The sequence below is a fragment of the Cricetulus griseus genome, assembly GCF_003668045.3.
Source record: "Cricetulus griseus strain 17A/GY chromosome 1 unlocalized genomic scaffold, alternate assembly CriGri-PICRH-1.0 chr1_0, whole genome shotgun sequence".
Lineage (NCBI taxonomy): Eukaryota > Metazoa > Chordata > Mammalia > Rodentia > Cricetidae > Cricetulus > Cricetulus griseus.
The window spans coordinates 84,342,849-84,414,937 of NW_023276806.1; the positions used below are offsets into that span (position 1 = coordinate 84,342,849).

The 72,089-nt window shown below is 43.6% G+C and overlaps 1 protein-coding gene across 1 annotated transcript; it reads right to left on the minus strand.

Annotated features, from left to right (window-relative positions):
- Positions 1-46,129: 46,129 nt before the first annotated feature.
- On the minus strand, positions 46,130-52,255 carry Il12a (interleukin 12A). Its single transcript, XM_027391638.2, has 7 exons — positions 52,186-52,255; positions 51,589-51,722; positions 49,472-49,585; positions 48,689-48,730; positions 48,573-48,614; positions 48,339-48,482; positions 46,130-46,285 (listed from the first exon to the last, which is right to left on the minus strand). Exons 1-7 carry the CDS (start codon positions 52,199-52,201, stop codon positions 46,130-46,132), a joined length of 648 nt encoding a protein of 215 aa, XP_027247439.2. The 5' UTR covers positions 52,202-52,255.
- Between the last annotated feature and the right edge of the window lie 19,834 nt (positions 52,256-72,089).

Here is a 72,089-nt window from a genome sequence, read left to right on the forward strand (position 1 = left end):
ACTGAACATATGACCCCACTAAAGCCAATAGCCAAGTGGCAGGGCCCTTGGCCACAGTTTATCAGCCAGGAAAATGCCACTTTCAGGACAAAATCTCACTTTCAGGACAAAAACTAACAGCAAGTTCTAGTTGGTGATATACATGACTTGGGACCTAGAGTGAAAATCCAGAGAAAGATGAGCCCTGATTATTGCTCACCAGAGGCCTAAGTATCTTTGTTATTTAGTTGTGTTGATGATGTTCATGAAATTGTCAAGGCTAGGAGGGTTCTCAAGGGAAACCTAGGTAGCATGATCTTTGAACAACTATGCATTTCAAGCATACTTATCACAAGTGTGATTGATGGACAGAGCCTTTATCCCATTGTCTTTTCAAAAGCTAGACTTCCAGGACCCAAGCTGAAGCTGTGTGTTTTGAAACTCCAGCAAGAGGCCATCTATACTATGGACTTCATGTAGTTCATATTTTGCTGGAAAGTGGCTCACTTGTTCAGGTCTCATTGACTTCAAGTGTGTGTGTGTGTGTGTGTGTGTGTGTGTGTGTGTGTGTGTGTGTGTGTGTGTACATGTGCATTTTCATGGCTTTTTTTCCTCCTACTTTTGTGGTGATTCATGAAAATTTTATTGCTTATTTGACCTTGTATGTTTTATAGCAGTTCAGTTACACCATGAAGCCTCATTTATTGGGCATTTACTTTGGGTCACCTTGACCAATAAACTGGCCTTTGATGACAGAGCTCTGAGCAGATGCAGAAAGGTGTTCTCTGGTGGACAGGGTTGAGACAATGAGCTGTTATGGGAGTTATAGTCCCTTCTAATTTAAGAAAGAAAAATCATATTTGGTCACCTAATAATTCAAGAATATCTATGCTTTCAGATGCAGAAAAATTAGACAGGATTGTGAAGAGTAAAAGAATCTAGAGTTTTCTATGATGTCTACAATGTTCCAGAGGGAAAAATAGTATCAGGCTGAAGCAAATTGCTTTATTCTGTTATCTTGAGTATGTTCACTGGCACTCTTCCTTCCATTATTGACTAATTGGATATAAATCCCATTAAAGGGCACAGGATTCATTTTTTTATTTAAATGAAAGGAGCTCTTTTGCCTAGAGGAATCAGTCCATGGAGAAATCCTAACCTAAGGCTCAACATGCTTGAAATTTGCAATGAAAATCACAAGAGCCAGTCTCAGGTGACAAGCATCCACATGTCCTGAGTTAAATGTGATCTTATTTGTCTTGTCGAATATATTAGTTACTATGCCCTTGCAGTTATTTCATTGCCGGTTCCACACCCCACACAGGATAGCTTGATCTAAGAGCTTCCTTTTCCCTCCTAGCAAGTGATCCAGGCTTATGAAGGACATGTAAATGAATGAACACCAAAAGGATAATTATTGGATTTCAAACAGATGAGATTTTGGGTGGTGGAAAAATGAATGAAAAAGCACATCATGATCCAGAAACCAGAAGGCTAAGATTCCAACTGAGACTGTATTTGAACAGGGAGAATCTTAATATAAACTTTGATAAATTTGAATGTATATTTGAGAACAAACATGTATGAAACAACAATGTTACCATCCACTTATTTCATCTTCTATTTTAATGCTTTTTTCATTTTTTTATTTGAATTAGAAACAAGATTGTTTTACATGTCAATCCCATTTCCCACCCCCCCTCCTCTCCTACCGTCCCCCCCCCACCAAAATAAAACCCTACCTATCACATATCCTTTCTGCTCCCCAGGGAGGGTGAGGCCTTCCATAAGGGGTCTTCAGGGTCTGTCCTATCCTTTGGGATAGGGCCTAGGCCCACCCCCATGTGTCTGGCTCAGGGACTATCCCTCTATATGGAATGGGCTCCCAAAGTCTACACCTGTTACGGATAAGTACTGATCTACTACAGGCCGGCCCATGGCTTTCCAAGGTCTCCTCACTGACACCCATGTTCCTGGGGTCTGGATCAGTCCCATGCTGGTTTCCTAGCTATCAGTCTAGGGACCAAGAGCTCTCCATTGTTCAGGTCAGCTGTTTCTGTGGGTTCATCTTGTATATTTTGTGTAAGACAAAAGAAACAGGAAAAAAGTCTGTCACAAAAACGTTACAACGTTAACTGTTGTGCTGGGGAGATGCTTTAGTTAGACTGAAGTTATCCACAGCTTTGAGAGGCAGCACAGCTGGTAAAGTTTGAAGTCCTGGGCTTGGATATCTCATGTGAAAGAGATGAGATACTGTGGCATGAATCTGTATTTTCAGTGCTGTGAGGAGCGCATGTGTGCACATGTGTGCATATGTGTGATTGCCATGAGTGCTTGTGGAAGTCAGAGGACAACTTTTCCTTATCTTATTCTTTAATTTTAAAATTATGTATGTATGTATGTATGTATGTATGTTTGTATGTATGTTTGCGTACTACATATGTAGTGGCTGAAGAGGCCAGAAGGTGGCTTTGAATAGAATTACAGATGGTTGTGAGCTACCATATGGTTGCTGGGGGGTTGAACCCAGGTCCCCTGGAAGAGCAGACAGTGCTCTTAACCAGTGAACCATCTCTTTAGCTACCTTTTTGTTTTTGTATTTTTTAATTAAAATATAATTATATCATCTCCCTTTTCCTCCCTCCAACACCTCCCATTTACTCCAACCTTACTCCCTCTTGAAATCACGGCCTCTTTTTCTGTAGTCGTTGTTGCTATGTATAGTAGCCTAAATATATCAGTACAACCTGCTAAGTCTGCGAATGTGTATGCGGGATGATCGCTTGGTATCGGATAATCAACTGCGTGGTCCATCCTTGGGGAGGACTGTTTCTTATGCTCTCGGCATTCCTTAGTTGCCCAGAGTTCTTTGGTCTTGTGAGTTTTTATCACTTTTGTGTTAGCACAACCATTGGTACTGGATTTCCTCAGGTCTTGTTTGGGCAGCAATATTGTTGGGATAACAGAAGGATAACTTTATTGTCATTTCTAGGAGACAAAAATCTCTCAGGAGATTTCCTGGTTTTCTGGCTTTTATAATTTCTCTGTCCCCTCTTCCAAGATGTTCACCTAAGCCTTAGATGTAGGAATTGTGTTGTAGATGTATCCATTGGGGCTGGGACAGCCATGATCAGTTGTTTTCTGCATTCTGACCAGTTATGGTTTTCTGTATGGTATCCTTCTGTTGTAAAGAGAAGTTTCTTTGATGGGGCCTGAGGACTACACTGACTTGTAGGGAAAAGCATGGATATTTGTGATGCAGTTAATCATTATTCTGGTTTAGTGAATGAGTATTAGTTTCTTCTCTAGAATTCGTGACCTAATTAGCCCTGAGTGTTTGACCAGGTCTGCAGTACCACAAATGATTTCCCTCCTGTTGAGTGGGATTCCATTAAATCTCATTAGAGAGTATTAGTTCATGAGATAGGAATGCTACTAGTATGCCCTCAGGGTTACTGTTCCATGCTGATATCATCATAGTTCATAGGCATCATAGCTGGGTAGGACTGTTTGTAGTTTCCCACTCTCAGAAGCTTGCACAGTGCCTTCTGGTACTGGAAAAACTAGTCCTCAGGGAAGAGGCTTTCGGGTCAGACCCAACTCAGATACTCCAGATCTTGTGTCTGAAGTATGTGGTCCTTCAGCAATAGGGACTGACCTTCTATCTCTAGGAGGCCACAAAAGGCAACAGCAGTAGTGATATCTTTTGGGGAGTCTCAGACTTTCCTGACAACGACTCAAAGGGACTTTCTTTATATTGTATTGGGTTTTTATTAGGTAGTCTGTGGCTCTTGGGGACACTATTATCAGTCCAAGTGGATCAACATCATTTGAACTACATATGTATACATACAGACTTATATGTATTGTGCATTCAATACCTCCTTAGTATTATTTACTCCCCTTTCTGTATTGATACCTCCCTAGCCAATCACTTAGTCTTACCTATTTCCTCCTTCAAATCATTTATATTCTTCTGTTCTCCTCTCTATTGATCTCCCAACAAGGAAGTTGGTTTTCTCCTTCCACGATGCAGGCCTCAGACATCAACCTCAGGTGGTCAGACTTGGTGGCAAGAACCTTTACCCTCTGAGCTGCATCGTTAGCTCAGTATCTTTTAGTTATACAACAGCACGCATAGAGCTAATAAGAAGGCCTTCTTCTGGAATATCTTCTGAAGAAACTGCCCGAGACATCTACAATGAGCTCTTCGGAGTAAAAAGGAGTGTAATCTAAATAATGATGCAAGTCCAACATTGTAAACATGGTGGTTTATCACCATTGGTATGTGCCAGAGTCCTCCATCAGAAATACATAGTACTACAATGTTCTGACAGGTGTGACCTCACCACGTACTAATTTTCAACTTCATTATAACTGCCTGAGATGACCATGGCATATGCTATCCACCAAAGACTTGGATGCTGTCAGGTAATGCACAATACAGAAATACACTCCCACACTGTCCATTTGTTTAAATCAATACATGCTGAACTATCCCTTCCCAGGCACACTAGAATCAATACCAACTATCAATCACACACTTGGGCCAATCTTTCATCATCTGTCACATTCTATAACGGTATGTGCCTTTCTCCAGTAATATGCATGATGATGACGCCTATAATGAAACCCACAGCAAAGTGCAATTGGGCGTTTCATATACGATGTAGCTCACATAAAGCAGCCAGTGTGACACTGGGGACTGTGGGGCACACACACATGGGCATGGCAGACAGGAGGGAACAGCTAACAGTACAGGACCAGAAAGCTGGCCAAAGGCATTTGCAAGGCATGTAAGTGACTCTGTCAACAGCTTGCCAGTTTTCCTTCCTTGCCTCTAAATTAAAGTCTGTGGAGACTGAACCCCCTTTTCCTGTCCTCCTTGCAGCTATCTGGAACCAGAATGCCAGGGTTCAAGTCCAGTTTTGCCTTTTCCTTCCTATGTGTCCTTGGGAAGTTCATGTCGACTGGATTTGCAGATCTGTGAAGTGTAACTGCTTAGCATGTCTTGAGGATTAAGTGAGTTATTGTTATTTCCTGTTGTCACAATAGTTCTGTTGTCTAGTACAGTCATTGTGAACAGGGGTCAAGGACACATGACTGACAGTTATGGATTGTATATTTTGGAGGACAGGTGAGTCCTGAAGTTAACTCTGGAGATTGGGCAGTCCAAAACCTAGAAGTCTACAATACCTAAGTCATCCCTTGGCCAGGGAGTAGGATGTTGACACCCAGATTGCTGAGTTCCAAGGTCATCAGCACTGCCGCCCACGAAAGGCTAGTCTGGGGCCAAGAATAGTTCAGACATTCTTTCCTTCCTCTTGTGGTACCCTTACATTTTCCTATGCTTAGTTTTCTCAGGTCTGGATCTACTCACACAGGCTGTGATTCAAGCCCCGTTCTCCTCTGAAATGTCGATCCATGGCTGGAATGTATAATCTTGCCAGCCCTCAGTCAGTTATATCTCACAATTATCAGAAGGTGATAATCACGGGTCCGGCCATGCTTGTAAGTTTCTGCTGAAAGGTTTCTGCTTTGGGACTCAAGGGAGACTCTGAGGCAGACTGTCGTCTTGGGTAAAGAAATTTATTAAAAGAGTTATTTATGTCGCAGACAGACAGGCAGACAGCAGGGAGGCAGGGCTTCTGAGGAGAGTTCAGGCTCGTGTGGCAGAGTACAGCTTCCTCTTATAGAGTTCAGACTAAGCAGGGAGGCTTCATGCCACATAGTCGATGAGTGGCCTATAGTATGTGCCTTCAGTCAGGCTGTCTCACAGTCAGTTGTGAGTGGGGGGAGGGCAAGACTAGAAAAATAACTTATTTTGGAAACCAAATTACTATACTTTCCAGGATTCGTCACAGCTTAACCAAAATGGAGGAGCTTTGGGAAATGGTGTAACCCTGACTAACACCTACTATTTGATTTAGTACTCAATACTTACTCTCCCTTTATTAGCCTGGGGTTGGGGGAGCTAGAACAATGGTTCAGCAGTTAAGAACCAGTACTGCTCTTGCAGAGGATCTTTGTTTAGTTCCCAGCCCTCAAATAAGAGGTCTCATAGCCACTTATAACTCCAGCTTCAGGGACTCTGACACCCTCTGCTGGCCTCTGTGGGAACTGCATGCAAGTCCACAAGTCCTCTGTCACACATCAACCCACATAATTCAAAAAGAAAATCTTTTAAAAAAAGAAATCTTTCAGTCTTTGTTTCCCTAACAGTGATTCAATTTTCCCATACCATTTTTGGGGATTCCATCAGGCTCTTGTTCAGTGAAGGACATCTGGCTGAAAACTGGGGTGCTCGTTCTGAGTTACTTTTGGTCTTTTGAGCATAGTGGTGACTAATTACACCCTTGTCTAGCTAAAGCAAAAAATTCCATGTCAAATGCAGAAAACACTTCTGTAAATCATAATTATTCCCCATTTTCCTCAACTTAGTAATAATAATAATAACAACTCAGTTACAGTCAGGTTTGCAGAGATTCTATTTTGAATGGGAAGCCCAACTTAAAAAGTGTAGCATACATCCACCGTGGAGCCCTACTTTAACAGAAAGTGCATTTTCCAATGCAACACAAATAGAAAGGGCACGGTGGTGACTTGGTGACAGGGTTCCACTCCACTCCCTGAAGTGGTTTTGTGTGGTCTATGATGGTTTGACAAGATTGTTCAACTATTACTGTTTAACTGGACATTTAATCAAAATTCGATTTTAATGCAAAATATTTTAAGCAGGTCAGGGATAGGTTTCCTACAAGTAAGAGGGGTGGTGTGGAGGACACAGTCCAGATAACAAAACTGAGGCTGTGTCAGGAGGGCCTGGTGGGGGCCAAGACGGAGAGATGTTAGCTTGAGGAGTTGTTGTTAAGCAAGGGAGAAAGGACATTTGGAGGATCCATCGTCCACTGTAAATGCTTTCTTTCCAAATTCACCTCTAAATTTTCTGCCAGTTATCTGTCCCTGACTCCTTGGGACTGTTCTCTCTCACCATCCTAAGCAAGGAAACTCGTCAGTCAACTTAAACACGGAGTCCATAAAGAACAAAGAGCTTTATTTGGAGTCTGAGGACGGAAGGGCTGTAAGACAGAGTGGTGGCTTACACATCGAAACGAGCTTAATTAGACAAGGTAATTAAAGTTGTTCAAAGAGAAACTCCCATTGAAGTTAGAAAAGAATGTCAAGTCTACAAGACTGGTGGAAGATGAGAGTAAGTGCACAAGCTCACAGTGAAGCATCAGAAAGTCCAGTCTGATAAAGGGTTGATGCACTTCTTGACACAATGGGTACAACCCAATTATCTGGATGCCTGTAGGCAAATCGAGAAAAGCTCCGGTGCCCAGAAGAGCCTGAGATGTGTACAAATCCTGCTTTTGGGGCTGAGCCTCCTGCCCCCACAGTTTTCTTCTGTTTCTGTGTATGTGATAAATTCTCTCAGGTAGTTCAGGCCTCAGCTTCCCATGAGCTGGGGATCACAGATGTGCATCCCCATTCTGGCCTCCTGTTTTCTTTAGCAGAGCTTCCTTTGACTTTCCTGCCACCATTTTCTTCCCAGGGCTGTGGCTGAGTTGCATCTGAAATGCTTTATGAAGGGTCACCCATACAATTTTCAGAAGAGACTTGAAGAGGCAGCTGTGCAGGACAAAAGGAAGAGTCGGGGGAGGGGGAGACCAAGGAAGGAAGGAAACAGGTGTTGAGACTATATTGCAGCAGGGAGACTTTCCTGGCATGAAGGTCAAAGGCTCTCCTCGGGCAGCTTCACTTTAGACTTTTATGGGGAGTGTCGATGAGTTATCAGCAAAGTAGCCTGACAGTTGGTATGGTATTGTCATGGGGGAAGTCTATGTCAATCATCTGAGTAAGAATTCATGGAAACAGCTGACTTCACAATGGGAGGGGGGGATATGAGCAGGAATGGGAGGGTCCTGTGCCTGGTGCTTCCCCAGATAAACAAGGGGTCACTCTGAATCTTATGAAATCATATTTGGAAGGCTGATTTCTTTGCTAACACCAAAGGCTGCAGAATTTTGGAAAACAAAAGACTCAGAGGATTAACTGTCAGAAGCTGGGCTCAGGTAAGTACAAGCCTATCAGAGTCTAGTTTACAGACAAAAACCGATCCCTGTATGAAGAAGGGATGGCACATATCCTGGGAGGGGACTGGATAACTCTCGACTGGGGTTCATGCCTTCAAGGTGGTTAGGGCATTAAATGCTGGTCTGCATTGGGCAGGTCCTGCTAGTGAACAGTGAGCGGTGGGGGCTAGAGTAGCCTGGAAAACACATGCTCACCCAAGGCAAGAGCTGTCCCTCAGCTTCGTATGATGGAGTGCAGGCCTGATGTTGAATGGAACTGCATGTTTTCCTGAGAAAGTGGAAAATCAGACTTTTAAGTGGAATCTAAAGTATTATTTTTAATTAAAAATTAAAGTTAACATGCTAAGTAATAATTTCATTATGGCAAGTAAAATCCACTCTGAAAATAGAAGCCAAGGCTGGGGGAATGGCACAGTGGAGAATGCTCTTGCCTAGCAATGTTGAAGACTGGAGTTCCAATCCCCAAAACCCACATAAAAAGCCAGGTGGGTATGACAGCCTGCTTGTAAATTCTAGCTTCTGGAAGTAAAGACAGGATTCCCAGAGCAAGGTGGTTCAGTGAGAAACCCTTCTTCAGTATATGGTGGTGGAGAGCGATCCAGGGAGTCAGTCACTCTGCATCAACTTCTGGCCTCTACACGAATGAGCATGTATACGTACCCCGCCCTGACACACATATGAACATACATGCACACATATACACCACATACACATACATTTGCACGTTGGTGCTCTGCCATTCTCTTTATGCAAAGTACATGTTTTCCAGTTACAACCCACAGATATGAATTAGTTCCTTCAAGATGAGGAAGGCCCAGCAGGTATTCCATGTTATAAGGGGAATCCATGACAGAGGGGCTAACAGAATCACGAGGGTCACCCAGCTGGTAAGTTTCATGGCCCAAGTTGGAAGCCAGCAATCTGTGACTACAGCTGCTCTTGCTGTTTCTGCACAGCCTGGGCCCAGTCTCCTCTTCTATTAATAGGAAAATGGGATTGTCATCCTTTTTCTTCTTTGCAGTCTGACATTCTGGGCAGCTTCTCTAATGCGATTTGCAATTCCAAGGAAGAAGCAGGCAAGCCTGTGAGTTCTACTCCAGTTCACTCAGTTTAGAAAATAAGCTGTTACATTCACTCTCAAGATGGTTGGCTGATTTATTTTTCAAGCCGCTGTCTCCTTCTGGTGCAGAATCTAAAATGACAGTTGGGACCTCAAGAGAGACAAAGATAGAAAAAGACAAAAAAAATCATTTTACTGAGCTGATGGTCAAGGAGCAAGACAAATCAATTATAAATAACAACTGTTTTTTTTTTTTAACTCATTGAGCTCCCTCTTCTTTTATTTATAATAAAAATAAAGTCAAATTGTGGGTGACCAGAGAGGGAATAAACTTTAATTTCTACAAACATCTCTTCAGCAATCACAAGTAATAGAGGCTGTCAGAGCTCAGGTCCCAATGCCCCACAGAAAGGTGCCTTAACACACTGAGTACTTTGAACAGTGCATTGGAAGGCCTCAGAGAAAAGGTCTTTCTGACATCCCTCCCTCCCCTCCCATCCTCCTTTCTTTCTTTTCAGAGAAAGAAAAACTAGAATTTTTTTTCTATCCTCAAAATGGATCACAGAATCTAGGCCCACCCCACTGCCTCAAGACAGGCATAAACATTAGAAAATCACATTCCCTTCTCTTCCCTCATCGGAACCTAATGTGGGATAATGCTCTTGTTCACTGAAAAGATATGCCACTCATATTGGTTTAATAAAATGCTGATTGGCCCAAGCCAGGCAGGAAGTATAGGTAGTGCTACCAGACTAGGAGACTTCTGGGAAGAGGAAAGGCAGAGACGGAGTCTCCAGCCAGATGAAGAGGAAGCAAGATGAGAATGCCATACTGAGAAAAGGGACCAAGCCATGTGGTTAAACATAGATAAGAATTATGGGTTAATTTAATTGTAGAAGTTTGTTAGAAATAAGACTGAGCAATAGGCCAAACAGTTTATAGTTAATATAAGCCTCTGTGTGTTTATTTGGGACTGAACAGCTGCAGAATGGACAGGACAGAAGCCTTCATCAACAAGAACCCTCCTCCCAGGGACCAATGCCCCATGCTGCACGTGCAGCCACAGAGAATCTGAAGACAAGGGCCTTTATGGACTTTCCCTTCAGTCTGCTGCCATTGTGCCCTCTCACCCAATTATATTTCTGCTTAGTGGTCTGTTTTCCATTGAGCCCAGATATAAACATAGACTTATTCTGAGTCTACAGGTCATCATTCTGAGGGACCTTATGTTATATAAAGTTTGATCAAATACATTTGTTTTGCTTTTTCTTGCTAACCAGTATTTTGCTGTAGAAATGTTGACCGTGACCCTGTTGTAATCTTAAAAAGTGGCATGTAAAAAGACACCATGGACAGAGCTTGAATGGAGGAGGTTTTTTTTTTTTTTTTTTTTTTTTTTTTTTTTTTTTTTTATTACAAACAAGATTGAATTACAATGACAATCCCAGTTCCCTTCTGAGTGGAGGAGTTTTTTTTATCATGGGGGGGAAGTGAATGGGAAAAGGAAGGGGGAGAGGGGAGACTGGCCTCTGGGGACAGGAGCAACAGAAGAGAAGAGGAGGCAGGCAGGGAGGGAGGGAGAGAGGAGAGAGAGAGAGAGAGAGAGAGAGAGAGAGAGAGAGAGAGAGAGAGAGACACAGAGAGAAAGAGAGAAGAGAGACAGAGAGAGAGAAAGAGAGACACACAGAGAGAGAAAGAGAGAGAGAGAGAGAGAGAGAGAGAGAGAAAGAGAGAGAGACAGAGATATGGGAAGTGCCAGGGCGCTTTTAAAGGGAGCGTAGTGAATGTGCACAGGTGATGCTCTTTTGGCTGCAGCTGAGTTCCTATCAAGAACAGGTTGGTATAGATGCCTGAATACTAACAGGTACCACACCTCCCCCCAACTCTAAACTCATTGTCTGATTTATCTGGATTCTCAAAAAAAAATCAACATAAAACCAAACTTTTGGGGGGGGTATTATTTTTCCAGACAAGTGCTTGCTATGTAGCCCAGGCTAGCTTTGAACTTGTGACCCTGCTGCCTCAGTTTCTGAGGATTGAGAAACAAGGCTTGTGACACCTATGATATCTGGAATAAAAGGGTTTATTAGGCTATTGCAGGTGGTAGCCAGAAAGAAAAGACCGGGCTCTGAGATAAGTTCTTATGCGTACTGGCAGCAGGCTATGTTGGAAAGTGTTCAGTAGGCCAGATATAAGAATGTAGTGGACATATCTATGGCAATATCTATGGGCAGGGGGTTAGGAGGAATCGGTCAACATAGGGTGTCTCCCTTGATTGCTATTCATATTAATTTTGGGACAGAATCTCTCACTGAACTGGGAGCTCATGGATTTGGTCAGATAAAGTCAGTGATGGGAGTGTTGGGCCATTCAAGTAGATTAGTTTTTTTTTGTTTGTTTTTCAAGACAGAGTTTCTCTGTGTAGCTTTGGAGCCTGTCCTAGAATTAGCTCTTGTAGACCAGGCTGAACTCACAGAGATCCTCCTGCCTCTACCTCCTGAGTGCTGGAATTAAAGGTGTGCGGCACCACCGCCCAGCTTAGATAAGTCTTTTAAGGTGAGAAACATGGACCTAGGAGTCAATTTGGCAGCGGGAGATTAATGAGAAGCATCTAGAAAAGACCTTTTCCTTTGGACTATAGAGTATTTTTGTGGCAACATCTCTTTCATGAAATCACAGACTTGCTTGAGATGGGGGTGGTGGTGACACTGTTCTTTTCACTGTAAAGAAATTATTTTACTAAAGAGTAGATTTTCCTAACAGCTTTAATAAGTGCTTGACATATGTAAGAATCTTCTTTGGTTGCTGAACTGTCTAAGGCTACAGGGAAACACAACTGTGTCCTCCTATTATGATTTCAAAGAGTGAAAAATTATGTCCTCAAGGAAGGTAGCACAATGACCTGTACCAGCACGGATGCTGAAGATGGTTACAAAGCTTTGGAAGGTCTTTAATGTCCTAGAATTATGGGGTCCTCAGTTAGCTACTTTGGTTTAATTTTGTGAGGATGAAGAACAGTTCTATTTTCCTCCTCACTGGGGGCTAAAGAGACAGCTCAGCCTGGAAAGCAATTGTTCGACAACCCAGGTTCAATTTTTGGGACCCTGTCAAAAGTAGAAGTAGAAAACTAACTCTACAAAGTTATCCTCTGACTTCCACAGAGGTGACACATGTACCACCCTCCCACATCATATCACATACACAGTAAGAATAGTCAATACAAACTTAACATGGTGGCACAGGTCTTTAAACCCAGAACTCAGGAGGCAGAGTTCTGTGAGGTCAAGTCCCGCTTGGTCTACAGAGTGAATTCCAGGTCTGCCAGGGCTACAATGCTCCAGGGAAATGCTGTCCTTTGAAGCAAGGAGAATGGACCTCAGTTCCACAGCAACATGGCCTCAGTGTCAATGTTCAACATCTAAGAAAATCTGGAAATACTTTCATCCGCTGATCACATCAAATTACCCCTAAGACCCACACCATTTTAGAATCCTTTTGTGACTGTCTTAGTTACTGTTCTATTGCCGTGAAGAGGCATCATGATCAAGGCATCACACAAAAGAAAGGAGGCTTGCTTACAGTTACAGAGGATGGGTCCACAACCATCACGGTGGGGAGCATGGTGGCCTGCAAGCAGGTGGCAAGCTGGAGCAGCAACTGACAGCTTACATCTTAACTGAGAATTCAAAGCAGAGAGGGGCTCGGGTGAGGAGACCAGGCGAGCGAGAGCCTGGGCCTGACATGGGCTTTTGAAACCTCAAAGCCCACCCCCAGTGACACACCTCCTCCAACAAGGCCACACCTCCTAATCCCTCTCAAACAGTTCCACCAACTGGGGACCAAGCATTCTTGGGAGCATTCTTGCTCAAACTACCACACTGTCCAGCCCTGACCTTTTGTCCTGTGTCTCTCTTCCTTATCTTGAAACATGCAGTCATTTTATCTTATGCCAAATAATATTTTCTTTCTTCCCTCGGTAGATCTTTACAGTCTGTAACTTCCTTAGTGAAACACACCTCTTTCCTTATATCCAGTGGGGAAGCTGTTGATCTCACCCACTGTGGCTGAGCCACTACTGCACATCAGGCACGCCCTGCCTGGCATGTCGGTTGTCTAGCACACAGGGCCCATAGTCAAGCAGGAATTTCGATGACAGTTCTCCACTGGTCATCGAGGCCCCTTTTGTCACTATGGAAGCCAACCAGAAAGGCGGGAGTTTCCAGTTCAATACCACCATAATTTCTCCATGTCCAACAGTCAAAGCATGCTCATGCCGTGTCTTCAGCAACAGGGTCTTACCTCCAGTTCTAGCACATAACCAACTCCAGTCAGTAGCCAGTCTTTATGGCTTGGGAGGTCTCAGGGGCTTCCCTGGGCAACAGCTCATGGGTGGGAGGAGCCCACTCCTGGCAGTGGCATTTTCATTTAATAATCTCATGGCCTCTGGGAATGTCCTTTCCCACCTTTTGGATCTAAACTCTCTCGGCTGTTGACTCTGTTGCTGGTGAATACTCAGTGGCTTTAAGGGACACTGGTTCTAGGATACCCTGCTTGACACTGCTGCTGGGGTGTGCAGACATATCTTTCCTCTCGATTCCTTCACTGACTTTTCATTTTAATTACCACACAGTAAGCATTAGCCTTGTTGTCCAGCATTCTGCAGACACAATTTAATTCATTTTAGACATAAGTTCCTTACTTTTAAAAATACTTTTTATTTTTTATAAGCTTTATTATTTAAAAAAAAATACTTGCCAGGCGGTGGTGTAAGTTCAAGGCCAGCCTGGTCTACAGAGTGAGTTCCAGACAGCCTCCAAAGCTACAGAGAAACCCAGACTCGGAAAAAAACCCAAAACCAATAAATAAATAAACACAAATAATAATATCACAATCTGAAACTAACAAGACTCAGAATCTCTCCATTTCATGAGCCACACAATTCTGAAGCTGTGGAGCTTCACGTTGGATTTTTACCTTTTCACTACTGAATATATTTTAATGCTCTTCCATGCCACTTTATGCATTTTATGTCCCTTCTTATATGGAAAATTTTTACTAACAGAAAGACATTAACTATCTTAACAAAATATATTTAGATTTTTAAAAATATGCACAAGCAAAGTGTCAAAGTATAGAAAGTTTTGGGCTGGAGAGATGGCTCAAAGGTTAAGAGCACTGGCTGCTCTTCCAGAGGTCCTGAGTTCAATTCCCAGCAACTACATGGTGGCTCACAACCATCCATAATAAGATCTGGTGCCCTCTTCTGGTGTGGAAGCAGAATGTTGTATACATAATAAATAAATAAAATCTTAAAAAAAAAAAAAAAAAGGAAGGAAGGAAGGAAGTTTTGCGTGCCGTGGGGAGGTGGTTCAGTGTGTGCCGTGCAAACGTGAGGATCTGAATTTGAATCTAAAGAACTCATTCAAAGCCAGATGCAAGCACACTCCCTGTAATCCCAAGGTGACATGGGAGCAGAAACCAAGAATACCAGAATCTCACCAGCCACTTGGTGTCTGCACTGACAAACAACAAAGACGCTGTTTTAAGTAGTGCTGAAAGTGTGTAGGCCACCTCTGCAGAGTTTGATTCTCTGCCACACCAGAAAGCAGTTTAGCCAGAAGGCTTTCAATTCAAACAAACAAACAAACAAACAAACAAACAACCTGTTTTTATGGTCACTGCGGTGGAACCAGCTCCGGCTTCCTCCTGCTGCAATACTTTATACACCTCTCATAGCTGTTCTAGTGCTATGTGCATAGCTTCCACTCCTTTCCACAACTGAGACCAAAACCCTCCTGCAGCCATTTGCTCAGTTTGCTTCTGTCACAGGCACCAGCTACAACCTCTGGAACTCCCGGTGACTTCTAACAGGAAGGGACACTGAGGTGGTAGGGCACACCGCTGTTTAGCCTGTCCTACAAGAATCTGAGCCTGCTCAGAAGCCTCTTGAGCCTTTCTGTCCTGATCCCATAGCATACTCTTTACCAAGTTATACAGAGGACAGTCCCCTTAGGCAAGATGGGGTATGAAGATCTTCCAGTATCCTGAGGGTCTCCCAAATGCTTGTAACTTCTTCATTTACAATCACGGGCTGTTGTAGGGTTTTGTCAAAAACGTGGTCAGGCATCATATGCATCTTTCCAGACCATAATACTATAAGCATTTTACAGATGTGTTGGGCCCTTGTACCTTGTGCAGACTGAGCTCATTCCTTCAGATGCACCCATATGTGTCTCTTTAATGGATTTCTAAATCTGCATAACAAAACCTTCTCCAGAGGATGGGTGGGATAAGGCAGCATCCGGAACCACCTACCAATAACGAATAGTAGACTCATAAAGAACCTTGGTGAAGCACCACCAAAGTCTGTTGTCGTCTGTCCTCAGTCCAGAGTGTCAGGTGAGTCCAGAGGTTCACAACTAAGCAGACACTAAGGTGGAACGTCAGCAAGGTCTAATACAACATGGACAGGCCCCACGGATCAAAGTTGGGTGCAAAGCATGGATAGGAGGCACTAACCTATTTAGCTTCCTGTGATCCTCAGGCATTCTCCCTAAGCCATCACGGTTCCATCCTGGAGCTCTTCCGTGTAGTCTCCCTACATCTCTCTACCCTTGATGAACTCAGTACCAGGGCCACAGGAAACAAGGCCCTGCCCTCTCCAACTGCTTCTGTTGGACCCCTGGGTTAAAGAGATCCTGTGATGGTACTATGGATGGAGCTGCAGCTGTTGCCACTTTATCTATCCACCACACCTGGCTATTAGGGGGGGTTGTGGCTGGGCAAACAATCCCCACCCCTTAGCATGCATGACCTTTTTCTGGAGTGAAATGTACCCTCACCAGTCTGAGGGCTAATTTCCCATCCTACAGACAGGTTTGGTTGTCTTCACCTGTATTGTCCTATTGTGAATGTCTTCTATAAATTGCTCTTTAGGCTTGCTTTAAGGACCCCTCAGAAGCCCTTAGCACACAGTGTGGCTTTCTAACAATTTTCCCTTAGGAATTCCAGCTTGACATAAGCCCTGCCGTATTTGTCTTCGAGTAAGCCAGACAGACCACTTCCTCTGCTTTACTATTTTCCCATCTCCTTTAGGTTGCTCTCTCACTTTGTGGACAGTCTTTACATGCAGGTCTGTCATGGGGATCTGCTTGATAGAGATCTTGCTCCACCACAGGCTCAGCAAAGCCACTGAAGCTCTACACCAGGGGTCCCCACCCCACACTGGATCAACCTTTTCTTTAATGCCCCTGTGAACACAGTTCTATCTGATCCACTAGCTGGGGTTCAAACACAGCTCCTCTTACTCCTAGTTCCCTTAATAGTGCCTTTCCTTCCTCTTGAAGGGTTTAAACTTTCCCACTTTTATGACTGAATTTAGGTTTCAGTTCTCTGAGAAGGGCAAAACAGGTTTCTCTCCCAACAAAGGGCCATTTATCAATAACACCCTTACATTCAGGGATGAGGGAGAGAGTACGTACAATGCTCGAGCCATGTCTCTAGACAAATTCTGTAGCCCTCACTCCCTATTCTGAGTCATGTCCTGACTTTCCCAGACTTGCTCAAGTATGTCCAAAAATGGTAAAACTGAGCCTCAGCCAATTAAAAGTGTATTAATGTTACTGCTGCTTGCTTAACCAACTATGTTTGAAATGACCTAACTGTTCCTGATATTTAGCTGTGCTTAAAAGGAGCCCGCACGCTCCCCTCAGGATCTTCACCATTTTATACAGGTGTTCGACCCAGCATGCTGTAATAGATGCTCTCTGTTCTTATGTACCATTAGAGTCTTTCTTCAGTGTTTTCTTGGACCCTTACACTTGCTTGTCTTCTATTCCTGGATTTATGGGTGAAAGGAACAGTATCAACAAAAGGAACAGTATCAACACAAAATACCTCAAAACCAAGTTCTCACCACAAAGGAGATTTATTTGCCCTAGAGGGACAGAGGTCAGGGAATAAGAGACCAAGACAGGGAGAGGACAGGACAAGGGAGAGGGGATACCTGATACTAGTCCTGGGAGAAAAAGGACTGCCTCTGGATAGAGAGGAGACAGAGGTGGCCCACAGGCAAATGGAGGTTTATAAAGGTAAAAAGGAAACCTGTTAGGATGAGTTGGTTTGTTTTAATTGGGCATGCTAATTAGGGCAGCCAAAGGGGGCTTTTGATTGAAATACTCTGATAGCTGAACCTTGATAGTCTCAGGTGGAGGAAGTGGCCAAATAGGGGAATAAACCTCAGTGGCAAGCTTTAGGAATGCTATCTAATGGTTCTTAGCAAGGTGGAGGGAATGGGGAAGAAGGGCAAGGCCTGTCAGAGCCATGCTTGCCATGCTCGCCCTGGCCAGAGTCCTTTCAGCTAGGACAATGCACTCACTCCTCCCCAACTTTGGTTCTGTTGTATCCTTGTTTAGGTGCCAATTATTTTGTGTGACAAAACATTTCCTGGGGAAGGAGACACAACACACATATCTATTCATGCTAAATAGGGAGCCCACAACAGACAGATACCACAAAAGTTCAACTTACTAAGCGATGAGTTTTATTGAGGTTACTTATAGGAATATGGGTGAGGGGTTACTTACAGCAGCAGAAACGACTCAAAGACAGCTGTATCACCAAAGTCCACCCCAGCATGGGTGACAGTCCACAGAGAGCACACCGCACAGCCTGCAGGCAGCTCTATGGTTGGAGATGACCCTTTCCAGGTGTCTTAGCTGGTTTCTGCTTCTTCCAGGCAGCTGGTCTGGCCTACAGTCTTCTTTGTAATCTGGCTTGTCTGAGAGGGACTCAGCTTTTATTGCTTGCTCTGGCAGGGAGGAGCCTAGTGAATCTAGGTTTCAGGGACTTCCTGAGTTGTTTATCTTCCTGCTTAAAGAGCTTCTGCCCAGGGTGGATGTTTCAGTCTTGGAGGAAACTGTTACATAACTGGCTGCTCACTTCTTAAAAGCCAGTCCCAGGAAATCAGTTCTGCTCCAAGGTTTCCACCCTAGAAGATGAAGCAAGGTATTGTCCTCAGAGCTCCATCTTAGGAAACTTAGGGTGCCAAGAGTCCTTACATGAAGGGAAGGGTGGAAAGGGGTGTTGGAAGGTACATGCTAGGTATGATAGCATTCAGAGCTGTCTGTCCACTCTTCCTGAGGTTGCAGCTAACCTTGACTAATAACAAGAATGCTACTTTTTTCTTGCAAATTAAAAATCACAGGAGTTTTGTGCTTTGTGTTTTGTGCTATATGTCAGTAAATGCACAGAATTACCAAACATGGATGGGTATCCGGTAACAGGATGATACCTATACGTGACTAGTGTTTCTGCATTCGGTAAATCTAGAGAACACTTATTATCTTATTCTTTAAAAAGTTGATTTTCTTTTAAAACTTTAAACTTAAAAGCTTCTAGATGTATGTTTCATCTGCATGTATGTCTGCACCACACACATCTCGTTTATGCAGAGGTTGGAAAAGGATGTTGGATCCCTTGGAACTGGAGTTACAGATGGTTATGAGCCACCATGTGGGTGTTGGGGCTCGAACCTGAGTCCTCTAGAAACACAGCCACTGCTAATTTCTGAACCATCTCTCCAGGCCAGAGAAAAGTTATTTAATAACAGTTAATATGTTAATCATGTAGATGTAGCTTCTCTCTAGGGAGTAGTAGCCCAGGGGCAACTTGGAAATTAGTGCCCACTGTTACAGACTTTAGAAAGTTATCCCATTTTGGTAAAAATCATTACGTTGGCCCTTTACTTCTTACACATAGCATCAGCTTGTGTTCCTGAAAGGGGGAGTTGGGGAAGTTTTCACTAACAATTTGAAGAGCTGCTTTCAGCTGCCCAAGCCCAGGAGCTACAGGTGTGAAATTTCGTTAAATCCAAATTGTGATTTCATGAAATTGCCACTAGATGTCACTATGAATCAAAACTATTTTAGATAACTATACCCAAACCAACCCAAAGTGCACTATTAAACTCAAGCGATTCTCTTTCACAAATACATCAGTTTACAGGATTCACCCTGCTTGAAGGCATCACCTCCATGGTGCACCGGCTTTCTAGATTGCTATTTATGCCACAGAAGGCAAGGGCAGCCACTTAACTGTGACCAGAAACAGATGGCCCAGTGGACCAGATTGAGATGCCCATGAGCTGTGTGTGGGTCAGAGAGGGGGTGCTTGGCCAGGTCTGATGAATCACAAAGGCACTGTATTGCTGTACTTAGGCCCCTGAGCATCATGCCTATATCTGCTGCTTCAATGACCACATCCTAGTTTCTACTGCTGCCACCGTATTGTTGAACAAAACTCTGGAGATCAAGGGAGCTCTGAAGCAGAAGACTTACTGGTCACAGATTGGGGAGAGGAGTAATTACTTACCCTATATTCACTGTAGATAAGGGGAGACTGCAGACGATGGGAGTGGAGCTCTGGGAGGGATGGGTATAAGGACATTTTTGATCCTGGATGGCTTGGAGTGATAAGTTTTTAAAGTGGGGTTGTTTTATATTGTCTTGGCTCCCAGTGAGGCTCTCACAGTTTGCTACTGTGACTGGATAAGACCCTCAACCACAGATTTCATTTTTCTTTTGCCTTGTTTTACTGCAGGAATTATGTTTTTCTGTAGTTTGTGATTAAAATCTCAGAAGGTTGGGAATCTGGGAAGACAGCCAAAGAAATGCCACCTTCTGAAAAACAAAAGCCATCAGGATAAAAAGCATGACATGAACTGATTTCTGAGGAAATAACACTGAAATGATAATTGGTATGTGGGAAGCTAGTTTAGACCAAAGCAGCACCTCTCAAAATGAGTGGAAATAGGAACCTTCTAGAAAGAAATGAAATGGGTCTTATGGGAAAATAGCTTCTTCATATAGTGGGTAAAAAAAAAGTGTTGAAACATGTTTGCTTATTGCAGGTCTCATGTGCACTGGTGTGTGAGTGTGTGCACTGCATACATTTGTACATGTTTGTGGGCTCTGAGTGAGCTTGCATATGTTTATGTATAGGTCAGAGGTTGATGTCAGCTATCTTTCACACATTCAATGGAGAGCTAGGGTGAGAGTCCACTCCTTCCTCTTCTCATCTATCTATCTATCTATCTATCTATCTATCTATCTATCTATCTATCTACCTATCTATCTATCTATCCATTCATCATCTATCATCTAATTATCATCTTTTATCTATCCTTCTATCTGTCTTTTCTATCATTTATCTATCATCTATCTAGCTATCACTTATCATCTGTCTACCAGCTATTTATCTATCATCTATGTAGCTATAATGTCTTTTATCTATCCATCTATCTTCTACCTATAATCTATCTTCTATCATTTATCTATCTGTCATCTATCTAGCTTTCATTTATCATCTATCTATCTATCTTCTGTCAATCTTCTATCTATTTGAGACAGGGTCTGTCACTTAATCTGGAGCTCACCAATTTGGCAAGACTATCGACAGCTCATGAGTTCCAGGGATCTCTGCTTCTGCTTCCCCAGCACTCTGATTGCAGCTGTTCACTACCACCCCAGCTTTTAAAATTGTGATTCTGGAGTCCTGCATTAGTTGTTCATTCTTTCTCAGCATACACTTTGCTAGTTGACCCATCTCCTAGCCCTTCTGAATTTTTGTGAATGTACATCTCTCCGACAGAAGCAACCTAACTCTCAGGCATCTATACTGGTGGGGGCTGTTGAGAATCTTCATTGGGAAGATTGGCACAGTAATGATGGATTTTTTAGTTCTCTGAACCAACATTCAGGGTTGTGAGTAAACTCTGGCTAAATCACTCCAAACTTCCTCCTGGTGTCCTGGAGTGAAAGTGTCCTATTTTTTTTCTATTGCTGTGATTAAATACCCCAAGAAAATCAACTTGTTTGACTCATGGTTGAGGTTAGAGTCCATCATAGGTTAAGTCACAGAGTTTGAGAGACACATCTCACCAGATCAGAGCACACAGAGTTAATACACACATGCTGGTGCTCAAAGCATCTCTCATTTTCATTTAGTCAAGGGCCCAGCCGTGCAATCGGACCACTCACATCCCAGGTTGTCTCCGTTCCTCAAGTGACACTGGTCTTCTTGGTTTTGGTAAGCCTTGCAAACAGGTTGCTATCTGCTTTGTGAGTTTAATAGCCTCCAGCAAAGTTATGATTCCAGGGGCATATTTAAGAGTGACATTTGTGTCATTAGCAGCTACCTTTCTTTCTAAATGGAGGCATGGGCATGAACCATATGTCAGTGTAGATTATTAAGCCTCACATTTGGCCCTAGCTGAAGGGCATGAGTGAGCTAGATAACTCCAGCTTCCTGTGCTGATGTGGTAGTGGTGTCTGGCAGGAGGCCAGATCTGGTACCTTCCATAAGGTTGACAATTGCATAGATAGCCAGACCTCATGCACTATGTATCTTCTGCCATCAATGAACCAAGTAGCCTCAGGATCAGGGAAACAGATGTAACAAAGATCTGGCCTGACACTTTTATGCAGGATTGTTGGAGTGAGAAAGAGGAGTTTGGGTCTGACAGCAAGGCAGCAAGATTTAGGATTTGATAAATCCAGAAGTTGAGTTTGGGGATTCTATGAGGGAGATCTGTTATTTGTGAAAGCAGATGTTAGAACAGCTATAAAGTCAAATTATCTAACACCCAGTGTGGTGTACATACAGTGATAGCTTGTCCAGCATTGGCTTGATGTGTCTTTGCCCAGGAGGATAACTGGAGCCAAGCTGGGAGACATGGAGGTCATCCTTGAGGTACCGGGTCTAAAGATTTTAACAGGTAGGCTACTGGGTGAATGGTGAGTCCCCAAGGCAATGCTTCTTCTTTATTTCTGAGTACACAGGGAGAAGGATTTGCTGAAGTTTGGTAAAGCCAAGCTAGGGGTGGTGGTTAGAGCATGCCTGAGGGTAATAGGGCCTTTTGTACATCAGAAATCAACCTAGAGGCTTGTCTTCAGGATCAAGTGGGACTTCATGTGAAGGTGTGGCTTCCAAAGGAGGGATGCAGATGCAATAGTGCCCCATTACTCCTAGAAAGGAATGTTTATTGGCAGAAGTACCCATGTCTAAGAACTTGTAGCATCTGGGTGTTTGACTCTGGAATTAATGTCTGTCCCAAGAATTGTGTCTCACAGGAAGATAGTTAATCCTGAATGAGGAGACTCTGTAGGCATAGGGAACCCATCTTGGTGATACTCATATGGTATTTAGATTGGAAGTTTCCTTGTCTGGGCCCCAAGTGAGCAAATCACTTACCCCTTGAAGGAAGATGCTACTGTAAATACACTGTAAAAGTGATGGTCCTTAGCTTGGGCCAAATAGAGGGGGTCTGTCTCAGGACCAGAGGGCAAGATAGTCCAGAACTTGAGAGTTAAGGTCTTGTTACTCACAGGCAAACAGGAACTGGAGGACAGGGAAGTACTGAGATAATAAAGAAACATCATTTTGGTCTGGAATTGTAGCCACGAAGCCGTCATGGACATCTCTCAGGAGTGTATAGGGGTTTGTACAGTAGAGTATATAGGGACCATAGCCTTGTTGGTGAACCTTAGGTCTTATACTAACTGGTAAGTACCATTAGGCTTTTCAGACTAGTGTATGAGCGTATTTGCAGGGGAATTGCAGATGCAGAGTGGGCCAGTGACCAAAATTTAGGAATACAAGGCTGTGGTCCTCTTTGGATTTGAGGGGGTATTCCAAGTACCAGGGAAAGGAGTTAGAATTTTTGAAAGTAAAAAATTTAGAGATTGCAAGTGGAGAGATGGAGGGAGAAGGGGAGGAGTAAGAGAGAGAGGGAGGGAGGGAGGGAGAGGGGGAGGGAGGGAGAGATTGATTGATTGATTCTAGAATTCACAGGGAACATTTTGGGAAACAGAAGAGTCTAAACTAGTGAGGTCCAAGATTCAAGGACTAATTCTAGGAATATTGAACCTACAGTTGTTTTACTCTTGTGTGTGTTTGTGTGCTATGTAAGTGTGAACCTGCTCATGTACACATGTGTGTGCATGTGTGTGGAGGCAGAGGTTAGCATTAAGTGTCTTTCTTGGGCAATGTGGTAGTTTGAATGTAATCTCATAGGGAGTGGCACTATTAGAAGGTGTGGCTTTGTTGGAGTGGGTATAGCCTTGTTGGAGGAAGTGTGTCACTGTGAAGTGCAGGCTTTGAGGCTTCCTATGCTCAGGATACCACCCAGGGCATCAGTCACTCTCCACTTTATTATTTGAGACAGCATCTCTTGCTAAGTTTGGAGCTCACCAGTTTGCCCAGTGTTCATGTGGGTGCTGAGAATCTGAATTCAGTTCCCCCTGTTTGCAAGGCAAACACTTTTCCAACTGAGCCTCCCTCCTAGACCCCACCCCAAGCCTGTGCTTTTGACAGTATGGGTAGAGCTGAGGTTTGATAAGATGTCTTTCCCTAGAAGTGGGGCAGCACAGCTAGCTAACTCTGAGAGTGAACGTTAAACAATGCACTTTTCTAAGAAGCATGCCCAGACGTGTCAAGTGGCCCTATGGTGGTTCTATTGATTCCAGTGAGGAGGCCTACTGCAACAGGATCCAGGGAAGCTGATGAGAGCAGACTATGTGGCCCCTTCATTGACTAAAAGTTAAGTCTACATCTGGGGTCACCCACGGCCTTTCCACAGAGATGTAAAATAGGAAGCCTCAGTTCCCATCATTTGAGCTGAGGGAGATCCCCCTCCACTACAGCTCCTTAAAATCCAGGAGCAGAGTCAGAGGCAGCTATGAGAGAGACAGAGAGAGAGAGAGAGAGAGAGAGAGAGAGAGAGAGAGAGAGAGTGCTAGAAATTGACTGGAAATCTTTAATTTCATTTAAAAATTCTGCTGACCAAAATCAAGGAGACAAAGGAGGCCCTAGAATGTGTCCCAGCCATAGTGAGAGACACTTAGGAGTGATGAGGTGGAGCTGTGAGCAGAAACTTGAAGTGAGAAAGATGAAATAAAACAAATGGTAACATAGAGCAAATGAGTTAGATCCCAGCTCCCCTGTCATCCGGATCTGGGCAGTCTGTAGAAAAGAAGGCCAGTTCTCAGCCTCACTGACAGTGCCTTCAGTAGCCTATTACATGGGGAGGCATTATAGAGGACCCTGCTGGAGGCTTGATTTTTGCTAGAGTCTCAGATTTAATGAGTAAACATTTCTTGCAGGCAGAGCCCCGCTTGCACTTTTCACACTTGTGCCTGTGACAGTCTGCTGTTTCTCCCAGCCTCTGATGTTTTCTTTTTCTTGCTTCTTTACATCCTACTACAACTGGCTGAGTACAGTCTACCCTCTAACAGCATTTCTGCACATCCATGGCTTCCCTCCCAGATTCGCGTCTCCATCCTCAGAACAAAAGGTGCAAATTTTCCATTCTTGTTTCGTGAACTTGAACAATTCCAGCTACTTTTTCCCTGTCTGTCATTGGCCGGTAAATAAAATTTCATTGGGTATCGAGGAATGTAACCGAGCAGTATGGTGTTTGCCTAGTCTGTCTAAATCCCCGGCTCAGTCCCTGGCCCTGCAACAAGCTGAAAGCCGAAAAAAACTATGTGTGTGTGTGTGTGAGTCTGTGTGTGTATGTGTGTGTGAGTATATATATGAGGTTGTGTAAGTGTATGTGTCTGTGTATATATGTGTGTGTATAAATATATATGTGAGTGTGAGTAAATATGTGTGTGTAAGTGTATGTGAGTCTGTGTGTGTATGTGGGTCTGTGTGAGAGTGTGTGGGGGTATATATGTGTGTGAGTGTATGCCAGTGTGTGTGTGTGTGTGTGTGTGTGTGTATGTGAGTCAGTGTGTATGAGCGTGTAAGCATATGTGACTGTGTGTGTATATCAGTGTGTGTGCGTATGTATGTATGTATATATGTATGTATGTATATATGTATGTATGTATGTATGTATGTGTGCATGTGAGTCAGTGAGTGTGTGTGTGTGTGTGTGTGTGTGTGAGTATATATGTGAGTGAGTGTGAGTATATGTGACTGTGTGTATGTGAGTGTGTGTATGTATGTGAGGTTGTGTGAGTGTATGTGACTGTGTATGTGTGTGTGTGTGAGTCAGTGTGTGAGTGTGTGTGTGTATGTGTGTGAGTGTGTGTGTTTATGTGAGTCAGTGTGTATGTGGGTGTGTGTGTATGTATGTGAGATTGTGTGAGTGTATGTGACTGTGTGTGTCTGTGTGTGTATGTGTGTGAGTCAGTGTGAGTGTGTGTGTCTCTGTGTGTGTGACAGAGAGATCTATGACTGCTGACATGTCTTGCTCTCTAAAGTCCCTCAACTAAAACCTTCAGGTCAGTACAGTCACTCGCCACTCCACGTAGCTTGTTGCCACATGCCCTGTTGAGCCAGCACTCCTTAGGGTCTTCTGTGTAACAGTGCTCACACAGTAGTGAGCGTCCTCTTAGTAGGCACCGACTGGATAGCTAATTGTTGTCTGCAGAAGGTATTATCTACTCTGCTTTGTCTTGTACTCATTTCTTCTCCTTGGAAACTGAAACTTGAGATTATTTCTCCATTATTTCCCCTCAAATTTCTGTAGCTTTGTTTAAAGGGGAAGCTTTTATTTTGTGTTACAAACTTCACATGGTTACTTGCATTAGCTTTTGCTGGGTTATTGTTTAAAACATCTTCAGGGGATAGATAATTTATTTGGAAGTTGGTAGAGAAAAGCACTTTAAAAAATTAAACCAAGTCAGTAGATTTGAAAAGGGAAGTAGATAGAAAAAGAAGAGGGAGAATCCCTTTTAGAAAATGTAGATTTTGTTTATTTTCAAATCTAAACATTTTGTCAAATTATTTGCTTATTGGTTCTAACAGATAAAAATGTCAATAAATTGAAACTAAGTGTTTAATTTTTATTTTTCCAAGGTTTTCTTTTTTCAAGGACAAAGGTTTCTTTATTGACTCGAGGATATGAGCTGCAACAAGGACCCCATTCGTTCAGGAAAAAATGGAGTCTTTTATTGCAGTTGTTTAACAGCTAACCCCATGTTAGCTCCGGCCTTTCATCCATCCACCATGGTGGATGGCGGGGGAGGAGAGGGAGATGCTGAGAAACCACAGGGCAAAAATCTTATAGGGCAGCGTAAGGGGAGTGTCTAGGGGTACACACAGGCTCAGGATTGGTGTGCCTCCAGCTTGGAGGGCTTGTGTTGATTGGTCAACTGGTTGTTATGGCCCATAGGCCCTCCCAGGGTGATTGCTATGCTCTGCACATCATTGCTGTGCACTTGTCCATAAAGCACACCCAGAGCCATAAAGCATAGCACCACCAAATAACTTCTGATTGGTTCCTTGCCACGAGGCAGGCATCTGACCTCCTAGTGACCAAGGCAAGGTCAGGCAAGCACATGTTAGGCTGCCATGGCTGCCGAAATGGGGAGCTGATCCATTCATTACCCCATTTTCTTTTTTTTTGGAGATTCCAATCATGGAATTGCTGTCTCTCTGGCATCCCCATCAGGGAGTGAGAGATATTGGCATCCCCTATGTAAGGGAGTTTACTTTGACTTAGCATTTCAACCAGGGAAAAATGGGCGTCGTATTCTTTCCCATGCTACTTCCTGCTGACTTTGGGACGAAGTTAGGGACCCAAGAAGGCTGAAATGCTAGTCAAAAGCAAAAAAGGGAATTTAGGAATTGGGGAATACATCAGGAGCTTCTGGTTGGCAGACTCTGTTGCAGAGACAGGGGATATCTGCATCAGCTGGACTGGCCAAGTATTTATTCTTAAGGAAGACCACAAGGCATTGTTTAAAGATATGTGGGAAGACCCTGAACATGTAAGCTTGGTGGTACAGAGTTACATACCAAGACCCTGAGCACAGAGATATTCTGATGATATTCCAAATCTAAGGTGATGGACGCTTGCCCTAGAGCCGGCCCTCCTGAAGCCCCTCACAGCAGCAGAGTGCTCTGTGGGGTCTGAGACCCTGACTTGCCCTGATCCTCCATAGCATTGGACAGTAACAGATATTAAAATGCTGTGGGGGTGGGGTGACGGGTGTCAGGCTTTATTTTACCTTTGACTTGATTTGTAATTTTTAAATACAGATAGTTACCAACTTAGGAAAGTTCAAAGTACTGCTCGTTAAAACTTCTCAGTAGTGGAAAATGATTCTCCTTAAATACAGACTGCACTTAACATTTTGAATGTTTTTATTTCACCAGGCCGGCAATATAGGGATATCTTTTGATCCTGGACAATAGCAAAACTCATCCAACCAGCCGTGAGACCAGTGGGGAAAAGAATCCTTATCCCACTGTGAACATATTTTCTAGACTTCGAAGTTACTGTCAGCCTTGGTGGCAATCCCCTTTATCTATTAAGCCACCTCATAGGCTCCCAAATTAGTGATTTCGAGAAAGAGTTTCACTGTGTGGCCTAAGCTTCCCTTGGACTCACAATCTTCCTATGTGAGGCCCATGAGTACTGGGATTACAGACATGCACTAGCACACCTGGCCCCACGTTTTGAAGTCAGCTAAGACTAAGTGAAGCTAGAGCATTTATTTAGAAGTCCTGTCAGTAATACTAGGACTGTCAGTGCTCATCCACACTGCCAGCTTAGGTCCTGAGCTACATCATCAGCTAAGTGCACCCTGGCGCAGAAATCCAAGAAACAGATGTCTGCCAGGCTGCAGTCAGAAGCCCCACCCTCCCATTCCCTACCCCATACTCACTCCACCCCTACCTATTTGACATCACATATAGAGCTGTTTTCATGAGACCAAGGACTTCAGATCAGAGAGCATTTAAAAAACTGCAATGAGAAGACCCATTCAGGACAATGCTTTATGACTTCCTCATGCAGCAAAGGTTCAGTGGGCACAAGCTCGAGGTCAGATACTGGGCCACCTACCACTTCACAGAAAATAGTCCAACAATTACTGAAAAACATGGAAAGCAATCTGAGCACATTGAGATCCCCTCCCATCCCCCCTCAACCCCCCTACCACTTATTCCCTACCCTGCCCTGTCAGAAGCCTAAGGCTGTCTGTTGGCCATCTCCATCCTCCCTCCACACTGGAACCATCTGGATACTTGTAAAAACACTAACATCTGACCATCATTTAAGGCATATACAATTTCTGTTGTTATTGATTTTGGTTTTTCAAGACAGGTTCTCTCTATGTAGCTCTGGCTGTCCTGGAACTCACTATATAGACCATGCTGGCCTTGAACTCACGAGATCTGCCTGTCTCTGTCTCCCAAATACTAGGATTAAGGGTTTGTACCACTACGCCTGATTTAGGTTTATAGATTTTAGGACCTAACTGAGTGGTTAAATTTGCTGTCAGTTTTGGGGATCACTAGTCTAATCTATCACTGTTTTCTTATGGGACTGAAGATCAAACCCAGGACCTTACTAGGTTAGGCAAATGCTCTACCACTGTCTCACTCTCTAGTTTAAGGACAATTCTTGGGTGAAGGGTGGGAAAAGTGGTTTTACTTGTCTATTGAAATGGTTGAAAACCCTATTTTAGGCATTTGATAAATTAATTTAGTTATCTCTGTCTGTCTGTCTGTCTGTCTGTCTGTCTGTCTGTCTGTCTGTCTGTCTGTCTTGTTTCTGTGATAAAGGCATCCTAAGGGAGGGTTTAATTTTGGATCATGGTTTCTGGGTACAGTCAGTCAGTCCATCATGGCCGAACGTGGTGGCAGGAATCACTGGCAGCTGGCCACACTGGAAGTCAGGAAGCAGAGTGAGATAAAGGCTCATGCTCAGCTCTCATTCTCTGATTTATTTAGTCTGGGACCCCAGCCTGAGGATCTGGGCTTATATTCAGTGTGCTTCCTCAGTTACAGCTTTCTGGAAAGTCAGCCACAGACACACGGAAGGGTGTGCTTCCATGTGGACTCTGAACTCTCTAGATTTAACAATGAAGACTAAACTTCACACTGGGTGATGTATAAGAACCAAAATTCATGTCTTACAGGTTCTGGAGGATGGGAAACCAAGGTCAAGGAGAAATCTAAGTGTCATAGTTGGATCTAAAATCCCGAACTCTGAAACTCTTCTTGTGTTGAGAATTAGTTTCCCTTGAGGTTTGAAAAAACCGAATATTCAAACCACCACACCCTTTACATGGGAGAACCTCGACCATTAATTACCAAGTGGGTTTTCTGGAGTGCCAGAGTGCAGATAAACCTGCAGGTCACCAACCTGTGCACTAGCCCAGTGCTTGTGAGCAGGCAGGTGTACCTTGTGCAGCACTGGTGAGCACTCAGGGCCTTCAGTGAGACAGCGATTCCATTCTGAGAATCCGCACATCTGAGAAAGGATGCTCCATGTGGTCCCACAGGTTACCTTTCCCAGCTGCGTGAGCCATCTGCGCAGTGGATCCCCTTCCTGCCCCTGTCCCCTGCATTTGCCTAGAACAGCACCTCCTCGTGTGCGGCCTCGTAATCCCACTGGTGGCAGCGGGTGAGCACATTGTAGGGGCTGGGAACTAGAAGAAGAAAGGACAGCGGTTGAGTGTGGGGAACGAGGCCCACGAGCTGTATGCGCAGGGTAGGATGCAGCTTCTTCGGGAACCTTCAGCCAGGTTTCTCTGATCACCGGCAGGAGAAGGCGAGAGCTCCCCAGGTTTCGCTTGCTCTCCAGGTTTCGCTTCGCAAATACATCTCCCTTCAGGTGACTATGCCTGCCTAGCATGGTTGGGAGCACAGAGGCGATGCACCTTGAACCCCAGACCTCTGAGGATGCACAAAGTCAAACAAAGGTTCTGGAATGGAAAACAGGGTTGCTTTCCACGTGGTTCTTTCTAATACTACTGCTCCTATCCTTCCCAGCCCACGTAGGTTTGGCCAAGCCACCTGACCAGGAGGTGGAAGTGCATCAGGCTCCAGGCAGGTTTGCAGAAGGCTTCCTGGAGTGTCAGAGAGAAAGTTCTCTGGGGCTCTATAACCCCGAACGTGGACAAGTTGAGGCCTGCACCTGGCTCTAGGATCCAACCAGTGCACGGTCTATGCAGACCTGGCCAAGTGTCATGCTGTTGTAGCCAAGACTGAACTTGGTGTTCTTTATTTGCAGATATTTAAATATAACCCAGTTTTTCTTCACGTATATAGTAAATCTCTTTATTACTTAACCCTGTTTTTCACTCCTGCAGTTTGAAAGTCAGAAAAGTGACAGTGTCCTGACTGCAGGGATTTTTTTTTTTCATTAAGCCTGGGGTCTCTAATAAGATGAAGCCTGGAGTTCTATAAGCACTAGGTGATGTTTCATCTGATGCTGAGGTCGGAACTGCAGCAAGCATACATCTAGGAATGACAGAGCTGACATGAAAAATGCAGAGCTTTGAGTCTGGCGAGTAAACGTCCAGGCTTTGTCACTTGTGATGGATGCCCCGTAAGCATGGTTCACAGACATCAATCCCTGTGGAGAGGAAAAAGAGAGAGAGAGAGAGAGAGAGAGAGAGAGAGAGAGAGAGAGTGAAGGAACTAAAACCTGCAGGGACAAGTGGCTTCCTGCTGGTGGCTGGTGCCTTCCTGCATGCTCCTCCTCTCTTTGAGTGAGACTTTCCTTGCAGGGCACTGGCTGGCATATATTTTGCCTGGTTCACCCTGGGCATCTAATTCTCCCCTTCCTCACAGAGAAGATAAAGGGCTTTATGGTGTGGGTCATCCTCAATGATCAACCTGCCTGGACTTACACCTGGAAAATCCTCCTGAGAGGGTTTGTGAGGGCATTTCAAGAGACTTTAGGATACACATACCCTGAATATGGGTGCCACCGTTCCATAAGCTGGGAGGCTGGATGCAATAAACACTGGAGAAAGGGGAAAAAGAACCAAGTATGAGCAGGGACCCCAAGATCTGGCCGCCATGCTTTGCCATCTCCATGAATTCCACCTCCTTGTAAACAGCAAGGCAAGATAAACTGTCTTCCTTTAGGTTGAGTCTTGTCAAGTGTTTTGTGATAGCATGGAGACAAAGTAAGTAACAACTAGTATGGGTTTCTGGGCTTTAAGAGAACCTGTAGGAAGACACTGTGCAGTGCTGGCTGAGGGAAAAGAACAATTTTGCCAGGGGTGCAGATCTGGGTTTTAAGTGGACATGTTTTGTTTAAGATTTGCTTACCCTGCATGTAATGTTGCAGTGGCTGGATTGCTTTTCAGGCCTTTCATTGTAACCATGTAAGTCTTTTATTTTTAAGCATCTCCCAGTTTCAGGTCCATACTCCCCTAGGCCTTTTGAATAGGAACTTAAACAGGATTAAACAGTCAGAGATCTAGAGATGAAATACAAACGCTCATATATTTTCTAGAAATAATATGTGGAGGAGTTTAATTGTGTAGCAAGTTCCATTGGGAAGGTAATTGTACTATGCTACTGCAGTTGGGATTACAGGACAGAGTGGCGGGGAATAAAGAGAAGACAGGGCATGAACTGTCAGTGGCCTGTGGGGAAACACTTTTTATCACTTTTCAGGCTGTGTGATCATGAGGGAATTAATTAACCTTTCTGAGCCTGGGTTTCTGCCTTGGTAAAATAGCCCTCACAGACTTCTCAAAAACAATTAAATGAGAATGTGAAACTTGTAAATACCTGTAAGTTCAAACATTGTGTTTTTCTGTCTCTTCCTCCATTTTGCAGATACTTGTACTCAGTAGGTCCAAGAACAGTCTTCACAAGGCAGGAAGATGCAGTTTTCACTCTGGTCCTCAGAGTGCATCTTAATTGCTGTTCTATAGGGATAGGGATAAGCAACCAGTTTCTATGTCTTGAACTAGCTGACTACTTAGGCAACACAACCTGGCCAGCTCTGAGCGTGGGCTCCTTAATATCTTTTGGGGGAGCTACTTTTAAGTTAGCATGGAAAATGTTTCTGCTATGTCCTCACCCCACCTCCAATGGCTCTTTGGACAACTGTGGTGGCCATCTGCCCTTGTTTCAGTAAGGCACTTTCTAATCCTGCTTCTACTACCTTTCTTTAAAGCCATCTGTAAACTATATGTCACCACGTGAAATTGATGTGTGACCTGAGAGTTAATATTGGTAATTAAAACTGGTGGGAGTGCAGAGCCCATATTTTCAATGGCCACTAGTACCATGTGAAGGCAACTCCCCATGACTTAGAGTGTGGGCATAGTATACTGACTTACTGCTATAACTAACCCACAGCAATATACCCCACAACATGCACAATTGTATGCTAATCAAAGAAACTGAAAAAGTTTAACAAGATGGAAATGTTAATTCTCCTTATATGGTCATTATACATTGTATCTGCATTTCAGATTATTGTAACGTGCCCATCATTTTGTACAGTGAAAGTAACTTTTTAAAAGCCAGGCTAAAAACGTGAGCATGAAGGGGTGACTCACGCCATCTAGTGGTTTTCAGATACATGGCTGATTGCTCTTGGCTCTCACTTCTGCCTATGACTAGTAGCTACTACTAAGGGTGCATTTCAAAATGGTCCCATTCTGTTAATCATGAACCCAGTCACCTGCCAGATACAAGTGCCAATTAGAAAACCCAGTAACAAATTTCAATTAAAGAAATCGGTTTGGGGGCTGGAGAGCTGGCTCCACAGGTGAGAGAGATACTTGAGCATGGGGAACCTGAGTGTGAGTCCCCAGATCTCACATAAAAAGCCAAATGTAGTTACATGCTCTTGTAACCTCAGCACTGTAAGAGGTGGAGACAGGAGGATCTATGGGACTTGCTGATTGGTAGCCTAGTTTCTGGACCCATCCATATCTGTTCCACTATGCAGGAGTTACAGGCACATGTAATCAAACATGTCTTTGGCACGGGTGCTGCAGCTTCAAACTGGGGTTCTCATACTTGAAAGTGAGTGTTTTTATCTACTAAACCATCCTCTAGCCTGATTTAATTATTTTTAAAGACAGGATCTCACTACATAGCCAGGGATGGCCTTGAACTTGTGACTCTCCTGCCTCAGTGGACCAAGTGCTAGGACTTGGTGTGCCACCAAGCCTATCTCATAGTTTAACTTTGTAGAAACATTTTAAGTGAGTTTCTGTGTTGTGAGATGTTTGTGTCTTCTTTATGGGCTAAGACAACTGCCAATTGATATTATTCATCATGGTTTTGGACTTTTCCTTCAAGAGATGTGTAAAGCTGTGCCAGCATACACATCTGGTAGAAGAGAGGCTAGATTCAAATGGAGAAAGTGGTGTTAAAACACACAAGTACCCAGAACAACCTTTGCAAACACAGTGTTTTCCAGTGTATAGGACGATAGCAACACCACAGGCAAAGCTTCCTACGACTTTTTTATCCCTAGGTGTGCAGGTAGAAGCTTCATAAATGAGGAATGAAATGTTAATTCTATCTTAACAACCTCTGTCTCATCTGGCAAGTAGTAGCAGTCATCCTCCTGCCTCAGGGATACACCCCTGATTTCATTTCTTCAAGTTTGGGGCCTTTGAACACTTTCCATGGAGTTTCTCAACAGATGTGCAATAGGGTTTTTGCAAACGTGTGTCATAATGCTTTGCTGTAGAACACTAGAAATTATTCCCACTGTCTTATTTATTTCAGGACAGGTGCCTTATGGCTCCCCAACTCTGTTCTCTGTCTTTCTAGGCTCCAATAGCCACTGCTTATGTTGTTTGCTATTTAAGCATCTTTAAGAACATCTTTAAGATATCCAGTCACTTTTCTGGTAGTTTCAGACTCGGTACATCACTGGAGAGATTTGAAAAGCATAGCAGGGTTCACTACTAACAGGATCAGCTGAGAGCTCATTAATCATTTAGGTTCAGGGTCTGACATGGTACTCTTTAGGTGGCCCTAAGCACTTGCTTTCTTAGGAGACTCCAGGAAAACTTGAATTCATTAAAAGTTAAAAAATGGAAATTTCAGGCTAGAAGTAGCCAGCCATACACCAGGAAGCCACCAGGTGGCATGGGCCACTCCTTGGCATCATTCTTCAATCTAGACTCTAGATCGCAGAGCAGGTTAAAGGGGAAACAGGTGGAAGACTCCCGTACAGATGTTAGGTGTTTATTAACAAATTGTTGGCTGAGGGTGAAATGAGGTGATGGGGTCATGGGAAAGGACAGGAAACATTCTCATCTCCCACATCTTACACCACCAGTGGTGCTTTACTTAACCTTTGCAGCGAGGGGTTTTTCTCCACCAAATTCAACAAGATCACAAGGGCAAAAGTGAAAAATGTAGTAAGAGGGCCATGTTTTCTATGGACGATGGCTTGCACTGGCAAACCCAGGTTCTTCCAACAGCATGCTACTGTTTCTGGGAGATTTGTGAATACTGCAAGGGAGATGCTAACAGCCCTTAACATCCCTAGGTTTCTGATAAATGTGTTCTTCCCCAGTGCTGGGAAATGGCACAGCGGAGACTGGAGCTTGCTCTGTCTGCACTGTGAACCACTGAGGTGACATATGACTTATGCTGGAGTTTGCAAAAGTCCATGGAGCTGGGCAAGGGCAAAACTGAATACTTATACTTTTGAGCCATATAAATTACTTTGGCTGCCTGGATTTTTTATTTCAATAAAACGGTTTCATCTGACTTCTCATTGTGAACATTATACCTGTCTTAGTTGGGGTTTCTATTGCTGTGATGAAACACCGTGACTAAAGCAGCTTGGGGAGGAAAGGGTTTATTTGGCTAAGTATTCTGAATTATAACCCTTTAAAGGAAGTCAGGACAGGATCCACACAGGGTAAGAACCTGGAGGCAGGAGTTGATGCAGAGGCCATGGAGGGGTACTGCTTATTGGCTTTCTCCTCTGACTTGGTTAGCCTGCTTTCTTACAGAACCCAGGACTGCCATCTCAGGATGGTCACACCTACAATAGACTGCACCCTCCCCATCACTCAGTAGTTAAGAATATGCCCTATAGGCTTGCCTACAGCCCAATCTTCTCTTCTCAATTGAGGCTCCCTTCTCTCTGATGACTCTAGCTTATATCAGTTGATATAAACTTGCCAGCACACTTTCCTAACAGTTATAACATATGAAGGAATATGCTGTTCAGTCTTTAAAAACTGATAAGAAGCAATAGACTTGTGGACATGTGGGTATCTCTTAAAGGTGGTTATGGTGTATTTCTTAAATAAGGAGAGTTTATCTTATCATAAGTGACTGTAGAACTGTGAGAGGAATTATTAAATCCCCCATTCATCCTTATGTAGAATAAAGACTGAAATGCCGTGAACAGATGTGTAGTTATTTACACCACTAGGAGGCTGGGGAGAGTGGATAAAAACAGCTTTCACCCAGCATTGGACAGAAGTCTCAAGATGTTATAATGTGTGCACTGAGGACACCAAACTTGACACAAGACAAGGAGCAGTGTGCTGTTCCCACCCATCATTTTGGTAACTGCTTGAAAAATGTCATCTGTGTCCTGGAAGGTAAGCAGGAAATGGTCTGAATTAATCGCTTACTTGGAATCAAGGTGCATCTAAGGGAACAGCCAATTTCTAATATGGAAAGTGTTAGTTGTTTGCTTGCAAGCTTGAGTTCAGAGAATTATGCAAATGCCGTGGTAAGCACAGGGCTGTCATCATGGGCTACCACTAGTCCATAAAGGTGACTCATGCCACAGTTAGAGGTAGGGCTGGAATTCCAGTTTAGGTGACTTCAGTAAGTGCTCACTTGACTACAAAGCCTCTGTCCCATGAGTAAAAAATCCCCTTTGTCCTTTGTTGATGAGAGTGACAGAAGCAGATGCCTGTCAGATTCAAGGCAGGCAAGAAGTCTCAGTACGGGTAGATGGTGGCAATCTGATACTAGAGACCCAGCTAGCATGGACCTTCTGATCTCCAGGCACTGAAGCAGTGCTCAGGGAGGCCACAGGGTGGTGCCAGGGAAGCTTGGTCAATGTCTTACCCAGCCCAGAAAACCAGTAACCAGTAAGGACCACAATTTTTCTGGACTCAATCCAGACCACAGAGTTCCTTCTGAGTTCCTTCCTTTGTTTTTAAGTCGCCCCCTCCCCGTGTGTGTGTGTGTGTGTGTGTGTGTGTGTGTGTGTGTGTGTGTGTGTGTGTGTGTGTTTGTTACCCCTGAGCTCAAACCAATTCAAACTTTTGATTACTTATTTGTTATATGATTAAGAAACATTGAGATGCTTCTCAGAACCTCTTGGTCAGAGGCTCTTAAACTCTACTCACACTTTTTGTACTCTGAAAATATAAATATTTATGAAAGTGCTACTAGGTTACACTACAAGTCAAAGCAGGTTCCAGGCATGTGTGCTTAACCTTGATTTTAGATGTGACAGAATTTAGAGTCACCTAGGAGACACACCTCTGCTGTGTCTGTGAAGGTGCTTCCACAGAGGTTAAGAGAGTAAGGAAGACACACTCTGAACATGGACAGCACCATCTCATGGGCTGAATTAAAAGGGAAAAAGGAGAAAACTGAGTGCTGGCCTCCCTCTCTCTCAGGTCCCTTACTGCTAACTATGCAATGCATAGAACTGCTCACGCTCCCATGCATGCCATCCTCACCATGACAGCCTGTATCCCTGTATCCTGAAACTGACCCCGAGTAAGCCCTTCTTTCCTTAAGTTGCTTCTTGTCAAGTATTTTGTCACAACAAGAAGAAAAACAATTAATAAGAGGAGTTTTCCATGGTGGAGCAATTGCCCAGCAGATTGGAAACCTTCAGCAATCCCCCGCAACAGGGAAAAGAAAACAACAAGCAAACAAAAGTCACGTGACTTGATTTTGGAGAGAGTTTTCAGACAGGGCTTCCTGAAAAGCAGAGTTCTCTTTCAGGACAGTACCTCAGGTCTGCTGCCCTCTGGTGTTTGCATACAGAAGCTTCAACCCTCCTGAGATGCTGGGATTCTCTTAATTCTCTTGCACCAAAGAGCTGGGGTGTGCTTGTCTATCTGGAGAAGTTCAAGTGTCTGTTGAGAGGACCTTAAAACTTCATGCATTCATTCCCCCCTAAAACCACAAGGTAAAATTCTGCATTACTTGACTTCCAATTCAGGGTCATTTCCTTTAGGATGAAGGGAGAATGTATAGCAGAAATTCCTTTAGCCAAACCAGAACCAAGGCAAAAGTATCTGTTCTCTGTTCACTCTCTCTCTCTCTCTGGCCCGCACCCCTCCTCCCAGGGATCAAGCAAGTATCACAAGCACCCTTTCTTAAAAATAAAAAATGGATCACACTTACAACTTGGAGTTCAAAACATGTTTGGGAAAAACAGTGGTGGACATCACCACCTACAGGCATTCTGTTGGTGCCATTAATACGATAGACATGTTTATTGAAGTGTTTCAAAATAATTTATAAACTATAGATGAAGAGAAGAAAAATAAGCCTTTAAGAGCTGCTCATGTCCATCCCATGTGAAGAGATGCTCTCTTGACCTGGACACATGGGGAAGGGCCTAGGCCTGGCCCAGGATGATGTGGTAGACTTTGGGAGCCCCTTTTGAGGGCCTTACCCTGCCTGGGGAGTGGAGGGGGAATGACTAGGGGCAGGTGGGATGTTGGGGGGAAGGGGAGGGAGAGGGAGCAAGCTTGTTCCTAATTTGAACTAATAAAATAAAATAAAATAAAATAAAAAAGAGCTGCTCATGTTTTCTTTATACTATTGTTTACTTACAAGTTAATTTGGGGGTAGATCAAGTCTAGTGCCATGCATTTGTTTCTTAGGTGACCTACTATTGAGCTTCACTCCCAACTCTGTAAGTCACCTTTTTCTTATTTTATTTTTAATTTTTTTTTTTTTTTTTGTGTATGTGTGTGTAGGACCCATGGAGGTCAGAAGAGGGCATCTGATCCCTTGGAGCTAGAGTTACAGGTAATTGTGGGCCACTTGACGTCTGTGCTGGGAACCACACTTGGGTCCTCTGAAAGAGCAATGTGGGCTCTTAACCACTGAGTGTCTAGCTCCACAAGTCACATTTTGAAGCCTCCTATTCTGAGATTGCTGTCACCTTGGTTCTGCTGGCAGCAGACGGTTTTGAACTCAGCTCTCTGTTACTTAAACTGTGAGTGTAATCCAGATGAAGTTGCTGGTGTGGGACAGCTGTATGTTCCCCTTGTTCCTCCACTGTAAGAGTGACCAGAGCCTCTCCAATTCCAGGATGTTTTGATTTAAAACCAAACATTTTTCTATTAATTCCTGAGCAGATGCAGAAGGAGGAGGGGGACTTTCCTGTATTCTGGCCCACTGGGCTACACTGATGCATTGGTTTTCAGGAAGTTTCCTCCTACGAATTAACATGTAGAAGCATATTTCATGTCAGTCTTTAAGAACCCCTGTTTGCTGATTGTGTGTCCCCCCCACCCCCGTGAGAATGGTGGTTTCTAACAGATGGGGCTGGACATTTGTTCATGGTTGGAGTCCTACTTGGGGTAGACCAGATGGTGCCTACTCAAGGGCTTGACCTTGGCCTAGGGGACCAGGGATACAGTGTTAGGATGCAGGTTTTCAGACAGCATTTCCAGTCCTCCCTGACACACTGCCTGGTCTGAGATGTTCTGACAATGGCTTTCCAGCTACTGATGCTAGTGAGAGGCCCTATGCATTCTGGGTGTTGATGTTTGAGATTCTGCCTGCAGTTGTGCCCTGGAGTCCTTAGATAAAGTTATGTCTATTTTTGTCCTGTGTTTCTGGTTAGAGCCCCTTGAGCCTGTCACCTACCTTCATCCTATTCACTGTTGGCTCCTGTCTTGGAAGGGCCACACACATTTGCAACAAGTTTCATTTCCAGATGAGAGGATGCTCTTTGCATTTATAGCAGAATTTTCTCCTCAGGAAAGCTTGGAAAGTTTAAATAAATAAGTAAATAAATAAACATAAAAAAAACAGTGAAAGTTAAAGGTCTGATGCTTGAACGAATTCAGTGAGGTTTTAACTTTGTCTTAGTTTCAAAACCTATTTTAGTTCCTTTTTTGGTCTGTGACAGGACAACTGACAAAAGGAATTCCAGAGGGGAGGGGTTTGTTTTGGTTCATAGTTGGAGGGGATACATCCCCCCCCCCCCGTGGCTGGAAAGGCTGCAAAAGCAGTGGCTGAGGCAGTGGGACATGATGCTGCTGGTGACATCATGGCTGCAGACAGAATGTGGAGGACTCAAGCTGGCTGCTGGCTGAGCTGTAATTCTAAAAGCTTGTACCCAGTGACCTATTTCTACCACACAGACATCATCTCTTAAAATGTCCAAAACCCTTTCAAAACAGTGTCAGTAGTTGGGGACCAAGTTGATGGGGGGTGTCATTCTGTATGCTGTGACTATGTGTTTCTCTTATTAGTTGATGAATAAAGCTGTTTCAGCCAATGCACAGGCAAAATTTAACTAGATGGGCCATCCAAACAAAGATGCAGAGAGAAGGAAGGCAGAGTCAAGGAGTTGTCATGTAGTTGCAGGGGAGTCAAGATGCCAGGACATCATCAGTAAGCCATAGCACATGGTGATACACAGATTAATAGAAATGGTTTAATAATTAAGAGAAAGCTAGCTACTAAGAAGCCTAAGTCATTGGCCAAACAATTGTAAATAGATATTAAGCCTCAGAGTGGTTATTTTATAAATGGCTGCAGCATCCCAGTGGGTGGAGAGAAACTGGTCCAGTGGTACAGACTGGACAAAGGAAAGTCTCCTTTTACACCACGTACTCAAACATCTGAACTTTTGTGGGTACATTTTACATTTAAATCATGATAGAAAATGAAGTTAACCTGGAATATTCACCAAAAAAGCACTCAAAAGTGGAGTTGCCATGCAGGTGGTCACTGAGGAGAGAGGGGTGGGGTACCAGGAGTCCTTTAGGACCCTGAACTGCTTCTGTCAGGAAACGTGTGGAACATGCAATGATTGCTTGGTTCCATGGTTCTGATTTGAAGGGTCATCCAAAGGTCACGTGCTCAGGCTTGCTTGACTGCTGGTGACATTTTTGGGAGTGGTGGAAACTTTAGGAGGTGGGGGCACAGTTGGAGGACACTTGTCCCTGAGGATTATATGGGAACCTCTTCCCAGGTCCTGCCCTTTGCTTCTGCTTCACTGTGAGAAAAACCCACTTTGCTCCTCCTCTGCCCCTGCACATGGTTCTGCCTCCCCATACAGGGGCACAGAAGCAATGGAGCCAGTTCCCTGAAACCTCTAAGACTGCTGGGAATTTCACAGCCTCATGAATGCTAAGCAAATACCTTACCACCAACTGAGCTTCCAGCCCAACCCAGGATGTGTTTCTAAGACTCCTACAGTCTAAACGGAAGGAAACCACACTCACCAGTGTGGTGTACTTTGCTAGCAGAGAATTGTTTTTAAAAGTGTGGTAACCACTTAACCCCAAACCAGATATTTAAATTATTTTGACTTAATCAAGAGGCTTACTTCTGCACTTTGGATGTTATAACATGCATAGTTTTCTCAAAGGAAGCAAGTATATAAACTTTTGATGTTTTACCTTTGCTTTTGGTAATTGGAAATAGCTGATAAAGAACAAAGACTGTGTTGATTATACTTCACTTAGAAAAAGAAGTGAGAAACATGCCAAAGCCCCTGGAGCTTTCTTGTCTGGCTTCTGTTTTTGAGTACCAGGTGCTAGAGGCACCGATATATGTCATGTGACTTTCCATACTCAAGTTCTCTCAGGAAGTGAAGCAGGACAGAAGCCTTGGTCGTTGTGTGTGTGTTTGTGTTCCCTCGCTTACTGTGTCTTTAATATGGGGAGAGGAAGGTACTCTGGAGGCATGCACTTGGGTTCACTGTACAAATGTGCATTTGCCACCTACTCACCATGAGAACTTCGAGCCTCAGGCTCCTTCTATACAGTCATGGTTATTGGAGGCTCCATACACACCACAGTAAACATGTAAAAATTGCCTGCCAATCAGAAAGCCCACAAAGCTTAGCTGCTAATCTTTCTCCTAAAGGATGCATGATAGCTTTGGGGGAATGGCCTCAGGTTAAACTGATTTTCTCTTTTTGTTTCTGTGATTTCATTTTTCCTTGGAAGGTCAAAAGCCCTTTGGTATCTCTTGAGTTTTCCAAAACTTCCTTGGCACATGTGGTCAGGCCCTCCCATATAATCCTCCCTCCCCAGTCTTGAGGAGCATTAGTGGGGTGGCCTCCACCCCATGTTCTCCATGTTGATCCTCAGGTAGAGTCGTTCCCTTATCTCCATAGCACATTCGGCTTGTTTCCTTTTTAGTTTCTCTTGTTTTAGGTCAAGGGACCTCTAATGAGCTGTCACTGAGCATGATGTTAAAGTCAGGGATTTAGTCTGACAAAGGTCATCGGTTCCCACACTTTGTTCCTGGGAGGGACCTTGACTTTTGTCCTGTGTCTTTCCCAGGCAATCTTTTTGCTGGTCACACTCCAGCTGAGTGCCCTGGAGGGTCCAGAGCCTTTACCTGCCTGGTGCTACTGAGAGTGATGATGTCTTTTCTTTTTTTTTTTTCCATATTTGTTTTTATTTAAATTAGAAACAAGCTTGTTTTACATGTCAATCCCAGTTTCCTCTCCCTCCCCTCCTCCCCTGTCCCCCACTAGTCCCCTTTCTGCTATCCCATTCCATTTTTGCTACCCAGGGAGGGCGAGGCCTTCCATGGGGATCTTCAAAGTCTGTCATGCCATTTGGAGCAGGGCCTAGACCCTCCCCGATGTGTCTAGGCTGAGAGAGTATCCCTCCTTGTGGAATGGGCTCCCAAAGTCCATTCATGTACTAGCGATAAATACTGATCCATTGCTAGAGAACCCATAGATTGCTGAGGCCTCCTCACCAACACCTATATTCAGGGGTTCTGGATCAGTCCTATGCTGGTTTTCCAGCAGAGAGGGAGAAGTGCTGAGCAAAGGGGTCAAGACCAGGCTGGTGAAACCCACAGAAACAGCTGACCTGAACAAGGGTAATGATGCCTTGAAGGAAATAATACCAGGGCTTTACCGGTTGGACTTGGATCACTCATTAGGCAACTGCAGTGGCAGTGTCTTGTTTGTTTGCATTTATTTTTATGTGTGCCTTTGAGACAGGTCTCCTTTGGTGCAGGCTAGCTCACATTTAGTAAAGGTTGGCCTTGAACTCCTCAATCCTTCTGCATTTACTTCCCAAGTGCTGGGGTTACGGGCATTTGGCTCCATCGCTGTCTCATTTACTCCTTACAGTACCTCTGTGAATTTGGCTTTCTCTCTTAAATTCCAACAATGCAGAAATAGTAGCTGAGGGGTTAACTACTTAGTCTGAGTTGCCATCCCCAAAGATGAATACTGATCCTTAAAATTGACTAAGATTTGTTGTGCACTGAGGGCCAGACCATTGCTTGGCCTGGGTTATTTTCTTTAACTATCACTCTGATCTTTTGAGGCAAGTTTGAGCATTATCTTCATTTGTTAGAAAAGGGAACAGGGAGGGAGCCATAAACAATTTGGTGATAATATACATGTCTAGGCTTAAAACAGGGAAATAAATGCTGGAGACTATTTATCAAGGAATGGAATTCACCATGAAGACCTCACTTGGGCCAACCCTCTGTTTTGTTTTAGACAGAGACTTGGCCTATAGCTTAGGCTGGCCTTGAACTCATGACCTTCCTATTGCAGTCTCCCAAGTGTTGATATTGCAGGCATGTACTATCATGTTCACCTCCAGCCGTTATTTCAAAGCACATCTCGTGATGATGCTTAGGACAAATTCATAGTGTGTGTTCCTCAGCATGGACACACGTCAGCAGAGGAGACCTTACTGTTGCTGTGCTTGAGGCAAAGAGGAGACAGTCAGCAGGCATCATTCTCTGTAAGCAGTGGCCAGCTACTCCACAGCCTAGAGAGTCTTCTCAAGTCATTCTCAGTAAGGAGTGGTCAGCTACTCCATAGCCCATGAGAGTCTTCTCAAGCACTAACTGTGACCTGTGCTGCTCAAAAGAAAGAGCCCCTGCCTGGGAGGAGCCCCTGCCTATGGAGATCTTCTTCGTTGGGGGAGCCTCTGACTGGGGGGAAGCCTCTGACTAGGGGAGCTCCTGCCTGGGAGGAGCCCCTGTCTGGGAGGAACCTGCAGTTGTCCAGCCCACTAGTGGATCTGGCCCCCACTGAATTTTGTCTGATGAAGGGCAGAGTGAGAATTGGGACAGCGAGTTTGTCAGAGGAAAGGCCACAGTTGTTTCCTTCTGGATCCCTGGAGATGAGAGGGGGACCTGGTGGGAAGACACAACTTAGGAAGGTGCCTCTCTGAATAAAGGTCTGAGAGCCTTTTCCTATTAAGAAGGAGCATGGTAATCCCAGAAAGCGAGTGATATGGGATTCTGCTGTGGGACTCTTTAAATTCCCATGGCTCGAAGACAGATCTAATACTCAGACCAGAGGGAAGACATGTCTTAAGGCAAAGGAAGGCAATTACACATGGGGTTCAGGGACGCATTCTATATAATTTAGGCAAGTAGAGAGCTTTTCTGTTTGTAATTTAAAAGAGACTTCCCTCTGAGAGCCTAAAGGGTCACATGAATTAGAATAATTTGGAGAGCCCTTTGGTTGAGGAGTGCCATAATGTATTTGTTTAATTCACAGCAGGTCATGGCCTGTGGTTGTCAGGGAGAACATTTTTGTGTGTTTTACTTTGAGACTAGAATGTTGAATAAAAATAGTAAAGTAATTCTTAAAGACCATAATTCACACAGCCACTTGAGTATTGAGGCCTGCCTTGTTTCCCTGCAAAATCAAGATTAAGGGGACTGGAAAATGAGTCAGAATACAATGGCCATTTTTTTGGTCCTTTTTTTTTTTTTTTTTTTCAGAGGTGGTTTGTTACATACTTTTATTAGTTACTTTTCTGGTGCTCTACAGTAAACTACTTTGAAGAGAGGTTATTTGGGCTCACAGTTTGATGGTACAAGATGTCATGATGGGAAAGTCAAGACAATGGAAGCTTGAAGCAGTAGGTTACCCCGTGTCCTGGGTCAGGAGGAGGACAGTGATGAATGCTTGTACATGGCTGGCTGTCCCCTTTGTGGGAAGTCCTGGGATCCCAGCCCAAGGAACAGTGACACATACTTTCAGGATGGATCTTCCTCCTTCAATTAGCTCACTCTAGATTTATATTTCTCTCAAAGGAGAACTTAATCTAGATAACCCCTCACAGTCATGCCCAGGAGATAATGTGATCTAGACAATTCATTGCAGGCTTGTTAACAGGCTTACATCCTGGGTAAGCCTAGGTCCTGTCAGGCAGACAGTCAATGTGAACTACACATAGCAATAGAGAACCAGGATTTTACCACTTAAGTCATCCTATTTTGTGAAAGTTAGTTTATTTTCAGGTTAATTCACTACTAATCATACTGTAAAAACATATTTGTACATATTCTATACAGATATCTAATGATTTCTTCAGCATAAATTCCATTAAACAGAATTATGAGGGCCACAGGTCTAAACAAATATTTTAAGATTCTGCATAAGTATTGCCAAATTTCATTCATGAAAGATTGTGACAAAGTACAGTCCACTTGTACTAGCAAAGTAAAGGGTATGTCTATATTCACCACCTCTTCAACATGGATAATCAGTACTTTAAAAATTAGTAATCAAGATACTCCCAAAATATTACAAGCTATTGCTGTTGCTCTTGGTTGCCTTCCAGAGGTGAAACTATGGACATTTTTTTTTCATGTGTATGTCTGTAGTCTGTTTTGTATAATGTGTTCAAATGTGTGCGGATGCATGGGTGTATGCAGGCACATGGTGTCGAGGCCAGTTGATGTCCTCCTTGATCGTTCTCCACCTATATGTTGAGACATAGTCTGTCACTCATACCTATGGCTTATCAGTTTGGCTAGTCAGGCCAGCCAGCTTGCTCTGCTATTCCTGTTTCAGGACACGGGATTACAGGTGGACTGTCATGGCCACACAGCATTTACCTGAGTGTTGGGCATCTGAAACTGGGTTGTCAGACATGTTAGATGAACACTTTACTCATTGAGCCATCTCTCCGGCCCCATTGTGGCCATCTTTGTGAGGACATTGTGTTCAAATTTCATCAGAATTTTTGGGTTGGTTAGGTTTTTTTTTTCTTTTGTTGTTGACTTGACACAAACTAGAGGCATCTAAAAAGAGGGAAGCTCAACAGAGAAAATGTCTCCTCCAATTGGCCTGTAGGCAAGTCTGTGGGGGTGTTTTCTTAATTAGCGATTGATGGGGGAGGGCCTAGCATACTGTGGGCAGTGCCAATCCTGGGCTGGTGGTCTGGGTTCTATGAGAAAGCAGGCTGAGCAAGCCTTGAAGACCAAGCCAGTAAGCAGCACCCCTCCATCCTCTCTGGATCAGTTCCTGCCTTCAGGTTCCTGCCTTGACTTCCCTCAGCCATGGACTGTAAGCTGTAAGATTGCTTTTGGTCATGGTGTTTATCACACCAATGGAGAGCACACTAAGACTGTTTTCCTGCAACATTTAAATACTCCAATTAACTAGGCGTAGTGGTGCACAGGTTTGGACCCAGCATTCAGAAGCTGTCTGATCTCTGTGAGTTGGAGGCCAGGCTGGTCTGCATAGTAAGATTCTGTTTAAATAAATATATGAATAAATGCATGCTCCAAGAACATGTGTGAAATGCTTGCATCACTTTATTAGAACCACACAATAATCGAATGTTTCAAATTCATTTGACAAGAAATATTATAATAAATAGAACATAAATAAATATAAATAAGCTCATATACCTTCACAAATATAAAATATAACAATAAATACTTTTAAATAAGTGGTAATGAGTGTTTTCATAAACACTTTGGTACAAAATAGTAGCTTATCAGATCTTGCACTACTGCTGACTCATTCAGGGAGGACATTTTCTATCCTTAAGATTTCCATGAAAACTTACAAACAACAATGTGCATAGTAAATACAAGAGGCGTGATTAAGGGGACCATGATGAGATAGCGGTGGCACCTTTGGTAGAGCTAGGAGAATGGGGAAGGAGCTTATGTTCAACCAGGCCAAGACCTCCTGGTTCTTAACCCACCTCTTATTAAAATGTCATTGGTTCAAATTTTTGTGAAAAGGGCACTTAGTGGGAGGGGCTTGAGCTTTTCAGGAGGAATTCAGATAGCTCATCACTCTGTTGATAGTCACAGCACGGATGCTGAAAGCCTGTAGTAGAATGCAGAGCTTCATTTTCACTTTGTAGGGATCACCTTCTTCCTGGGAAGGTCTCTGGGGCAGAGTCTCACCATTGAGATTCAGAGCCTAAAATGAAACACCAAGCATAACATACATACAATTTTAAAACGAAAACATTCGCCTACAAACATGGATGAAGTCAATGCACCATCCAGCACCTGCAACTTAGTCCCACCTATACTCTTAGACCCACCCCACATCTACCCCTGGTGCGATATTCCTGCTCCTTTGCAAGCACACCTGTCTGTAATGAACTCTGATATGACCCCTAAATGACTCAGAAAAGTCAGAATTAGGGCTTGTCTTTCAGAAGGTCAGAGTCTATGAGATGACATCTGTAGCAATAGCTGATTAATTTTTATAGGTTACGTTAAGAATCCCAGTCCTTTGAGAAGAGAGAGCTGGGGGGAGTCTAGTGATTAGAGCTCTCTATCAGTAACAGAGCTGTTTGTGATAAAAATGCTATTTGTGTTAGATACACAAACCAGCAGCACATTTCCCACTCATTCCTTTGATGTGGTAGAACACTATGCCACTGAGCTACATTCCCAGACTCCCTTTTGATTTGGAGACATAGAATAAGAGCTTATATTTATACAAAGCTTGCTATTCTTGCTTGCTCCTCACAAAGATCCCAAGAGAGAGGGAGGGTGTCTGAAGTCACCCCATTTTACAAACAGGCACATAGGCGTTAACTCTGATGCACAGTTATTTCTGGTAGCCCTCTTTCTCCTGCCCCCATCACCTGACCTCTTGTACATGCAATATCAATTATAATTCTCCATATGGTAGATTGTTTGACACATGTATTAATGTCGCTGTCTTTCAAACAAGTAATCTGGCAATGTATATTGTACTGGCTAGTTTGTGTTAACTTGTCACAAGATAGAGTCATTTTGGAAGAGGAGAACATCAGTTAAGAAAAACACCTCCACTAGATTGTCCTGTGGATAAACCTATGGTCATTCTTGATTGATGATTAATGTGGGAGGCCCAGCTCACTCTAGGCTGGTGGTCCTGGATACTATAAGAAGACAGGCTGAGCAAGGTTCCTCCACATCCTCAGCCTCTGTTCCTGCCTTGATTTCCCTGGGTGATGGACTCACTACAAGTTACAAGATGAAATAAACCCTTTCCTCCCCAACTTGCTTGTGGAAACCATAACCAAGACAGTATATAAGAAATGAAAAAGAATTCAGTTGCTTTTCAGACAGTGACTTCTGGACATATTTTCATCTCATGCCCTAGTTACCAAGGCACTCAGCTCTCTTATGTGCATATTTCTGTGGTTTGTGCTACCATCTACAGCAAGTTCCCATGAATGGGTAATCCTGTGGATTTCCCTAGATGATAGATGACTTTTCATTTTGTTCAAAATTATAACTGGACACCAGCCCCTTTTGATTTCACTAGTCATGTTTGGGTGTGTGTGCAGCCCTTGGAGTGTCAATTATGCATTAAAAAACATGTGTACATGTGTATGTGTGTTATATGCACACACACTCATATGCACACATAGCAGATATATGATCTGTGCCTACAACATGCAGAAGCCAGAGAAGGAGGTCCTATGTTATTCTCCATTTTATCCCTTTGAGGCAGGGTCTCTCTGAACCTGGAGTTTTATGGCTAGACTTGTAGCAAAAAAAAAAAAAAAAGCCTCAGTGATCCTCCTGTGTCCACTCTGAGGTTACAGGCTGGTTCAAGACCATACCCTGTTTGTTGCATATGTACTCCCAGCCAAACTCAAGTCCTCATGGTTGCACAGCCAGTGCTCTTAATCACTAAACTGTCTCTCCAGTCCTGGACCCTTAAGGGAAATAAAGCATTTTTTTTTAAAAGCAACCCTTTTTGCAGGGGACCCTAGTTCTGCCTCTTGCTTGCAGGCTGTGTGATCTCAGATAAGTGTCACTGCTCTCCTTTGTACAGATCTTATTCGCTTGTTGTGGGGACGGCATGAGAAAAAAAATTGCAAAGAGTCTGGTGCATAGCATGAGGTCAACAAGCAGAAGGCTGCTTGTATTTGCCCTGACTGTAGAGGATTTCCTCAAGGCTGTGGGGATGGGGGTGGGGGTGGGAATGGCTTCAGGTTTCTCCTGACCCAAGAAGGACACCTTACCTGCATCAGCTCATCAATGGCCGTCAGCATGTTCTCATCCAGAATCACCTGCTTCTGATTATGATCCAAAAGCTCTGCATTGATGGCCTTGAACTCTGTCCGGTACACCTTCAAGTCCTCATAGATGCTACCAAGGCACAGGGTCTAGGTGAAGAGACAACATGGGAAAGATGTCATTGAAATGGGCTAGACCTACATCCCGCTGCTGCATTGGAGGGAAGCAGTGAGTCTTACCATCATCAAAGAAGTCCTTCTGGGGGGCAGGCAGCTCCCTCTCTGGAGGAAAGAATGAGCTGGCATCAATATCATGAATTGCTCATGGGGGAGGAACCTTTAGTTTGCTTACTTACTGTTAGGGAAGCAGTCTCTGTAGAAGCCAGACAACTTTCATTCTAGAGAAAAAACATACACCACAGATATTAATTCTTAGTACAAGTCTCTCTGATATTTTATCTCAAACTAACTTTTCATTACACTAAGAAGCATAGCAAAATTCACCACTGTAGGGACTTTTGTGTGACTGTAGGAATTCATGTGTGCACAAGTGTGTACGAGTGTGTGCAGATAGAAGCCAGAGGACCACATTTGGTGTTTTTCTCAGTCACTTCTCCACCTTATATTTTCTGATATGGGGTCTCTCAATGAACCTGCAACTCACTGATTCAGCTAGACTAGCTGGCCAATGAGTCCTGGGTATCTCCTGTCTCTGCCTATCCTGGCACTGAGGCTATGTGTGGAACCATCACACCCAGCTTTTGTGTGGTGCTGGGGATCTGAACTCAGGTCCTCATGCCTGTGCAGTAAGCACTTTACAACAGCTTCACCAGACCCATTTCTTTTTTTCTTTTAAAGACAAGATCTTACTATGTATCCCTCGCTGGGCTGGAACTCACTATGTATACCAGGCTAGCTTCTCTCTTAGCAGAGATTAGCCTGGAATTAAAGGTATATATCACTACTACACCCAGCTCATAGTTTCTGAGTACATCCTTCTGCTTGTTGAAGTATTCAAATTGTTGTGCTTTTTTCCCCCCAAAATCTCACTTTTGGTAGCTACCTGTAAATGTCTGGAGACAGCTTACATTTGGCACACAAATCTTGTGTTGCATTTCTGGGGGGAAAGACCTCTATACCTTGACTAGTTCCGGTGGTAAACAGGCCTTCAGTGTGCTGGTTTTGTCTGCTGTGATGTCTTCATGATCAATGTCTTCAGCAGTGCAGGGATAATGTTTCAGAATTTGTCTGGCCTATGAAAACCAGAAAGAGAAGCTGAGGTGATACTCTCAGCAAGACAGCTGGCTCCCTCTGAGGTTGGCACCCAAGGGCACCAGCAGTACTGGAAATGGCCACCCTGAGCCTTCATCTCTTTTACCTGTAGGAAATTCAGACTCTTCATACCATAAAAGGAAACAGGTCACCTACACTCTCTCCCTCCCCTCCCCCTTTGCCTAGGCTGTGGCCAGCAGGATATTTTTTTCCACCAAGTGAACACTGCAGCAGGTTGTGCTAATCAGCATCAGCGCCACACTGTGGTGCTTGCTTCCGGTGAATCCTGTTGTTTTCCTTTTGCCAAGCAGCTGTGCTGTATGAATATCTTTTTCAAGTATAACTTCCAAAGGGGAATTGTTAAAGTCACAGCTTGATGGTTGTAACAAACTTGCAAGCCCTAAAGACTAGTTGAGCTTTAATTTACAGTACACAGGGACTGTGTCTTCCCCCTGGTGTGTTGGGAAACAGCAATGAACAGAATTACACAACTTATTAAGAAGTCAACTGCTTTTTGACTGAAGGTTGAGATAATTTTCCCATTCAACTATGGTACTAGGGATGTGACAAAGAAGGGACAGTGATGTGCCCTACTGGATTCCAAGTTCAACTTGGTAGCAATAGTCACCCAAACTAAGACAAAACTGAATTCTGCAATGTCGTGATCTTTAGCAAAGTTGACTGGGAGTAGCAGAGTGGGCTCCTCCATGGAGCATCTAGTTACCTTTGAACTCCTCCAATGTCTCCATATCAAACCTCACCTTAGGAAAAAAGTCACTCATCTCTGTAGGCATTCCTCCCTTAAGATTTTTCCTTAATGTTAAAATTTCATGTGCTATGTGTTCTGCCTGCGTGTATATCTGTGTACCATGTGGGCACAGTGCCCTTGGAGGCCAGAAAATGACAGATTCCCTAGAACTAGAGTTACCAATGGTTGTGAGTCACCTTGGTAATGCTGGGAATCAAACTCAGATCCTCTGAAAGAGCAGTCAGCACTCTTAACCACTGAGCCCTCTCTACCTGGGAGCCCACACATAATTAAAATTGTTTGGTCATTGAAGAACAATAGGCAATACATTGTGAAAGATGAAAAGGGAAGGAATTCTCCAAGAAGGCCTTGTGGAATGCAGCTTATCTTGGGATATGTATAAGGTAACAAGCTAGAAGGTCCTCAAGAAAGATTTAAAAACACACCAGAAAGAAGGAATATCCCTCCCATTCTCCCTCCCTTCCTCCCCCCCCCTCTCTGCCCCTCTGTTCCTATGTGCTTAGGGCTGAATGCCCTGTTAAGGCTGGAACGGGTCCTCATTCATAATTAAGTAAGAACTCTACCACAGAGTCACAGCCCTAGCAGCTCCAGGGTATCTTGAACACATTATCATTTGCTGTAGCTTTGTAGCAAAAGTGAGAGAAAACGGTGGCAATTTTACAGCATATTTGCATTCAAATATGAAACCTAAGAAAAATGAATGGAGCTAGAAATAAAACTGGATCACACTTGCCCTTGAAAAATGAAGGCTGAATATGACACCTGGTGTCTCAGCCCTCCCTGAGACATGTCCATTCAACAAGGAACTGCATCACTGTGTTGGACATTGGTGAGCAGCAGGAGAGACAATCTAATTCATCTTCATAGCTTGTGAAACACAGAGATTACACCTAGTGACTGTCTCCCTGCTCAACCTGCAGTGGAGCATATGCAGGGAGCACCTGTCCTGATGCCATACACGCAGACAGGCTGGGAGGGGCACAGTGAGTAGCCATTTTCCTCTGGGTAGCCCCAACTGATGCCGTTATAATTTATTACTATCCATCCTTTCTTTCTCTGGAGACACAGTTTCCTCTAGATACTGTCTGGGAGGTTTGAAGTTTCCTGTACTGCTCCTGCCAGCTACCCATGAACTGTAGGCCCCCAGCAGACACCAGATGGGTAAGAAGTCCTTTCCACAGAGGAGCTTCCAATCCAGAAGGTCGAGAAACTCACCTTATCCAGCATATGGTTGGTGGTCCTCAGCAGGTTTTGGGAGCGGTCAAGACACTGGGCAGGTCTGGAGACTGGTGTGGCCCTGGCCAGACTGAGGTGGATTAGGAGGACAAGGATGGTCAAAAAGAGGAGGCCTGGAAGGGAAATGGGGGTGAGGTAGGTTGAGCTTGTCAGCCTGGTTCGGCGTGCCTCTGTCTTCAGCCATTCTGGGCATCTTTGCCATCCATTATTTTCTGGGTACTGACCTCCTTCCACCCATGTTTCAACCCCTTCCTTGGGGCTGACAGACTGAGCAAGACTCCCCAAATCTTGTTTGGGGACTGGATGAAAGTGTTTTCCTTACTCTAGCTCCAAGACTGTACCTTAGTTTTCTTCTGTGAAATGGGCATAATGGGCCCAGGCTGTTCTATAATGAAGAGACCATGCCAGGTACAGCAGAGATCTAGCAAAACCTCCCTCCTTTCTGTCTTCCTTCCTTTGGCCTTCAATTACTGACTGCCCTTTAGTCTCCCTTAGCGGGTCCATGGCTCTGCCCGCTCTTTCCCAGGCCACCCTCCCCGATCCTGTCACCCTGGTCCCCGGGCCTGGGTTACTTACAGCGCGATGGACACATTCTGGTCTGGCACTGAGCAGAGCAGCTGGATGCTGGAGGTGAGGCTGTTGCAACACTGACCCTGGGGGACACATTTTTATAATTGTCTGGAGACCCAGTAGGACTTTCCCAGGACGGTGTCTCTTGCTTTCTCTCTCTGTCTCTACACGAGCTTCTCAAGGACACGTGCATCGATCGTCCCCAGGGGGGTGGCGCTTTCGGATTAACTCTCGGAGTGCCCGTCTGCGAGGTTCCGGGACCGGCCCGCCGCCCACCCCACCCACCCGCACTCAGAGCGAAAGCGAAATACGCCCGTGAGTCGACTCGCAGCTCTTGTTCTGAAGCAGGTCTGTCCTGCCTCACTACACCCTTAGCCTAGATGCCCTGTTGCCACGGCACGCTGCCCAGCGCCCCTTCCGAAAAAGCAAGCGTCACCCACTTGTCTCAGCCGTGGACACTGAGTCTGATTCAATTTGCTTTGGGAATGTGTCTTGCCTTAAACATAAAAAAGGACAAAACCGGTGTGACTATGTACCGCTTAGGACTCAGTTCTGGCAGTTCTGGTTTAGTGCAATGGCTGCACAACATCCTGGGAGAAATGGCCCAAAGAGAGGAAGCCCATCTCTCTGCAGGAGCCTAAGGCTTTTGCAGCCTCCTAGCTCTGCAAGGAGGCATTTGGATTCTGGAAACAGGGATCAACACAGTAGGGAGGCAGAGGGGAGATAAGAAAAGGAATACTGCAAGCTGTGATGTGGGATGTATCAGGCCATTTCAGAGGTTGGGGATGACATCCTTAGCCTTTCTAGAGTTTTAGCGGAGAGATATCCTTGGATTTGCATGATGGGAAGATCCCTTCAGCAGCAATGTAGGGGCTGGACACCAAGGGTCCAACTCAGATCCAAGGGAGTAGATAGCAGAATAGGACCACACCATGGTCCCATTCAAGATGGAGAACAAAGGTGAGCAGAAGGGATTCCCAGCAGGGTGACAGGCTAAAGCTTGGTAACACCCATGCGGAATGGGAGCTTCCCAGTTCCTACAGCAGGGGTGTGAGAGTTTGGAGCTTGCAAAGACAGGTTGTATTTTGGAGGTTTGGGGTAGGAGGTTCCCTGGGGGCTTCACTAATTTCTACCCTAAGTCACTAATTTCTACCCCAAGTCAGTCTCACTGGGTGTGCAGAGAGAGGAAGGCCTGCTTGGCCATCGACTTGGAAGCCAGCCATGTGTCTGGCTGCCCCCAGACCTTTACAACGGGAGCTGTCAGAGCCCACCTCCTGTAGAGGCAACCACCTCAATAAGAAGCTGTTGGGAGCACAGAGGGAAGAATGGATGTTTCTTCCTTCTGAGGTCCACTGAGATCTAGACAGAGGAGGTCAGTGCCAGCTGCCACGCTGTGAGCGCTCAGAAGGGTGGACCTGCTGAAAAGGGGTAACAAGGTCAATAAGAAGGAAGCCATAGGAGCTCCGACCTGTAAGGTCCCTGTGGCTGTGAACTGGGGACAAGGGACAATCAATGGTCAGAACCAATGGTGTCATAATAGTCTATGTGAAGCTGTGCTTATGTCAAGAAGGTTAAGATGAAGTTAATGACACTTAAAACTGGAATGAAGTCAAGTTCATCACAACAGAGCTGTTCCTTTCCTGGCAGGCACAGCTCTTACAAACGAGTGATTCCTGCTACTCAGATGAGCCCAGAGCCTCTGTCAAGTGTGGGTTCTTGGCCACTAGATACAGTTTCTGACCCACACTTTTAAAATACGACTTTAAAACATTCTTGTAGAATCCATAATGCATACAATGTATTTTGATCCTATTTACCCCCATGCCTCCTTTTAACTTCTAGATCACTATCTACCTTCCACTCCCTTCTAATTATCATGTCCTAATTTATTTTTTAAAAATAACCCCTGAGTTTAATTTGTGCTGTTTATACACTCATAAGTGTGTGGCCATCCAAGGGAGCATAGTCACCTAACCAGAGGCCACACCCTTACAAAAACAACAAAACACATGAATCTCCCTTCTGAAGAAGACATCAACTGTCAACAGACCCTCAGCTAGGGGTGGGGTCTCAGGAGCCCCTGCCCACTCCATGTTGGAATGTTGAATGGGTGATCATGCAAAGGCCTTGTGCAGCAGGCATCACAGTTTCCATGAGTCCCTAAGTGCGGTGACCCTGTAGTGTCCAGAAACTATGTTTCTCCTCAGTCTTCCCTGACCTCTGCCCTTTACAATTTTCCACTTTTTCTTCCTCAGTGGTCCCTAAGGTTTTCGGTAAAGGCTGTCCCGATCGTGGATGAGAACTCCACAAGTTCTTATTCTCTGCATAACTTTGTCAAACACTTTCATCTATAATATTACACACACACACACACACACACACACACACACACACACACACACACACACGCACGCGTATATATTGTCCATTAGTGCTAATACATAGTATTTAGCACTGTATTGGAGATGTAGGCAAATGCTGTAAGGAAAGAAAAACAAATGAGAGATTTTAATGATGGAAATGAAAAGACAAGACCATCCATCATTTTAACATAATTTGGTATAAGTTGAGCTGGGGGTACAGGATTCCAGCTACTTCTGAGGCTAAGGTACGAAGTTCAAGATCTGCCTGGCTACAGAGTGGCAGGCTACCCCAAGCAATTAAATGAGAGCCTGTCTCAAAACTGGAAACATTTTTTTTTAAAAGAGGGCAGGTAATATATCTCAGTGGCAGAGCATTTGCTTAGTACAGGATTATTTATGATAGTCATAGTTTTAGTCTTGAATGGGTTCATTAAGTTTATAGAAAGCAAAAAATAGAATAGATAGCAAGTGGCAGTAAAGACAGGAAGGAGGTAGGACTACATTATCAACTCAGGAATTTATACCATCCGACACAGATGGCTGGAGCAGTCTGGTTGAGAGAGCAGAAGAAATCAGGGCTTTACAAAACAGTCAGTAGAAATTGACTGGGGAAGTTGAGGCTCTCAGCTGGGGTTCCAGGTTGAGCTTTCTCTCCGTGAATCTATAGCTTTCTTAAATCTGCCTTGGAAAGAACTTAGCTATTAATTAGCTCTTCAAACAATGCCTGTTGTTTTTGACTTGATCTCATTTTAGGTTTTGATCTAGAACAGCTTAGGATTCTAATCAGACATATAGATAACCAAGCTCTTGAAATATCCTATGGGTTTTATGATGCTTTTTGGAATTTCCTATTCATTTCCAGGAATTGGGGTCTGGGTGTTTCCATCTCCATATTTCCTATCAGTTCAGTCTTATAGGTCACTAATACTCTCTTCACTTATGTTTTAACAATTGTCAGACTCATTTGTTGAAGGCTAATTTCAGTTACTGTCTTTCTTTTTGGTATTAGAACTTCTACTTGGTTTTGAAAATTATGTAGATTTTAGTTCCTTGTGCAATCCTCCTTCTTGTCATCCATTTTCTTTAGCATGTACAGTCTTTATATTCTGAATCTGATCATTCCAATATCTGGATTACTTGTGTCTGATCTTAATGTACATTTCTTCTCTTGACCCTGTCTCTCTCCATGACTAGTAATTTTTTATTGGATGGTAATGGTGGACATGAAAAATGGTTGGTGGTAAGTGGTGTTAGCAGTCGTGCCAAGAACAGAAGTCCTTGAATCCTCAGGGATTAACCTGCCTTGAGGCTTCATCTGTAAAAGCTACACTTGATGTATTTGTTCTTTCTAGAGTGCAGCTCCATGAGTTCCTACTGAAAGCACGAGGTGCTTCCCACATCCTCTCTGCTCAGGTGGGCTCAGAAACCAGTGTTCCTCTCCACAGGACCATGGTTACTTTTGCATAATTTCTTAGCCACTTTTTCTTCTCTGTTTAACACTGCTTACTATTAGGAAAATACACAGGAGCAAAGAGCAGCTCTTTCTATATACGAGTCTTCTCTTTACAACCTCCCTTCAGGATTTTGTCTGAAGTCCTAGTTAACTTGGTGACTCTGAATTTCAACTTCTTGTTTCTTCACTGAGCACCCCCAAGCAGGACTCTCTTTCTGGCTAGCAGCCATTTTCTTCTCAGCTTCTCAGTTTTCCACTCATACCCACTAGTCATATGACTTGGAAAATGCCTCAGTGGAAAGTGCCATTACATTTGGTCTTTCCAGTGAGATTCCCATTTTTCAAGGATCTTGGCTTTTCAAGGCCTGGGCTACACAGACAGCTCATCAATGCATTTGGAACAGAAGAAAAAAGAAAAGGAAATTGATTCTTCTAGCTATTTTTATGGAAGAATAGTCCCTCTGCAAGCTGAAAATAGAAGTGACTGGGGTAATGGTAGGGACAGACCCCAGGGCCTTGTAAGCCCCCTACCACTGAGACACTCTCCCAGCCCATGCAAACAGAAGTAACTCTGATTGTGGAATATGCTCTAAGTTCCAAAGTTGAAGCTTCAAAAATGCCCATGTTCTTTAAAAAAAATACGATTCCTGATATTCTCAGTACTAGGCAGGCTCTGATAGATGGAGATAATTACAACATAAGCCAATATTGTTGTTATTATACCTAAGATTATTAATTTTGATTGTCTGCATGATTGGATTAAGAAGTGAACAGGGGATTAGTGCAGTCCACCTTGAAGGTGTCTGTAATGATGCTTCAGAGACAACTGGGTCATGGGAGTTCTGGCTTAATCAATGGATTGATCCCTTGCTGTGTGAGTAATAGGATAGCATTATTGGGAGGTGGCAAAATGTGGAAGACTGGCACAACCAGAGGAAGGAGGTCATTGGAGGTTGGGGTTGGGATATCCTTAGGGTTATGTCTCATCTGGCTCTTTATTTCTGTCTTTTTCTTGCTTCATGTCTGTCAATCACATGGTCCTGTCACCATGACATTCTGCCTTATAATGATCCCAGAAACACAGAGTCGCTGACCATGGGCTGAATGTTCAGCAACCAGCCAAAACAGACCCGTCTTCCCTTAAATCCTTTCCCTTAGATATTTTGGTCAGTTTTGCAAAAATAACCAATTCAATTCTCACTTTTATAAGAAGAACCCGAGGCACAGGGAGTCTCAGTTAGTGTGAGCAACAGTGTAATGTGTTGAGTCTACGTGGTGAAATCTTCCTTTTTACACCTGAAGCTCTGTCTGTATACAGCTAGGCAATGGATATTCACTGGAAACTGCTTGGACTTGCAAGGGAAGCCAGGTCTGAAGTTGTATTTTACCATTTGTCCCTGTGGCTTTTCTTGTGTTACGACTGAGAATACTTGCGGAGGTGAAACTTAGTGGGGCTGGAGAGGTGTCTCAGTGCTTAAGACTGGTGGTGCTCTTGAGGACCCAACTCCGGTCCCAATACTTACCTTGGACTAGGAAAAGGCAGCTCACAACTCCCTGTAACTCCACCCTCAGGGGATCAAGGCCATTTGGCCTCTGAGGGCAAATTCACCCATGTGTACATATCCACACACAGACTTACATATCTCGATACATAATTCAAAATAAAAATTTCAGTGGAGGGGAGAAATCTTATGGGGCCTTACCCTGAGACAAAGAACTGCAGGCAGCTAAGAAGAGCGGAGACTGATAGAATTCATCTTCCCCAGCCCTTTAATTCATTATCCAATACCAACTGGTTATCCCTGAAGTCCTACACATACAAGCAACATTAGATGGACTCAGTGGGCTGTGTTTATATGTTTATGTATATATGTAAAGTAGCAACTAAAGACAAAGAGGCCATGAATCTGAGAGTGAGTGAGGTGGGGTGGGACATGGGCAAGTTCGGAGGGAGAAAGGAGAAAGGGAAAACGATGTAATTATATTTTAATTAAAAAAACAATTTAAAAGAAAATGAGAGTCCAGGGCAAACTCTATCCAGTACTTTCTGGACCAAGCTGTGCCCCTTACTGAAGTGTGGAGGATGTGGTCCTCTCTGGGCAGTTGTAGATTATAGTGAGTGTCTACTCCATCTCACTGTGTGTTAACCCTCTGCCAGGACGACAGCCTGAATACTGTTGCACACCTCTGTTTACTCAGAGACCCACTGCTTGGGAAATTCACAGGGACTGATGACATTGTTTCAAAGAAAGGAGAAGGAAGGCAAGACAGGAAAACACGGGGCCAATATGTGCTTCACAGGGAAGAGTCGGGTTGGCTTTCTGTCCTAAATGTTTCCTTTAGTGTCAGGACAAAGCTTTGTATCTAGTTGGTTTCCAGAGCAGAAGCTGCAGGAGACCTTTCTGACATCCCATAATCTCATTTCCTCTGTTGTTTTTACAATGTGAAATGCCCCAGTGTTTCTCTCCTGAGTAATGACACAAATTTACCTCATGTCAAAGAACTCCAAAGATCTTAGAACACATTCTGCATATTTCCTCCTGCTAATAACATCCTTATTGCAGCAGGTGTGGAACGGCTTTGAGTGGTTTCTCTTTAGAAACTAAATAGTAATATTTCCACATCCAAAAAATATATAGCTCTATAAAGAGATTAAGCAAATGCATCCTTGTAATGCAATAGAAAATGATCTATTTTGTATTTAAATAGGGCTAAACTAATTTCCTGCAATTGTTTCAGGGCAGCCATCTGACAAATGGATTCTACAAATCCTCAAAAATGGGTTCTACAAACTCTACAAAAAGCCATCATCATCCAGACAGAAAATCAGGAATAAACCAAAAAAAAAAAAAAAACCAACAACAACAACAAAAAAAAATGAATTGTACACAAAGTTGTGAGAAGACTTCCAAATTAATAGGATTTTTTTCTTGACCAAACTGGCTAGGGAATATTTTTATTTTGTAAAAGCCTCACAACTCAGATCTCCTGGGGAAGCTGGTGCAGATGGATGTTTCCAGGGCTGCACTCTGGGCTTGAACTATGAGATGCTTACACTGATTCTGTACCTTTCAGAAAAAAGCATGCTTTCTAAATTGGAGCTGGTGTTATTTCCCTTTAAAAACAAACAAACAACAAGGGTTGCCTTTAGAATAATAAAGAAAAACATGCCATTGTTAAGATAATATATAGAATGCAGAAAATACATTTTGGAAAGACCCTGTTTACTCCAGTAGGAACCAATAGGCTATTAGTTTTTTGCTTTTTTTATTTTAGAAACAATCTTATTTTACATATCAGTCCTCTCATTTCCTCTAACTCCCATTCTCCCATGCTTCCCACCGATCCCCACAACGCCCCCCTCAATCCCCAAGGATAGTGAGACCCTCCACGGGGGATGGGCATAAAAGTCCATCACATCATTTGGGGGAGGGCCTAGGCCCTCTTTCGTACATCTGGGATGCAATAGTATCCCTCCATAGGGAATGGGCTCCCAAAGTTCATTTGTGCTCTAGGAATAAAAACTGGCTCCACTGTTAGAGGTCCCATAGACTTCCCAGGCCTCCCAGCTGGCACCCACATTCAGAGGGCTTGGTTGGTCCAATGCTGGTTCCCCAGCTTTATGACTAGGGTCTCCATGCTCTCACAAGGTCAGGTCAAACTGTTTCTGCAGGTTTCTCCAGCACGGTCTTGGCTCCTTTGCTCATCCCTCCTCACTCTCCACAACTGGATTCCAGGAGTATGGTTCAGTGTTTAGCAGTGGGTGCCTGTTTCTGCTTCAATCAGCTACTGGATGAAGGCTCTAGGAATGGCAATCAAGGTAATAATCAGTCTCATTATAGGGGAAGGGCATCAAAGGCAGCCTCTCTTCCACTGCCTAGATTCTTAATTGGGGTCATCCCTGTGGACCCCCGAATATTTCTTCAGTGCCAGACCGCTCTCCAAACCAACACTGGCTCCCTCTATCAATGCATCTCCTTTCTTGCCCTCCTCCATTCCTCCCCTGTCTAAGGGGCTGTTAGTTTTTAATGGTGGGTCTTTCAATGTAAATAAAATAGCTGAGTGTCTTCAGTTGTTGAGCAGTGTTATTCTTCAGGGAAGCTTGGTACTTTTCCTACTAGTGTTTAGGGAGTTTTTCATCCAAAAATTATTCTAGCTAAGAGTGATTCAAGGAGGAGTGGCATTACTGCTTGCTGGTGACAGTTGCTAATGTTTATTTAGTACACGTTGTTGCCAGGGACTGTCATAGACAATTTTCCTTTGTCGTTTTGTTCAATCCTCATAAACCCTGTATGCCAGATGTCATTGCTGTCACTGTTTTACAGCTCACGAAACTAAGCATTAGAGACTATCCATGATCTCCTGAGGTAGCCTGAGAGGTGGGATTTGAACCCAGCACACTGTTGCTCTCTTAAAATATGGGGTGTTGAGAGAGATGCCTGAAGACAGGAAAATATTATGCAGATATAGCCTTTTTGGCAAATGTTTTTTGGAGTATCTAAATAAAAGCCTTTAAAAACAGCTTTAAAAGAAAGCAAAAACCAAATAGCTCTACTCTTAAGGCCTTAGTTAGCAGCATTAATCAGAAATTTGGACAGTGATTAAATACAGGGATGTCATTGCCACCATTATAAGATTTTATTGTATAGACACATAAAGAAGGGAAATAGGGTGACTACTTTTCCTCTACTCTAATACTCAACACAAAAGACTTCTGCATGCAAATAGATGTAAATACATTTTTGGATGCTTTTCTCATTGATACAGCTAACAATATCTGTTACGTCTCACTGTTTGTGTGTAGTTGATACAGTTGTTTATCTGCTACTGCCTTGCACTACTACATATTCCCCAGGACACAAGAACATGGTTCATTTTATTTTCCTCTGTCCTCCCAACAGATATGACAGTACTTGGACAAAAGACAAAATTGGAACAACTTAGTTCCATAGTCTTGTCTCTCTTTGTTTTTGTTTTTGCTTTTTTTTTTTTTCATTCTAGTTTGGGCAGCATTTCATTCATGGAATAGAAGCATTCTGACGAATTGAGCAGAGGACAGAAAGGGGCTGAAGAGACTAGTGTGGTTCTAACCTCATAATCTGAGCATCTGGGAGGCTGAGGCAGGAAGATCTCAGGTTCAGCCAGCCTGGGCTACATCATGAGGCTTGCTCCAAATAAAACAATACAAAGCAGAACAACTCAGGGATGACGAAAACAGAAACATTCCTGTCCAGAATAAGAAAACAGAATGATTAATCACTATGCAAAGTCAGAGAAACAAAACAGTAGAAAATATAGCTGACTGGTTAGTAAAATTAAGACAGAGGGAAGTTCATTACCAAGCCAGTTAAGTCTGATAGTGCTTCTGTCGTGCAGCCTCCTTAGCGGTTCCTAACTTTGAGATGTTTGGAAGAGCAGTTGTGCACACTGCAGGAGGTGAATGGCGTTTTCCTTCTCAAATTATATCCTGTGAACACACAGTTGGAATTACTATCACCAGGAAGCATTTAAATAAAAAAGTATTGATGTTCATTGGGTTCTGGAATATAATGCTCAATTTGACGCAAAGATGGGCAGTGTGACTCCTGGTTTCATCAGAAGGAACAGCTTCATTATTTAAAAGCTGGATAGAGTCCCTCCGAAGTGGCAGGGATGGCATCAGAGGATTTTGTGATTCACTTATAACGTTGCTGAGATAGCCACTGAGACCACATCATAGGATAACAGTGAGATAAGGGGCTATCGTGGAGTTAGGTGAACGTTTTCTATAGCTCCAGAAGCTATGGAGGTTTTGATGGCTCTGGTGGCTATATGTAGAAATGATGAATTTGATGATGGAGTGAGGAGTGAAGTGTATGAACAGACATAGTGTTGTTGCTGGTGATGCAAGTTTGGGTTTTTGTGGTGGTTACTTTGTACGTATGTGCAGTAAGCTTTTACTTTGCTTAGGCTTGTTCCTAAGTAGCTTTTATAACTTAAACTAACCCATATTTTTCAGTCTATGTTCTACCAACTGGTGTGGCCTCTCTTCCATCTCATAACTCCTCTTTCCTCTACATATCTCCTGGCTTCTCCTGTCCCTCCATTCCTCCTTCTCTTCCTTTCTCCCTTCCCAAAAGCCCAACCTACACCTCCTGTCTAGCTATGGACCATTCAGCTCTTTATTAAACCAACCACAGCAATATATCTTCACACAGTCATCATACAAATATCCCACAACACATTTATCTATGCAAGAAAGATATCACAAGAGGGTTGTCTCTTTTGTGCAACTAAAAATAACATTGCTGATACTCAGCACTGACTTGACTTCATGCTGATTTTGGAGCTGATGACAGAGCAACAGGAGGAGCAGATGTAGAATCCATGACACATAAGCCTGCTGCCTGCCATGTGCAAAGATGAAAATAACAAGCTGCATCAGTGAGTCTTCTTGTGTTTGGGTATTGGAGGTGTCTCTGGAATGGGGGACAGAGAAGGAATGGTAAGGAAGGATATGGATGTTTTAAGAAGAGGAGTGGAGAGCCATCAGAGGAGAGGCTATAATAATCCTGACAGCTTGGCTCACTGTGGCCATGGTGGTAGAGCCATTGGCAGTTACTATGGGCAAGATAGCATGGGTGGAGGTGAGTGGTGTGAATGTACAAAAAACAAAGCCACCTACATGCAAGTCCCTCGACTACTTCACTTCCTTCAGATTTCATTTTGCATTTTAATAACATTAATAACTTGATTGAAGAAATATGCCTTCAAAGTATTATTTGAGTCAAGAAGGAACAGGGGTACAGTCCTGTAATCATAGCTGCTTAGGAAGAAAATCCCAGTATGAAGATGGGGGTATGGGTACAGAGTCTCAGCACTAGGGGAAGATGTGGGGGAAGGAGAGTCTGCTTTCTTTAAGGGTGTGGCCCCTGCTAGGTCAACCACACCCCAAGCAGGCCACACCCAAAGGTAGCTGGGCTGTATGAACTGGACTCAGCAGGTTAAAACAGATAGGGTAGAGTAGGGGAAGGAGGGAGGGGTGCATCTGGAAGAAGCGGGTGGTGAATGTTACCAAAATATATTACATGAAATTCTCAAAGAATTAACAAAAATATTTAGAAAATTAAAGCAGTAGAATAGTTCTCTGGGGAGATGGGGAAATTTTTATATCATAAGTGAACATATGCCAATAGCTAAAAACTAACTTTTGTAAGGGGTGATACAACATTTCCAGACCAGGAGAGTGATCTGAGATTAAAGACAAAGGCAGGTATGGGGCACACACCTGCAGTCCCTGTGTCGGGGTGGTGGAGAGACACAGGAGAATTATGAAACCACAACTACCAAACCGGAAATTTTGTCACACGACGTTACCATGTGAAGTTTGTCAATGACACAGACAAAATAACTGAGATAATGAATACCTCAGTAGACCAGTGAGAAAAATCATTAATAGACAATTCAAGTAAGAAAGCTATAAACCATTAATGAATATGTAAAAAAGATACAACAGGTATCTTTACAGCTAAAGAACCATATACAGCTAAATGAAATAAATGCTTTCAAGTTGAAAAAGGTGTAGAGAGAGAATTCCTAGCCTTGACAAATTCATAATGAAACTGTTTCTGAATATAAATTTGACAAAGTTCATCAGGAATCTTGAAGTTTTTGTAGATTTTACCCCCCAAAAGTCAGGAGTATACCCTGAGGAATTTCAGCAATGCAAAAGATAAGGTATGTCAGATATGCAAAAGAAAAGTCTTATAATAATAAAATAAATGCAAAAATATGTGTAGGTCTGACATTAGAGAGACTTAAATACAGTATATTATAGAATGTCTGTCATACAGCCTCACAATTTTGCAAAGAGCTTTGTCAAAATGACCTAGAACATTTAAAAAAACCAACAAGAAAAAAAAAAACAAAAATAAATCAGTCCTGTGTTTACAAAAGTGGCTTATGGCAATTTAGAAGAAGGCTTAACAGGCAGCAAGATCTCCTAAGTCTGAAGCAGTCGTGCAACAGGGAAGTCAGAGTGGGGACCACATAGGAAGTGGAAGAGCCTTCGACAAAAGTTGCTGATAACTGTTGAAGCCACAACTTTGGCCACAGCGGAGTTTGAACACCACTGCGTGCAACTTTCTGTGGAGGCAACGGGAGATAAACACATGGCTGGTTCAGCCCATGGGGCCTGTGTAAGAGGTGGCTGTATGATTTAATGCAGGTCCACCTGGCAGATGTTTGTGATTTTTTTCCCCTGCCAACATCTCTCAGCAGCGTGAAAATAGCAGAAGCCACAGTATCAGAGGCTGACAGAAAAGAGTGTTGGGTAAATTCAACTTTGGAACTGGGCAGAAGGAAGTGGGAGAGAGTCAGGATATTGATGGCATCTGGGGGTGCTTGCTTGAGCAATCAGTCATTCAACAGAAAGTCCTTACGCATGTAATGTGTGCTGTGTGCCAGGCACTGGCTCATCAATACCCGGGGTTTTATCAGGGACTCACACAAAGGATCCTACACTTAGGGATGGCTGAGAAGAGGGAACATACTACATAACAAGCTCAATGAGCTTGTGTGGTTGGAAACAAAGGAAATGGCAGAGCTTGGAAGCCCCAAACTGAATGTATTTATTTTAAACTCACTCCTTTCCCTCCCTTAACTATTTTTGAATTATTTGAATTATTTCTGATAATATTCATGCAGATGTGTAAGGCAACCCTTTTTCTGCTTTGATTTCTGAACAAGCACTGGGTGGGTATAGCCAAAGGTAAGATTTTATATGATAGAAGTGCTCAATGAACTATTTATAAAAATACTTGCCTGGCACATATGTACAAAGCTGCCTTCCTTAGAGGGCTAAGGTTGTATCTGAGTGGTAGGGCACTTACATAGCACACACAAAACCCCTGCATTTGCTCCCCATAACTGGTACCCCTCAAATTAATAACATTAGCAAATGCAGAATTGTGCAAATAAAGTGATTGCAACCCTATCAGATAATAACACCCACACAAAGTGAACTGCATTGGTGGGGAGGCAGAGAGAGTAAAGGTCAGATAACTCATTACTGGCAATTGCCTCTTTTCTTTATTTGTTTCTAATTTGTTTACTTTTGAAATGGTAAATGGCAGCTGGGCACCGGGGTGCATGCCAGTGATCCCAGCTTGGGAGGCTGGGGCAGAAGGATTTTGAGTTCTAGGCTAGTGGTCTAAGAAGACAACAAACAAAATTTTAAAAAGCAAACAAAAGGCCAAAGCACTTGTTACTCAGTTCACTCACCAGTGCTGGCTTAAGTCCAATGCTGATAGAAGGGAGGGAATACAGTGGGCATAGAAGGCTAAAGGTTACTTACTACCCCTAGGTTAAAACAGTAAGGCATAAAAATATACCCCACAGAGTTAATACCAAAGAAAGAAAAGGAAAGTTTTAAAAATGAATATATTTTGCTTATTAGCTCTGCAGTTTTCAAAAAAAGTATGACAATGTATGATTGAAAATTTAGCAAACGGAAAAACAACCCTAAGGTAGGGGCTGGAGAGATGGCTCTGCAGTTAAGAGCACTGGCTGCTCCTGCAGAGGACCAAGTTCATTTTCCAGCATCCATATCCCTCCTACATCAAGCACAGAGCCGGAGCCTGAACGTTACTGATATGGATATGCTGACTGCTACCTTTCAAGGCTATTTCATTTGCTTGCTAAGGAATGCGGGGGGGGGGGGGGGCTTGTGAACAGTGTCCCGGCATGTCTCTGTGAACCCCAAAATGGGTCAGGAAAGCATTAAACAGAATTGGATTGTCCCTAGATGATATGTAAGAACACTAGCATAAAAAGCATAAAAAGCTTTTATGTCTGTCTCAATTATTTAATCTCTGCCAGTTCAGATGAGCATCCTCTGCCTTGGTGCTAATAAACACTGACATGTGAAGTGAAGCAAGCTATTTCCGTAGCATTCTGGAATGGAAATAGAAGTGTCAGCGGAGCTTGGAAAGCAGAAATGGAGAAATGCTGTCCATCATAAGAGCTGCTGTTTAAAAATGTGCCGTGATACCTACCAAGAGGGCCGTGCATTAACACAGCCGGTCTTGGGAAGTGTTGGTCATTTCGAGCCATTTGCTCTGATGGCACAAACGGCTCCAAGCACAGAGGCTGTGTCTGTAGGTATTTTCTGAGGCCAATTTTCTAAATTGCACTTTCAAGGTAATTACAAAGACATGAGTGTTCCTTGTTGGAAGGGACCTTCAAGGCCTTCAGTTCCAAACCTTTTGTTCAGTGGAGGCAATAATATGACCCAGAGTGAGGAGGTGACCCAGCTAATGTCAAACTGGTGATTTAGGTCAGGTCAGGGTCCAGCAGAAATGTGAGTCCTCTGAACTGCCACTAGAGTTCTTTCTCCTGATCTGCAAGGACCAGCTTTTTCACTCTCACGTGGCACTGGGGACATGTCCATTCTGAGAAGCACAGTTCTGGTCCTCCTGGTATAAACCCAGACTTCCAGGGTCACACACATAGCCATGTTCTGAGTTTCTGAAGGTGAGATGATGAGTGATTTTGAGTTTTGTGCATGCAAGTGTGTGTGCATGTGTTTGTGTGTATATGTATGTGCCCCTTTCTTTTTAAAAATAAATTTCTTTGTTCTTATAATGAGCCTGTTATTTCTTTTGTGTCTTCCAAGAAACTAAATCATTTGCCCTCTGCATGTGGGAGACAGTGGTGTAGCCTGATCTGTTTGTGGGGGCCTGGCGGTGGGACCAGGGTCTACCCCTGGTATATGAGCTGGCTTTTTGGAACCCATTCCATATGGTGGGATGTCTTGCTCAGCCTTGATGCAGGGGGAGGGACTTTGTCCTGCCTCATCTGAATGTGCCAGACTTTGTTGACTCCCCATGGGAGGTCTTACCCTTTCTGAGGAGTGGATGGTGGGGGTGGTGGGAGTGGGGGAGTATAGAAGAAGGAGGAGGGGAGAGAGGAAAAACTCTGGTTGGTATGTAAAATGAATAAAAAAAAAAGTATTTCAGCATCCAGGTCTCCTTATACAAGCAAGGCAAACAGTCTACCAGCTGAGCTATGTATAGCTCTATCTATGATTCTCTGTATTTAAAGCACCAAGATGTGATTCTTTGTTTTTGATTTTTAGACAGGGCTTTGGCTGACCTGGTGCTTGCTATGTAGCTCAGACAGACTTCAAACTCTCAGGGTTTGCCTCTGCTTCATGTGGTGGAATTAAAGGGATGTGCTACTGTGCCCGGCCAAGAGGTGATTCCTTATTGCCCCAGCGCTGGTTTAGATTTAAATGTGTGCTGCTTTCTTTGCTCTGATCTTTGCCTGCAGCTCAGCCCTCTTCTTGGAAAGGATTCCACTGGGAGAAGTGCAGACTTTTGAATTTCCTTTCTCATAGATGGTATGATGTGAACATCGATCAGTTTTTGTTAGAATGATTATTTTACCTTCTTTCTTAAAGGATATGTTTGTTGGGTATAAAATTTGATGTGGCTGGATGCCCCTGGGAAGGGAAATTGGATGAGATCTCCTGGGTAAAGTGTCGGTGAGGGGGGCTGGCAAAGGGGAGGGAAGGAGGGATGAGAGCAAGAATGAGAGGAATTGGAAGGTCAGGTGGGGGGACTGGGTGGGAGAGCAATGAAAGAGATACCTTAATAGACAGAGCCACTATTGGGTTAGGGAGAAACCTGGTGCTAGGGAAATTCCCAAGAATCCACAAGGATGACCCCAATTAAGTCTCCTAGCAATAGTGGAGAGGATGCCTGAACTGGCCTTACCCTTTAATCAGATTGTTGAATGCCCCAATTGTCATCATAGAGCCTTCATCCAGTAATTGATGGAACCAGATGCAGAGATCCACAACCAAGCACCAGGCTGAGCTCCGTGAATCCAGTCATAGAGAGGGAGGAGGGAATATATGAGCAAGGAAGGGCAAGATCATGATGGAGAAATCTACAGAGACAGCTGAACCAAGCTCATGAAAACTCATGAACTCTAGACTGACAGCAGTGGAGACTCTAGGGGACCAAACTAGGCCCTCCGTATGTAGGAGATAGTTGTGAAGCTTAGACTATCTGAGGGGTCCCTGGCAGTAGGACCACAATACAGACCTGGTACATGAGCTATCTTGTTGGAGCCCATTCCCTATGGTGGGATGCCATGCTCAGCCTTAATGCAGGGGGGGAGGGACTTGGTCCTACTCCAACTCAATGTGCCAGACTTTGTTGAATACTCATCGGATACCTTACCTGTTGGGAGGAGTGTCTGGGGGGTGGCTGGGGAGGAGGCAAAGGGAGGGCAGCAGGAGGGGTTGGATCGAGAATAGTGGTTGGAATATAAAATAAAATAAAAAAATAAAAATTTGATGTGGCAGAAATCTTCTTTCAGTATACTGATGACATCCTTCCACTAGCTCCTGACTTCTGCTGTGCTTGTTACAGGATTAACAGTCAGTTTAGAAGGTGTTCCTTTGCAGCTAGTTTGGATTTTTCCTACCTAGATGCTTTTAAAGATACATCTCTGCCCCTATTTTGCTTGGGTGTTATAGTGATTTTTGAATCATGGTGGTATCATTGGCCAATTTGGGAACCCTCTCAGCCATGATCTCTTTTGATAGTCTTCCATTATATGTAGGCTCTTTTTGCCACAAATTAAGGCTATGGTAGACCTTCAAGTATGTTTTCTATGTTTTTTATCCTTTTCTATGTGATTTCCACTTTTTGTGTTTCAGGGGTACACTGTGGATTTTTTTTCCTAACCCATATTTTAGCTCATTAATTTTCTCTTCTGTTATCAATGGAAAAGCTCAATTCCCAGCATCAACACCGAAGCTCACAACTGTTTGCAAGTCCAGTTCCGGTGAATCCAATTCCCTCTTCTGACTTCCACTGGCACCACATAAGCATGTGGCACATATATATACATGCAGGCAAAACATCAATACATATAAAAAATAAAAATTAAGTAAAGAATATGAGAGATTATAATATCAGGTGGACTCTGCCTTCCCAAGAGCAAAAATAAAGAGTCCAGAGATAGACTTGGAGACTGGGGCTGTGAGCACTGGTCCTCCAGGGAATCCAGTAAAGCATTGAACAAGTTTTGTCCTGGTTGTCCTGGAGAGCCCCCGCCCTGGAGGCTTGGGAAGCAGTTCTAGTTCTGTAACGTTCACTCCTTGAAACATTTACTGGGCACTCTGAGGCTTTGATGCTTTGCTGTCCTCCCTGCAATTCTGGGTGCAGTTGCCCGAAGAAGTTTCTTACTTTAAAGGACAGAATGGTCATTTTATACTTTAAATGGCTGTAGAAGTTTGTAGTTGTGGATGAGTTTTATGACACATCATTTGTGGCTGTGAAACCCAGAAGAGGCTTCATTTGGTCCTGTGGCAGCTCCATAGGCCAATGACTCAATAGAATGGCAGGAGGGGAAAAAGGGTCATTCAGTGGTGAAACAATGAAGGTGAGGGAAACCCTGCTTACAAACCAGCAGCTCCACTCCTGGGAATTGAGGAGCTACAGACTCAGGGGAGAAATGACAAGGGGAGAGGGAGACTAGTAAAAGGGAGAACAGCTCTTGTCTTTTCTGGGAGGTAGGGAAGATCTTTCAGGGACTAGGGGCCACCCCTTTTAGGACACCATGTTTCTGGTCATGGTAGCTGGGCAGTATCTTTAGCCCACTGGTTGAAGCCAAAAAGGTGACAAGGCATAGTTTGAAGACAGATGTTTCAGCCACCATATCAGACACCTGCAGGTCTAAGCCAGGAGCCAATATTTTCAGCTATAGTGGTTCTTAAGTCCTGGAAAAATAACCTGGACCACAGTTACCACCACAACCCACACAGCTGAGTGCAACTACCAACTACAGCAAAGCTAATGGGAATCTAGTAGTATGTTGCTCAGCTGTGTGATCTCCAAAATTAGTTATTTCCCCCCCTGGTAACAGTCTCTAATATATATCCTGAAATCTAAACCAGATGGCAGCTCCAATCATAACATTGTTCCTAAGAGACAAAAGGCAATATATAATGTTATAATTATGGATATATCCAAAGATGTATATAAAAAAAACAAGGACAAGGAAATAGGAAAAGGATGGTTGTAGGAAGGGGCAACTAAACTAATGATGTTGGGAAAAGCCATAGGAAGTCTAATACTCAATAAAGTAATTTTTGAAATATTTTAAAATAGTATATATATATATATATATATATATATATATATTTGGGTTGAGCATGGTGGTACATGTCTTCAGTCTCAGCACTTGGGAAGCAAAGTCAGGCAGATATCTATGAGTTCACAGGCAGTCTAGTCTACATAGTGAGTTCCAGGCCAGCTGGAGCTACATAGTGAGATCCTGCCTCAAACAAACAAACAAACAAACCACAATCACCACCAATACCAGAATAATTGGAATAGAGTTACCCTGTATGGGTTGATAAAACTGCCTTCAGAATTCATAGATTATCCAGTGAAAATCCCAGTGCTGGAGGTAGATTAACTCTTACGAGTTTTTGGTCAGAGGGACAACTGAGCTCTCCCAAAATATAAGCAATTGCCACTATTGATGGTTGCCTGCCAAAGCAAGATGTTAAGACCTTACTTCTGAGACATGATCAGTTCCGGTAGCAAGGTATAAGAAATAAAGCCAAACTAGGCTAGAATATTCTCCCTGATGGAAAGGACCCAGAGTACTAGAAGCTGCTTGTCACCAACATTCTTACTCAGCTGTGGACCTTATAAGCAACACTACTGACCAGGCAGGCAAGATGTGTTCACTGATACCATAGTGGCAAGTCTGTTGTGGTGTAACCAACTGTTTTCTGATTGAATTGAGGCTTGTATCATATGAGGGAATTCTCGTCTGGTACTGTAAACTGGGCCAAGAGTTCATGGCTGGAGACTGTAAGTACAAGTGGGAAAGGTATTGTGGTCATTTGGCTAATGACCTTGATGCTTTTGTCAGGTTGTCTAAATAACAATACCTCTGCCAACAGATTATTGCTGTTCTCAGATTTTGTCAGGGGAATTTCTTTTTGCAGTGGGCAGAAGTAACTACAGAAACTCATAAGTGGTCAAAGTAATAAGTAGGATGTTGAATGCCCACCACATGGGACATCTATATCACCTCCAAAGCTTAGGGTAAGAAATAATGTAGGACTTAGAGAAAGGGAGGGGGTATTATATAATGCTGACCTTGTGGCATAACATCCATGAAGGTGGGATTTAAATGAGTCCACAAGAACCAAGATAAATGATAAACAGATATTTACTAGGGAAGTACTTACATAAATAATAGTAATAACCACCATGGTCTTCCTGCTCCAGAAAATGCAGTCTCTGCCCTTCTGATGCTCTCATTACAACCCCAGAAAGTGAGCCAGCCCCTCCGCTTCTTATAAGGGGTCAAGTCTGCACCTGAAAACATGCCTCTAGGATGTGGCCACCACCACAAGTTCACTGGCAAAGCAAGATGCTACTACAAATGCATGTTGCCCTGTTGAATTCACAGCTGTTGCAATTACCTGCACAAGATCTGCACAAGATTGGGCCCATCAACATACTTTCCCCATCCCTCCTTTAGGTCTTATATAAAGTTAATGGTTGATAGGGGAAGGAGAGAATTTTTTTTCACTGTGAAGTGCCCACACTCCAGTGAACAGCCCCTCATCTACAGTCCTATAAGCAACCCTAACAACTCTCATTGGGTTATTTTTTTTAAAGACATGAAGAAAGGGGACTAGTTGGGAGAAGGAAGGTGATCAGTGGGAATGGGAGAATAGGGAAGAGGAATGGGGTGAACATGATTAAAATACATTATATGCATACAAGAAAATGTTGTAGTGAAACTCATTATTATATATAATTAATATGTGTTAATGAAAAACAGAATATCATTTGTATAATAAAAAACAATAGAAGTTATTTGGGACCAGAAACAAAGTTATTGTATTTCACTTCTGAATTATAATAATGCACAAATCATCTGTAATATGGAACTAGACTGTAATCACCATCATTTCATAATAGCACATACTAAATACTATGTGGTAGAAATACAAAAGGAGATATCTTATGTTCTCCACCACCATTGTGGGTGGTGCTACCCCTGGGCTGACA

Coding starts and splice junctions, on each gene's coding strand:
- Il12a (XM_027391638.2), bottom strand. Junction 49,586..51,588: donor CCAACCATATGCTGGATAAG/GTGAGTTTCTCG, acceptor TGGTTTTCATAG/GCCAGACAAATTCTGAAACA. Junction 48,483..48,572: donor GAAGGACTTCTTTGATGATG/GTAAGACTCACT, acceptor CTCTTCACCTAG/ACCCTGTGCCTTGGTAGCAT.